General features: G+C 38.0%; 2 long non-coding RNA genes across 3 annotated transcripts in view; one reads left to right on the forward strand and one right to left on the reverse strand.

The window, feature by feature from the left end:
* Nucleotides 1–10,017, forward strand: part of LOC116654112 (uncharacterized) — a 194,495-nt gene extending 184,478 nt beyond the window's left edge. For both annotated transcript variants that reach the window (XR_014931950.1, XR_004309034.2), the window contains exons 3-4: nucleotides 383–480; nucleotides 9,962–10,017. This is a non-coding gene — a long non-coding RNA (uncharacterized LOC116654112). The remainder of the gene's footprint in view (nucleotides 1–382; nucleotides 481–9,961) is intronic.
* A 31,493-nt stretch (nucleotides 10,018–41,510) lies between these two features.
* On the reverse strand, nucleotides 41,511–49,302 carry LOC107321097 (uncharacterized). Its single transcript, XR_001558460.3, has 2 exons — nucleotides 48,925–49,302; nucleotides 41,511–44,545 (listed from the first exon to the last, which is right to left on the reverse strand). It is a non-coding gene; the product is annotated as an uncharacterized LOC107321097 (long non-coding RNA).
* Between the last annotated feature and the right edge of the window lie 11,646 nt (nucleotides 49,303–60,948).

Here is a 60,948-nt window from a genome sequence, read left to right on the forward strand (position 1 = left end):
TTCCCAAACTTTCATTAGACTTTAGTCTTTCATTTATTGTAAACAAAACATAGAAAAATAGTCTAATTGTTGTCTCTCATAAACTATTAGGAAAAAACAATTAAATATACCTGTAAGAGCAGCTTCTTTACAGTGGAAAACTATTAATTCATTTCAACTCCAAACTATTTGTAGACTTTAATGACTATTTTTCATACATAGTTTAGTTTGAACTAAAAAGTCAGTTAGGAAAGCTTTCATTTTCTTTTGAAATTTATGGCATTGACCATTGCGTGGCAGTATTTTTCACACAGAATAGGTCATATATGCGAATAAGTATATTTATTATATATATTTATAATATCAGTATATTTATTTTTGATGTTATTTGTTCATATTACAGTACTGTCTGTGGACCCACATCAGAATTGAGATAACAACTCCCTTGTGCATGGCCTTGTTCAGTTACAGTCACAGACTGTCATAAACCCTGCTCTCAAGGTATGTACAGTTTGAATACTCATGATGGATAAGAAGTGGGGAATGAAGCTAAATTATTTAGGGCTTGCAAATGCACATTGAGAATGATTGCTCAAGGTCAGTGCCCTGATACATGTGCTACTGCCTTCTTCTCATTGCAAGTTGCTTCCATTGTAGCTCATGACTAGTCTACAAGAGCAGCTTTCTATATTATAGACCAGTCTTTCTCACTGTTCTCTTTCTCTGTGCAGTCTCCTAGGTGATTGGGAAGTAGTCTAATTAAGTTTTGTTAATATGAAAAGACCATTATATACCTTGGATGGGAAATGCTATACAAGGGTCGATTATTATAATGATGGTTATTATTAAGTATTTCAGACTATCTGCTTTATTGACTACCGATTTGCAATTATTATTTTACATGAATATTCATAAAGACTGTAGTGATATAAAGCACGATACTTGGCAACATTTATGCAATTAAATGCACATTTAAATTCTGCTGGTAGTACTGGAAATTAAAATCTTCAGACTGATTAGAAGAAGGCTAGGGTCTATTAATCCCCACCATCTATACATCTATCCCTGTATCTTTCTGTTCTCTTGAGATGTTTCAAAGGTGTTCCTCCCTGCCCTTGAAATAAAAAATAATTTAGACTCTTTTATCATATAGCAAAATGACACAACTTCCTTAAAAATGAATATGTATCAATATTATTTACATAAATATCCACATTAATGTCTTTATCTCTAAAATGTAAAAATGCTATTTTTCATGCAATCAAAGCAATCAATAGCTTTTCACTATAAAGGAAATTATCCTGTTTGGACAAACTAAAAAGAGTAAAGAGAGACTAGGACTCCACTTTTTTGATGGATATAAATTTCAAGACATAGAAAGATCAATGATTATTCCTCACTTTCTGAAAGAGACAAAAATTAGATTTCTCTGGAGTTACCATTTAGCTAATTGGCACATTTCTCCTTTTCAACCTTGGCTGAGGGCTGCAGGAGGTGGTGATTGTTCCTGGTCTCTTACTGCACCATGAGAAAAGTAATCAGAAACCAACTTCAGTTTCTTTGTATGCCATTATCATGAAATAAAAAATCAGGGTGTCTGCCTGCTACATTTCTGAACTTTTCTTATTTTACATCTATTTTAAGGAAATTACAGACTTGCAAAAGAATTTTTGTCCAAATGAAATAGTGCATTTGTTGAAATTTTGTTTGTATTTTACATCCACTATCAGGAAAGAGAAAAGAAGGGTAGTAGTAAAAGCTGCCTTCAAATGTTCCTGTCTAATGTGTTTGAACAGACAATACTCCTGCATTCATATGAAGTATCCTCCAGAGTGACTGTTCACCCTTTGCATAGCCCTGAGAGTCCATCTATTTCACACATCAATTACACACTTGACATTTTAACACCGTGTCTCTGATTTTAATGGGTTTTAGGAACAGCATTATGATTAGAGAGAAATGTTTCATTCGGAAAAGGAGACACCAATCTCTTACATTGAGAACAGAAAAATAAATTGCAAAATGTTAAAATTAATATAACTCGAACTCAAAAACAAGACAAAATACCTGTAGAATTTCTATTTGTGAATGTATTTATCCCATGTAAGTCCAGAAAGTACATGGCTGATGTTATACTTGAAGATTTGTGGTTCTGCACCATTAAGAACAGGGTTTCCCTCAGTCATTGCATGTCACAGCCTTTAGCACTGCTTCAAGGATGATTCAGTTTGAAATCACAAATAATGGTGGTTTGAGTGAAAGAAATTCCCAAGTAGTGACTTAATGTTTTCAGCTTTTCCTAAGAATTATTGTTTAGTTTGAGCACCAACTACATATGGCTAATGCTTGAAATTACCTTTTAGTGCTTTCCTCAAAGAGTGCTGTTCTGTTTGGTTATTTCTGACTGCCTCAGTTAAAAAAAAAAGTACAAGTCATTTCAGAACAGCTTTGCTCTTATTTTAATATAGCAGCTGCATATAAAAAATAATTATGTCTTATGCCAGATTGGAATTCACAATATTGCATTTGATTGAGTCTACATAATCACGCCAAAGTAGCACTTAGTCTGTATTAGGGCTCTATCTCTTGACCTGGTACTCTATGACAGATATCTGTGAGCCTCATTGCAAATCAAGTCATTTGGTAGAGGAAGGCCGTTGTGACTGAGATCTGAAGTCAATGTCTGACCTCCCTACTCTTTTAGAAAGAAAGCAGAGCAAAGCTCTAGTCTGAAACCTTATTATGAAGTTGCTTAGAAAGCAGCTCCTTCTCACCAGTGAGCAGCTGCTTCTAGGAACAGAGAGGGTTAGTGATCTCGGTACTTTCGAAGGCAGAATCTATGGCACTTGCCTTCTTAAAATTTAAATTCATCTGCTTGGTGAGAACTAAGGAGATGATAGCATGTTTGGTGATTATTTCAGATGTGTTTGTACCTCAACACACATAGTGCTAACCTGGGAGTTAGGACAGGAGGTCCATATATTGCTGCCTTCTGCCTGTCAGGAGTTCAGAAGGGTAGGTAGGTCATTGTTGTAGCTTCCACCTAAAAGAGAGTCATTACAGAAGATGTGAGCATGTTTCTTATGTGAAATATTTTTCTTCTTTTAATCTTCCAAAATCATTTCTGTCTTATAAATGAAAATGAGAAGTTTAATGGTGTTGTTGTTTAATGTGCTAAAGTCCTGATCTGACAGACAGTACTATTACTACATGAGGTAAATTAAAACTTAATCAAACTGTTATGCAGGGCCTGCAGGCTGGCTATGTAGAACAGAGTGAATAAGTTGACCCAAAGCATGATAAATCATGTTCTCCTCTAAGTACAATCTCCTCTTTATTTTCCCTAGTTTCAGTGTGCTAAAACAGAAGGAGAGAAGAAAGATATTGGTTTATGCATGTGAAAAACCTAGATATCACGAGTAAATTTACAAATAAATTTTGGTTTGATTCCAGTGGTTGTTTAAAATCTGGTTGCTTAAAGTATATTTGTATCAGCTTCTCAAGGCTTAGAAACATTGAAAACAGAATTTGTACTTCTCTAAAATTCACTTGCAGGAATGGAATCAAGGAACATAGCGCACTGATTCACAAAGTCAAAAAGCAAATGTTGGCTACAGGTGCTGCACTAGAAGCAAAGTAGGACAGACATCAGCTGCACCACCCAGACATCTACATATCTACGTCCCATACCCCTCCCATGTAGCTAGAGAATTAAAGATAGTGGTAGCCGCACAGCAATTACCACTTGTGCATCTGCACCAAGGCAACTGCTTTAGACTTCTAAAGGATGTTTACATTATCTTCCAACTTGCAGTGTAAGCACATAGATTGTATTATATTTATGCCCGTATATATAAATATTAGAGAAACTTTGATGGCTATAAAATTGACCTGATAAAAAAAAATCAAGTCATTTTGAAAAGCATTTATCATTTGTCAGTGTGGATTTAAAATGATTCAACCATATCAGAATGACCAAAGATTGTTTGATCTTTAGGACTGTGGCAAGAGTGTCTGTAATTTCCATCTGCGAGCAGTTGCACACAATCAGGGTTGTGTGAGGTATTGAAGAAAATCTAATTTTAGACGGACAGACTTCAAAGACTGGATTCCATATGTTCCTTATGGAGACAGGCTCCTGCTGAGTTAAGCTCCTGCCTCTGACTCATTGTCTACAGACAAAATCAGGAGCCCAGGCAGTTAAGCTTTCTAAAACTCAATTTATGCTTAAAAAAAGGTGGTGGAACATTTTGTGTTTTAGATAACAGGTAGGCCAGGCTTGCTAAATTGTAATTCACTCATGTACTGAGATGACTCAAAAGTTATCATTTTTCAGAGCTAGGTTTCTCAACAAACTCTACATGATGCCGGCTTATAATGGGGAGAAGAAAGATGTCTTTCAGTCCAAGATGCACACATTATGCTTGAGTTCAAGCAAAAGCTTAGGGCCAAATTATTTTAGGCAGAAGATGTTGGACCCCCAAAGAAAATGTTTAATCTAAATGGTTTTACCATTTACCGTATGGTTTATATGGTTTTATCTGCCCATGGCACATTTTCCTCCACACCTGTTCAGCAGTACCTGGGTGTGTGAGAATTCTTACTCCAGCCTTTTTTACTGCTCTTCCTCTTGTAGTGATGTGAAGTTCAGCTAAAGTCTAGGAGAGTAAGATCTGTAATTTTATGTTAGTTTCACGCTGTAGTAACTTATATCAGGAAAACTGAAACTTCGCAGGCATGGTAATTATTCAGTTATTAAAGGCAGTAATTATTCAAGGTTAAGTACAGTAAAACATGTAAGTTGAGCAATTAAATTAGTGAATTATGTCAGTGTTGTTTTATTAATTTAATAGAAAATGAAGGGGGAGATGTGACTTTGGAATGATTCATTTCTGATTCCTTGTGCTTGTCTTTGTGTGTATAATTTTGCAGTTCAGTAGAGAATTATAAACTGTAATTTGTTTAAAACAAATTCTAAAATGATTCAGTGGCATCCTCACTGCATGGAAGAACTGTGCTAAGATATCTGCTTGCAACTCCTTGTGTCCTTTAAAAGATAAATGATCAAGGGCTCAAAGTTCTCCATGTTATTTGAATGATGGATACATCAAGAGGGCAGTGGAGTCCAGTAGACCTGATTATGCTTCTTTGATTGTTGCAACATGTGAAGAACATGAGGCCTTGACTGAAACATCATGGTTGAAGGTCAGGAGATTTTCCACTATGAGACTGACTTTCGGTCTCCATTCATCTCTCATTTTAGAGCCACATTCCTATTTGCTTGCTTGCCCTCCTCAGTCCAGCTAAACCTCATGTCCACAGCTGCAGAGTGGGGTATGGCAGATCTGCAGGACCTCCTGGCAATTTGTAGCCCAGCAACAGGCAATCTGTGCATACAGCGAAGTTGATGATGAGGCCAATGAGTCTCCAGCCATCCTCTTATGGAGCAAGAGTTTCTTCTACAAAACCTCTCTGCAATCAGGGCATTGGCATTAATTTCAGCCACCGCATGTGAACAGCACTGCAGCAGTTAAAGTTGGTTTAATGTGTGAAATGCCAGCAGTGTGTCTTGGGCCTTGATTGAGCACTTTGATTTGGGAGAGGGGGTGGAAACTATATTTCTAGTCTTTGGTGCTGCTGTGCAAGCATTAGCATAGCATTTATGGAACTTCTAGTGGAACTTACTGGGACTGAATTAATTTGGAGGGATCAGATTTATCTGGTCAGTATTTGGACATTTAATGTGTGCAATTCTCATTGCACTGCACTGAAGCTGCCTCCCATTCCCACATCATTGCAGGTGTATGTGCAACATACTTTGCTTGTCTGCAGAATGGATATACTGTACTTTACAGCAGGCAATAATAATGCTTCCCCACTGAGCAAGGTTGCAGTGAGGTAAGGAACAGATTGTTAGGTGTGTGGCTAACCTAGCTGGATGGAAGCTAGCATAATATTAGATATCTATCAAAATTAATAATGCATTTAAATCTTAGTTTCTAGAAGTCTTATTTTGCTTCAAAGTGACGCTAACAATTATCCCAAGGTCAGGTCATATGTGGGAAAGTGGAGGACAATGGGACAAATGATCAGTACAGCTACACTCCAGAATTTTTGGCTGTAGGACAAAAGTTGGGCCCACTTTGTTTCCTGATCAGAAATGAAAAAAAAAAACAAGAAAGGTTTATGGAAGAATTAAATTATCTTTTATATACATTGAAAAGATGTTTTGGACATATCAGATCCTCTTCTTTAGTGTTTTGATCTTTCTCTCTCATCGCCCTTAGTGTATCTGCAAGGTTTACTTGCATTTGCAGGGAATTTACATTTTAAATCGCATGAATGTACTTTCTTTCCACTACTCTGATTTCTAAATGTCCTTTTGATTATCAGTATGTTTTGACACAAGTGCTTTCTAGCTCCTTTCTAGCCACATAGCTTCTGTTTTTCTCCCCAGACCATTTACTGTCCAACATGCTTCATAACCCTTCCTACAGGCAAGTACTTTTTATTTGTTCTCTTTACTTGCAGATTAGCTTACTTTGTCTAATTTGTTATCATTTTTAATCCTTATACTCCAAGGGTAATGGAAAGCCACATGCTACCCTGAATTTTTAACATTCTGAGGTTTATTTTAATTGACACAGCTCTTCACTGAAGAACAGCACATTTTTTTCCACCTCTTGCTCTTCTCCAAAGTGAGCTAGAAGGCATGGAGACCATCCACTGTCACCACTGGAGGCCAAGGGCTATTGCAGTCTGGCTCTGCTACAGGGAATCCTACGCAGCTCCAGCCTCCAGCCCAGCACACTCATCTTCCTTGGCTTCTCCAATTTGTTTCTGTGTCATGTTTATTCCTGGCCACCATTGCTCACAGGCTCTTTGATCCTTACAAAACCTCTTGAGAAAAAAACAATTCATAAAACACCATCAGTCACTTGCTCTGCTTCTTAATGACACTGAACAGCTTTTCTAAAATTAAACGAGTGTTTTGCACAATTTAGTTCTAGGCAAGAGTCCAAAAGATATGGTTCATGTCAGATACTGTTGGCTTGTAGCCACTTACCTTGTTGGTGTTGCCTTCTTGGCATTTTTTGTCTGCTTGCTTAGAATTTCATTTATATGAATCTTACACCACCATGGCACAATATTTTATGGCGAGTATTTCTTGGAGTAGTTTGACTTTTTTCTTTTCTTTGTTTAAATAAATACTAGTTCAAAATTCCCATGTATTAACATTTGATAGTTTGATATCTGTTACGTGTTGGGTGAGACTCTTTGTGACTGCTAATTGTGTTCCGATTTAATACTTATGCCTGCACCGTGGGATTAATTCCTATTTAAAGAACTTAAAAGCATAGATTGGATCAAGAGGAATTTTTGTTTAGTGCTACAAAATGGCACTGTCAGTGATGATACAGAGATGATCTCTTTTACATACAGTGGATTGCAGAAACTCATAGAAAAAGATGCATTTTCAGTCCCAGAAAAAAAGACGAGGAAGGCATAATGTATGTCTGGACTTTACCATGAAAGAAAAATCAGATATATGTCATTTGTGAAAGTAACTGCTACAGTAGCTGTTTCTTTTCTATTGGGCTTAATTATTCTCTCTAGTGTAGCCTCCACTGTTGGTTGGAGGAAGTAAGAGCAGCTGTTTCTTTGTACTGGCTTGCATTTGTGATTGGACTGCTTTAATAATTATTTGCTGTCTTTGTTGAATTTCAGTAAACATCAGTCAGTAAGAATGATATTTATTACTCCCATTACTTTGCAGCTTATAAGCTGATAACAATTGAAAACAAGACCCACTTTCCTTACAAATAAGAAAGAAAGAAGTGGCTTATATCAGGTCTCTCTTGGCCTAGATTTCATTTCATGTGAATCCCGGAGTTGTAAGGATGTTTAGATTAACAGCTCAGCTTTGTATGAAATTTATAGTACTAAATAATTTAGAGACTGTTTGACTTTTAAACATGGCTATTGAATCTCTTGGTATCTTCTCAAGCAAAGCAGCATTCAATGAGAGGCTGAGTTTCAGACTTTGGCTGTTAAAGTCAAAGTAAATTCACTTTGTTTATGTAGATAAGAAAAAATAAAGTTGTGAATTCTTGCTAAAGATGCCATTAATGGATACTAGTTATTTATGCAGTACACATTTGTAAAACTAAGTGCAGTACAAATTTTGTCCAGGTTTCCTGTTTCTATCAGTAATCAAATTATTAACTGTTTTCCTTCTTCTTCATTTTCATAAAATGCTATGAGTAAATCATATGCTGAATTTACTTTGGAGCTACATCCTTTATGTATTCATTAACTCTGGGCACTTGTGGCTCACATAGCAGGTGAGGTGGCAGTAATTGCAGGATTTTACAGGACTGGCTTTTGTTTTAAGATCCTCTCCCCTCCGGTCCTTTCTGCACTTCCAGAATACTGTTTTTTTCCATTCTTCATTACTGTGACATCTCACTGAGGGCAGGAATTTGATGTTGCCACTAGCGCTGCTGTGAGGATTAGCTGGCAGCTGAGAGACTGATGGCCTCACAACTCTCCTCCCAGGTGGAGGAAGCTTCTAGCACTGCTAGACAAAATGTATCTCATGCATTGCTGAGAGGAGGTGGGAGGTCTGCTCTCCGCTTTGTGCCCAGAAATTCCATCACCAGCTTCTGGGGAGAAAGCAGAGATAGAAGAGAGTAGAGGTTTGAAATATACCACCTAGGTGCAGAATGAATGGGAGAAACAATACAAAATGAATTTTCTCATAACAGCTATGGAAAAAGAAAAAAAAAATGCATCCGCTGATAAATGCTCTTGTTTTGTAAGAGCAACGCTCTTTGTCAGCTCCATGTTTTCAATTCTCAAAACCTCAGAGAATTGCTGTAAATGATGTGCTCGGGATTTTTAGGAACTGTGCTCTTACTTACATTTGATTCTCTTCCTTATCTTATTTATGTGAGGTTACATGCACACATTATTTCAGCCCCAAGAGAAATAGGCTGGCTCATTTCTCTGGTTTTCAGAACTAGATGAAAAGGAGGCTTCGTAGTCTATATACTATTTAAAGCTCAAAAAATAGTCTCAACACATTAAAGATCCTCCTGAGATAATGAATCTGCCATTGTTTTCAGAGAGCAGTGCAGAACATTATTTTTATACCAGTAACTTTCAAAAGCAAATCAGGACCGTCTTCTTAAACTTAAAACAAAAATTTGACTGCCATTACACAGAGGACCCTTTTTGCACTATAAATCATAGTCTGTTAGAATGTATATAGTAGAGACCAGCTTGATTGCTCCCTAAACAGTACAGGTTCTTCCTGGTTGCAGTCCTTTACAGCACAGCCCTTGAGAGCTCCCACCAAAGGCAATGTGGCTGCCGGAGGATCACTGCTTGCCGCTCAATGGGCTGGTTTGAAGCCTGGAAAGTGGGGAAGTTCTTTGTTCCCATCACTGGTGAATAATAAAGAGAAAAGCCCACATGTGCCCAAAGACTGCAAAAGGAGAATGAAAAGTGCTCCCTCAACTAGGCTGAATTTGTGTGGTTTTTTTCCTGTTCTTTGAAGATACTTCAGTTTAAAAATGCAGAACAAAATGAACGGAACAAAGTTCAGCTTTTTTTTACTGGGGATCATTCTATCAAACGTGAACAAAATGTTGATGTTCTCCTAAAAACAGACATCCAAATTCTGCCTCTGGTGAGGAGTCACCCTGGCCTCACTCTGCAGCCTGCACTGGTGAGATTAAAAGGCTTGTGATGGTGTGCTTTTTTTTTTTCTCTTCCTTTCTGAAATGAAGCAGAAAGTCTCTATATTGTGGATATGAGTTTTTAGAAGCCTGAGTTCCTCAGCCCTTTCTCGAATCCTCAAGCTAGCTATGGTAGTAGTATCCCTGAATACTGGCAGTGCACCATAGTGCAGAAAGCATGATTAGTAAAATTAATTGCTTAAAAAATTTAAAAATAGTATTTCTTTTATATTTTGCAGGATACTAGAACTTACTCCATTTGGAAAATCTCCAGAAGATTGAACCTGTAGTACAGGTAGGAAAAGTTGGCTTTGCCAATGAATTTTGCTTAGCCACAATGTTAGCATGTCCATGTTTTCTAAGCTGACTGACTAGCGTGTGTGTATCTGTGCATACAGAAGAGGTGAGGGATCTTTGCTGTTGAGGCTGGCAAAAATGAAAAATAAACCTTGTAAAATCCAGAGTACATAATCCCACATTTAAGTGATTTGTTTTGAGACAGCCTCTCTGGAGAAGCAATTGTTTCATCCAGTTCTCCATGATCTGATTGCATGTGATTGTAAATCAGCCCTCCCACCAGCCATTGCCTTTTCCCTGATAACAACAACTGGCTACAAAAAGATCCATCTTTTGCTAGAAGTGCTTTCATTTAAATGATTCATTGAATCGTGTGAAAAAGTGGTCATTAATTTGTACAATTTACTTTGACTTTCGTTCATATTCAGAATAAAAATAAATGTTGGAATTTGATGTGGAGGAGATATTCCATTTTCTGCCAGCCCCAGGTTGCCATCAATTACTCACAATAATACTTTATAACTTCTGTAAATTTTTGTGATAACAACCCTTCATATTTGATGGAGGTATCTATAATAAACAGAATGGTAAAAAAGACATGTTTGGTTGGCTCAGGGACAACAGAAGAATGAATCGCAAACACAGCTCAGCTGATACGTGCCATGACCTCAGCTGGGAGATGACAGTTAAGATGAGATTTCTTATTGAAAGAACAATTCTAGACCACTCAAGTAGGGTAGGTTTTGTTCTGCCAAAAACATTAGAGTGTTTACAGGGGAAGAGATTCAACATATACTGGCACATGCATAATGGCACTAATAGATATAAACAATTAAGATGCCTATGGAACAAAACCAGCAGTTGGCTGGTTGGTTATCTTTACAGGACTTTAACAAGTCTGTTGTTAAATATTCATGGAGGATGCAAGCTTGTCACATCAGAAATCATGGACTTTCATTGGGAAGCAGCTGGTTTCCTTGTGCAGAATATTCTGTTAGTAATGACGTGTAAGGTTTTAGCATTTTCTTAACTGTGACACCATGGCAAGATTTTCAAGCAACTGATCTGATATCTGTGCTGCAGTTGCAGCCCTCAGCTGAATTTCTAAAAGATTTTGTGCAGCGGGACTTCCTGTGCTAATGCACAAACTCCCTCCTCGCTTATCCACGCGCATCCTTGGACCGTGCCTCTTCAAAATGAGGTCAAATATACAGAAAGTCACGCGGCTATTAGAGAAAAATAAACATTTAAGTTATTCCAGTAGCATCATGGTTCTTGAAATGAAATTGTCAGAATCAGGACCATAAGGGAGATAGATATAAAGGCATTGTTGCTTTATTCCTATTGAGATAGCCACCTGAATATCCTAAAAAAAGCTGACCTTCTCACTTCAAAAAAGAGTTTCATTAAGCTCTAAGTGCAATATGCAAATTGCCTTTCTAACCTCTTCCTTTTTACTGTCTGCTTTTGCATAATGTAACAACAGGGCTCTGAGATTCATGCTGTGCTTTCTTTCTGCTGGGCAATCCATGTAGGTACTGACTTTGCAGAACAACGATAAAGACTTTTTTTTTTCCCCCTGTAAGACCGCATCATTTACATAGCAGATGTCTTTCTTTTGAGAGAAAAAGGCAGAGTACTTATAATTTTGAAGAAAAATCTATTCTGATTTTTTCCCTTCCATTCACTATATGCCAACTTGAATATATCAAGTAAAAGACTCCCCTGGGAGAAAGACTTAATAGCCCTTTTTTTAACAAAATCAAATTTGAGATTTAATGATGTTAGCAAAAAAGTTTATTTTAAAACAGACGTTAAAAGAAAACTGTAGGCAGATCAGTGATCTTTGGATTGAGATTAATTTTAAGGAGCCTTTCTCGTTTTCAAAGCTAATACATTGCTGCCAATAAAAAATAACATGCAGAAATAAAAAGGCACTACAGTTTCTCTATCCAGCTTTCCAAAGTACACTCAAGATGGGGGGAGTTTTTGCCCAGCTTCAGTGAGCGGTATTTCAGATTTCAGAAAAAGTTTTACCTGCTCCTTTGAAGGGGAAGAGTTGGACCCCTCCCCTGCCTCCTCTTCTTGATTTGAGAAGATTCAAACAGTTTTGTTTCCCCTGAAGGAAGCTGTGCAATTTTGAAACATGGTTCTACTCAGTTGAAATAAAGCAGTATTTTCTAACAACAGGCATTTCAGCTCAGCTAATGGTATGAGCTGGTACAAAAAAAGATAATTACTTGCTCGGTTATTGTTTTAATCAGCTATACCATATTCTAGAGCTATGGGTTACAAATGTTAGCGTCATGGAGTTCCCACTGTTTTATATTGTCTTACAATACAACCAAGCAAACAACAGGTATATTATGCACAGCAGCCTCTACCAGAATAAAGCCATAATTGAAATGGACATTGATGTCACTGAACAATTTATCTTCCTTAAAAAGGTTTTGCTTTACAAAAGAAGCTAATTTAGTCTGGGAAATTAAATTGATAGCCATGTGGGAGCATTTGTCTAATTCACTTACAGAGTTGTATCATTAACCATGATTGTTTGATCAATATTTACAAAACAGTAGAATTTACTCAGTTGACAGATGTCAGAGTTCCTCTCCTCATTACTGAAAGTAGATTCTTTGTGGGTAACCTGCAACTTCCACCTCTTCAGAGACTCAAAATGCTAATATGGTACTAATAATGGATTTTTAAATATATGGTGCTGTCATCTGCAATCTTTTAAAAGGCAGCTAAAACCAGGAAAATCTCTTCAGAAATCCACAACATTAATGTATACCAGATAAAGAAGTTTTACTGTGACTTTACAGCTGTAAAGACTTTAGATCTGTGGAAGCTGAAACTATACTAAGTGTATTTTAGGTTATTACTAAAAACAGTTCAGTCAAAATATCATACATGTTCATACTTAGTACAGAGAAGAGAGTGTTCATTCTCTTCATTAAAGCTGTAATTCATTCTTACAGTTTATATCATTATATATTTATGTGCCTTTTCTGAATCATGTTCATAAGTCACTTCAAGTGGCTTATCCGATCTTAGATCAGCATTGTTCTATTTTGGGGAGGACTTTTTCAGGCAGCTAAAATACAGGGAAACTCTTCCTTCCTTCTCAAAGAAACCTCACCTTCTAAGTGCCCTTCCTTTTGCCACATTTTAGCAACTTCTTCCTAAGATTTATCACCGTCAGCACTTCAGAATCTGGATGATGCTGAGGTGCAGAATATATATACTCATAGTAAATCCCAGCTTCATAGTTTGTCAAATAGTTTTTTGTAAAAGAATTTGAAATTCTCACTACTAAATGTGTCTGTGTTGATAGTAGAGTCTGGGCTGAGAAAATTGTTATGTAGATTTGGGAATTTGGAGGATGAAGCTTTCTTCAATTACATTACAGTGAAGATAAAAATGTGTTGATAAAAATCAGTGTTGTTCCATTGAAGTCCTTAGAGCAGTGATGATATTTGAGCAGAATGCAACTATGAATTACATCTGTTCAGGAAAGTTGGCTACACATGGAAGCCCGGCTTCTTTCTGCACACACAGGTACACAATGAGAAAATGTTATGTGCAGAAAAGAATAAGAATTTTCACTTTGTTTGTGTTTGTTTCTTTGCTTTAACTCCGTATTTTCTCATTTTAATACATCTTTCAAAGTTATAAGACATCATAACCTTTGAGATATTACATACTCTATTCTAATGATCTGAGAGAGCTCTGTTTAAACAATACAATTACTCTTATGTGAATCCTGACTGTTTTCATCACTTTTGTATCTTTTAATTTCATTTCTGTGGCCCATATTTTCAGTGGAGCACTGTGTGAGTATAAAACTGGAGACATTTCTTTTGAAGAAAATGGAAGTTATTCCTAATGTGTCCTGGCTACGCTGACATCAGATTTTAATTCTATGTTGATTCTGAGTAATTCTGATCACTCCTTTTTTTTTTTTTTCTTCTTTCTCTCCTCTTCCCTTTTCATAATATTTTTTTAAGTTATTTTCTTTAAGCATCTCTGTATGTTGGCTTTGTTTTAAGAACAGTGCAGTCACTTCTGAATGACAGGCAGCACAGATGGAGTTCTTTCCATTTTCTTTCCTCTTTTACCCCTTGATGTGCCTTCTGCAGTTAAAATAATATATTTTCCTCTTACGTAATATTATGCTCTTCTTAAACCAATATGCACAATAATAAAGCACAAGCAACTTGACTGGCTGTCAGTGACATTTAAGGCCAGAAGCGTGACTGCACTATGTAAAATACGCCTTTTCTTTTCACTGCATTTTCTATCTTATTACTTTTCTCGTATTGTAAACACTTTTGAAATATATATGCTGATTTGTTAACCAAATATCATTGCCCTTTGATATGCTGAGCCATCAATACATGTAGCAGACCACGGCACCTGTAAGAAGCTACAAATCTGTTTGAGGGGTGACAGATCATCAGCAGCTTACTGACACCTGATCCTTGCCTCAGCATTTACTGATTATTTATCTCACAGATGGTAAATGTCAGTTCTATGGACATATTCCACTGTGTGCTGTGTAAGGGGGAGAGGCACCTGGCCTCTCATCCAGCTCCTTCTCTCTAATCAGTTAATGTGAAGGTAAAACAAAGCCAGACTTCTGCCTAGCTCTCATACTTCCATAATCAGCTGATTCAGACCAGGAGTCGAAAGTGTAACTCTTCTGAGACCTGGTTGAATTTAAGCCAGGCTAACAGACACAGCACAGAAGTGACTTTTTAGTTTTCTTAAGGAAGAAGTCAGCCCCATTTGATACCCGGTCTCATAATTTGGAGGCTCAGTCTTTGAGATTTGTTGAGCAGGTAGCTGAGTAATGTAAGAATAAAAATACTTACTGGGCTCCTGTTTTCAAATTCATTTTCTTTAGATCATTGTACTATGAAGAACTCCAGGTTTTCCAGGTGATGAGTTGCCATATGCTTGGATTTGTTGCTTTAATTAACAGTCAGATTGGTACTTTTGTGAAGTTTATTTCCTTAATTTCCTCCTTCTCTCTTTGATCCGGGTTTGAAAGTAGGAAAATAGAGACAGACAGTGATAGATTTGACAGCTGATCCATTGCTCTACAAGAAAATGATACAGTGATGGACCTTCACTAATAAGAATTCAGAAAGTATTAATGTCACCTTCAATCTAACAAATGTTTGACCTTTATTATGGTATTACAGAAATGATAGCTGCTCATACTCACTCTTCAATTTTAAATGCATACTGAAAAATGTTTAAATGTAGAAAGCCCACAGATTGAAGGCAAGTTCAAGAAATTGCTTCTGACTTCGGGCATTTTCATTAATTGATCAATGACAGAATAAGCCGGTTGGTGCCGAAGGTGGCAATCTAAGGAACTGAAAATCCTGTTCATCAAAATACATAGCAGGTTTTTCCTTCTTTGGGATTCTATGTGATAGGACTGAAGATTTTCATAGGTATAGTGACATTCCCTGTTCTGGGAAGAAAGCCAGAAGTTTAATCCCATTTTCTAAGTGATTGGGGCCAAATTTTATTCCCAGAAAATTAAAAGAGAATTCAGTGATGGAGTTTGAAAGGGAATTGACCTCTATCTAATATAATTCAGGATAACTTACTAAAACTGTTTCTTCTTTTCCACTATTGTACTGCCCATGCAAATATGCACATTGGGTTTCAGAATCAGGTGGAGGGAAAAGCAGCTAAATGAAGATTGAAATTCCAGTTATGTTGACTTTATGCTTAATTTATATTGCCCCTAAAAACAACAATGCACAAGTTCATGAACTTATAGAAAAAATATTGCAGGAAGGACCATATTTACTAAAAAGGATGTGCTGAATAAAAGAAATAGCTTGAAAAGCCCAATGCCTTAATCTCATTAGCTGAATATATATAAATTGATCTGAACAAGCAGTGTAGGACTGGAGCTCCAGATGGAATTTATATTCACCCTTCTATTAAAATAGAATGTGGCAAAAAGCCTTAAATCATGCAGCAATTTTAATGTTAAACTGCAATTTTTATAATACTTCATGTAAGTGGTTAATCCTCAACTGTGCAATTCCACCATGCTTTCCTGGTTAAACTCTCTTGGAGCAACTTCTTAAGATTATTAGAACTCATTGTTTTATTGAACTTTTGTGATAAAATATTTCACACCATCAGCCCTTTGTCTGGAATACTCTCCATGGTGAAGTGTAGTTGTACTGCCTGAGCAGCTTTGCCTGTGACAAATTTCTCATTACATATGGAGTCATTCATACTTAGCAGGTAACTATTTAACAAATTCGTATCACATATAAGTATATGGATTAAGTTAATGCACAGTCAATATTGTCATAATGAATGAATCCTTTAATGAATAAGCAACACTCATTCTTTCAGATTAGGATTTTGAAAGTAGTTTTCAGGGATTAACATACTAAATTCCAGCAGTGCTGTGAGGTAATGGGGCACTTAGCTTACTTGTGTACATGTGACAAATCCTGGCTGAGTTTCATCTCTCATATTTAGGTGCAAAGGTGAGTGAAGAGAGAATGAGGATGGGTTTCTCAGGTCTGGGAATGTGCCCATATTCTTGAAGTTTTCATTCCAAGAGGTATTTCTGTTCAATGATGGAACTTTTGGTGAAAACCAGAGGGATCTGTTCCTAATTGATAGAACATCAGAATCTGATGTGGGCAGCCTCTATTTAAAGAAACTGGTCTGAATCAGATACAGCATAAGTTTAAATCCTGGACACTAATTTTTCAGATGGGCTTTTCCTTCTGTCATCTCCTCATACACCAGAACCTTAGAAAGAGCTTTTCTTTGTTGTAATGTACAAAAAAAAAAAAAAAAAAAAAAAAAAAAGCTTTTAAAAGCTTAATTCCCTGAGAATGGAACCATTTGCCAATTAACTTTGTTCATGCTGAATAATGAGGTCCTTTCTAAAGGCTGAGATAGAGTCCTGCTCAGTGACACAGACAATATAATTGGGCCCACAGTAAGAAATGGAGTGTCCATGTGATGCTCAACTTCAAGCATTTGCTTACGTCCTCGCTGAAGTCAGTACTTGTACTAATACGTCTCTTTCTTTAATCACATTTAATTGCTTTGCTGAATGACGTCATATTTTCTAGACACATGGAATAATAGAAGATAATCACTTTGACCTATCGCAACCTTGGGAAAAAAATGTTGGTACTGGGCTGGAAAATGCATTGAAAAAAAAAAAAAGGGGAGAGGGGGAATGGATTTTGAGAAACTTTTTCCTCTATGCTGAATCATCTGGGCAAAACCATGAAAAACATTGACTTTTATTCTCAGGTACATTTGTGTGAGTATGTGAACAGTGGCAGCTGTAACTGCAGTGTAAAACTGAAGTGCAGTTTTGTTAGAGTTTTATTTTTGGTTGTCATTTTTTCCTTGCATATGAAATGTGCCACTGACTATTCGCTTTACGTAAGATCTTATCAATTTAAATCACTGATTTAGATTACTTATGTCTGTGTGCAGTTTAGATATGTAGCCAGAACTGTCTGTGGAATAAATCTGGATATGTTAAAATACACCAGAGTACAGTACAGTCAGGTTGGTAAGTGATATAAGTTCCAAGTTCTTGCTCATTTAACCAGTAAAATTGCATCCACACTAGAAAGATTTCACAGCTATAATTATGTTTTTGGATTAATTAAAGCAGTAAAACTTTCTAATGCAGATGAGCCCTTGTTCATCTCATTTCTCCACTTCCAGCACACAGTCTATTGAATTTGGAGTGGAATTTAGACACCCTTATTGTGTCATTTTGCATACATCCTAGTTGAGTTCCTAATGGCTTCACCCACTCTTGTGTTAACATTTGCCTTGCCATTTTCACTTCATGACTGCACGCTCATTATAAATCAGCTCACACTTCAGCTTTTTTTGGAAGCACATTTTCTTAGGTTCTGTGGCTTTCAGGCATGGAGGGGTTTTATTAGCAAATTTCGTACAGTACAATCAGTATTACATCTGAAATGGTCTTATTTATCCTGTGATTATGACCCCTAGATGTCTGGTATGTGAACAAGTTCTCTAATACCTCTTCTACTGGAACAGAATTTGCATTCTCTCCACACCAGCAATTTTACTGAGGCAATGAATATGATAGATTGTCCTGACATATAGGTCCAGTGCTATCAACGTATTTATAATCACTTCTGTTTTTAAATTTTTTTTTTTATTTTTTATTTTTTTTTTAACCTTTGGGCCCAAATGTGGAGGTTTAGGAAAAAACCAGCAAGGATTAGATGGATGGACAAAAGAGAAATAGAATGCACATTTTCCAATATTTTCACAAACTGCCCTATTTGCAGACATAAATTACAACAGACTTCCTCTTAAGTTACTGTGCAAAAATACTGAAGCATTAAAACACTCTTAAACATTCTAGCAATGGAACTTGTACTACAAAGTAATGCCAATCCAAATAATTTCTGCAGTTTAATGGTACAAACCAAATTAGTCTGAACCCTGAAATTATGGGCTTAATTATTGTCTTGCTTTTGTGCTGTAGGACAATGAAAGAGTCCAACAGAACTCTGCCCTGTGGCACTGTATAGCTCATGAAAACCTGGACTTCTTGGTAATGAGTTATAAAGCTTATGCATTTCCTGGTTTATAGTATAGTTCCTAAGGCAATACTGGATCACTGAAGTGTTTAATGCATGCATATGTTAGTCTGATTTAATAACAATCTGTGAAGAAATAAATAAGCAGATGAGACCCTGGAAGGGCACAGACATTCACAGGGAAGTGTAGTTGGGTTAACAAGTTACTGGTCTTAATTCTATTCACAGTTGCTGATTGCGTGATTATCACTTATTGACAGTGCAAAAGAAAATGTCGTTTAAATAATCCATTGATTGATAAAAAAACAAGACAAACAAACAAAAAAAACCCAACAAAGTACTCCTCAGTAAATATATTTGGATTTGGGCACAGTGAGTTCGTGTTTCTGTGCCTGACCAGACTCAGGATAATCAGAACTGATCCTCAGGATACAGCAGTTCGGGCCTCCTTGGGGAGAACACAGATTTATCTGTAGGAAAGAAGCAATCACAGAATGCACTCAAACTTAATCTCATGAGCAGATGAGTGAACCCTGGCCATATTCTGGCTGACATTACAAACAGTTTCTCTCACTTAGAAACATGTGGTTTGTGTCGTTGGCAGGAATTATGGATACTACAATACTGCAATTTGAGCCAGCAGAAATGAAGAGCACCTCAAGCCAATTCCCTGCCTTGAGTAAAAAAATGAGTGCAAAAATATGCACTAACTAGCTTTTATTTTTAAATAACAGTACTCCCAATATTGGTGAAGTGAAGGATTACAATATGGGATGTCCCTCTGAGTACAAGATAAACAGTCCTATGTGAGCACTAAATGTATTTTAAAGGCAGTGAGAACTATTTTTAGGCTCAAGTTCATAAACAGAATGGGACGAAAGGTCAGTCTGACATGTATGGCTCATTTACTCTTAAGTACTATAAAGCACCTCATAGTATCTGGGTTTCATTATAAATGAAGAAACAATGGATGAGTGGTTATGGAGAACTAACTTACTAATTTGAATGTTATCGAAAATGTTATTTGAATCACTTAACTATATTTACATGTTTTCAGTTTTCCCTTTGGAAGAGCTCCTGGTTTTCTATCACACATCACTGGCTGGTAGATATTAGGCTGCACTTAATAGCTTTGCATTACGTGGTAATATTATTTCGAGTACCTCAATGTAGCAGCAGCAAAACACATCCTGGGTTGTAGTTATGATCAAATCAATATGCCCATGCAAAATGAGGGGAAAAATAATGTGTAGTGACTGGCTCTAGTGAGAAAACTGCCTGCTGTATGCAGAAAACAAGAACAAAACAATGTTCGACTGAAAGAAGGCTGTCTTGAACTCAGAACAGGCTGATGTTTCTGACAGGACAAGTTTCTGAGTATCTTTTTAATTGCTTTAGCAAGGATTTAGCAAGACATACCTGCAGATGTAGGAGGAAACAGCAGTTGTTTCCTCAATACTGTGATAGGCAGCAATCAGTAGTGAACTTCTGTAAACTAAGAAAACTTGTTTCTCACACCACAGTCATTAGGGCATGCCATGGTAGGACTCTGCTGCCTTAATTTAGACATCTGCAGTACAGACAACTCTTGCTGAGCCAGGCATACAGCGTTCTTTATAGTCCATGGAGAGAAATAGGGAATGATTTGTCTTATTCTACAGTAAATGTCTAAAGTGCCATATAAGTCATGCTTTCGAAATGCCTACATATCTCTAAGGACTATTAAGGTTTTAGATAAGTAGTTCAAGACTTCTGAATTTACCCATCTATAGGCAGGTGAGATTAAACACTTTCCCTGGTGCTCCGGCAAAACAGTGAGACAACTGCTGGCAGTCACTGGCATCACAGCCATGTGTGCACAGCCCTGTGCTGCTTTAGTTTGATGGTTTGCACCCCCTATCCATAGGAGAGAGGCCATGCATAAGGTGTATTTTCACCTGCTTTGTCTTTAATAAATCCAGATAACTGCACTTTATTTAGCTCAAATCCAAACCTAGCAGAAAAGGAGATCTTCCTTCTCACAGCCAACTCTTGGGCTTATTTGTTCTCATCTGAAGCCCCAGTTTTTTCACCAAAGTTTATAAATGAGACGAGTGCTGGGCTTGTTTTTCTATTTCCTTGCACCACACAGTCTTTTTCATAAATAACAGCAGAATTCTGGCAGTTCTGCAGTCAAAATGAGGACTTGAGACAGAAATTAAGGGCCAGATTAAGTTCTAATTTGCATATAATTCTGGATGAAGTGCCCCTCCTTCTCTTTTCAGTCATACTAGCTCTGTTTCAGAGTTGCTTTAGGGTTTCCTCTGTCCTCTTTTGTGTTGTGGATTTGTTCCTTGATTGCTGTGTGATTTCAATAATATCTGTAATTGCTCAAGTTTCAGTAGCTAACTATGTTAATTGAAGAGCTGGACAGATGGCTTAAGCATCTGATATTAAGCTTACTGTGCTGAAATGGTGTATCCAGCAGGGTTTGGAGTGTTACCATGGGAATGCACTTCCAATGGCTATTGAGTGCTAGAAGCATTATACAGTGACACTCGTGCCAGGGCTACAGTGACACCAGCTTTTACGGGATCAAAAAAGGCAAGAAATGATTGACTCGAAAAATCCCTGGAAAAATACTGTGATATGTTGGCATTCTCTGGTCAGATGCTGTATGGTCACAAAAGGTTTTTTGTACATTCACTTCCCAAAAAATAACAAAGCTATAATAAGCCTTTCTGGAATAAAGTAGAATTGTCATTTTACAACTTTCATTTTAGACTTCAAAGTGAGATAAAATCTTTCTGGTCTTCTGAATCTTCTGTTCATCTCTTTGCAAAGACTTTTCAGTGGCATTCAGAAAAGGAGGATGGTTTGGTAGCTAGCTAAGAATTTTGAGGTAATTTTAGTGATACAATTGCTCAGGTTTCAGTAGATAACTGCACTGAGATCTGGACAGCTTCTTCTTCCATAAAGCTCACAGTATGGAAATGATGTAGACATTAGTTTCAGAGTAGCGTGTGGCTCCTACTTTGCATGCTTTTGAGCAAGTCCTTTATTTTTTCTTCAGAACAAAATAATTGAATTTTAAGGCAGTGCATTTTACCTTTGAGCTGGCTGAGGACATGCGAGCTGTCCGTAACCATCTTTCAGCTGACAGAAGGAATTCATTACATTAATGCATTCAATAATGCTGACAAGGGAACAGAGCACAAATGTGGGCCCTAAACTCTCCTCACTTGCTGACCCATGCACCCATTACACTGCACTGCTGTAGTGTCTTCAGCAGTGAAAACAAAGGATTTACATGTGGATTGACACATTCCAGGAGACAATATTAGAGTAATGTTAGAGCCAGTGTCTAACTAAGGTTCCAACTTACCCCTTATCTTTCCCTGGGATAATGCTATCACATGCATACATTGTCATTTAATCTTTCATATTCCACAGAGGGGAAAATAATGCACGTGGGCCTAACACTGCAGATCAACTGGAAAACCTGCCATTAACTTCAGTAGAAGGTTTTCTTTAGTGAAGAAATTATCTAATCTGATTCATGCCCATCACCATGGTAACTGAGCACTGTGTAGAAAATTACCTGTATCTATAAAAGTGTTTGCACATTCAGTGGATTCATGCCTCCAGTTTTTTCCCTTTATTTATACAATCAAAGATATTTAGATTTGTTGTGTTGGGTTTTTTCTTGCTCTATGAAAGTTACCTTAAATGGGGACTAAGACCTGTGTTTGCTTTGTTATCAAAAGTAGTTCCCTACAATAAATGTATTTCCCATTTGTAATCCATTCATGCATACTGCATATGTATGGCTGAGCCGTCTAACAGAGACAAAAAAATTCCACCCCCCCTTTTTTTTCTTTTTAACCTTTCTCTATAAAGATGCATAAATATAAATCCCATCTGCAGGTACAGCATCCTGAGCGCTGCGTATTTCCAGACTCCTCCAGCAGCTGGGCTTTACATTGATGGTCACCTACAGTTATTTTCTCATCCTGAATTACTGTGATGTATTGCAAGAGTTCTTGGGTGTGATGTGAGATATTTCTAACTGGAATTCCCAGCCAGCTCATGAGAAATGGAGGTGATGCTACATCATTTCTGCAAATTGGTGTGCGTTGTTTGTTTGTTTCAGCAAAAAATTTGACATTGTTTTTTTCTTTTGTTTTTTTAAACCTAATATACCCCCGTGCAAGGAACCAGCATTTACTCAACAGAGCAACTTCTTGGGAAACTCTGCAGAACATCTGCTTACTTTGCTGAACAGGCAAAATGTGTGCTTTATTTTCTACAGTATTATAAAAGAAAACCAACAATGCAGGGCAAGTGTATTCCTCTGTGCTTTGCCTCTCTTCATCACCATGCTCAATGATGTTTTGGTGAATTCTTCAGCAGAATGTAGCTTGTTTTTCATGAGGCCATAGGTGTCATTGAATCACTGCACTTTGGTAACTATTTCTAGCATAATACAAACTGTTTGTTACATTTTGCTTAAGGTTTTAGGTAAAATTGAACAAAATCCATGATAAAATTTTCACAGCGTTCTTTGCAAAACTACTGCAAACCTTTGTAACTGACTCTTCAAGATGTCCAGTGAAAATGCCATTCCAGGATGTGGAGAGCCAAGTTCTTTTTCTCAGTATTGCAGAGATGTAAATGATAATGCAGCTGGATCATTAACTTTAACAATGTCAGCGTGTTCTCACCATTGCATTTACATTAATTAGCCTACATATTATTATTTAACAGCACACTTCTCTTAGATGAATTTGCTAATGTACTTTTTGGCTTCCACTATGTAAAGTACCTCTGCTTCAGAAGGCATTAAATGCTAGAATATGTAAGAAGATAGGTGGAAAAACACCTCAGAACACACCTATACATACATATTTGAGTAGATGCACATAAAGGTAATACTAAACAATGTCTTTCCTGTAGAAATCTTGTGCTTTGTACTATGCAAGCATCTTTGTTTCTTCCTTCCATTCTATCAGGAAAGAAAGCAAAAGGTAGACTCAGGGGAGTGAATGTTTATGGACCTACAACAATAGATAAATGAATGATCCCAGCTAGGTTGTTTTAGCATGAATTAAGTCACTGATCACAGCTCAGAAAAAGGAGTAGGAAAATATGCTGAGATACTCTAAGCACTCAGGTTATGAACATCCATTAGTCTTCATTGCTTTCTTCAAGTCCATCTCTTCACAGCCAAATCCAGTCATTGAAACTGAAGGATATTGTGTTTGGATTGAAATGCTACCGCATTTCTCAGGGGCTTTGTTCTTACTCTTTTTAATCTGTGCTCATAACTGTCAGCGCTGAGCAAGGCTTCTTGGTCAGGAGTTCAAATGGAATATGGTCTTTTAGTTTGTGCCATATTTCATTCTGTCTGTAGCTGCAGAACTCAGCTTGCTCCTATGGGCTGCAGTGGGGACATCTGCGCCCCATCTTGTTCTCAGCGTTTATGAACTTTAATTGGTATTGCAAATGATTTGTAATCTAGTTTAAATGGGAAAGCCAAAATGCAAAATCAAATGAGTAACTGAAGAACTGTGTGGTTTTCCAGGAAGTGTGTTGGATATGAAGAGTAGTGGGGCTCTCTCTTCTTTTTTTCCCCTCAACTTTCTTTTGAAAAGAAACAAAACACTCCTGTGTTGTACACTGTGTGATGTAAATCTAGCAATAAAAAAGGAAAATGCACATCAGACTTATGTGCTAAGAGAAAGACAAATGTATTAATGAAGAAATTGTATGTAGATTGTTAAATATTTGTTTAATCTCTTGAGAAGTAAGCAGCATTAGCACAGGGAGAACAAGCCTGTTCTGAAGGCTGATGCACAGTTTGACTAAACACAGGATGAAATATTAAAGGTTAAATCCTTACATCAGCAGTGTCATTTTTTACATATGAATATAAAGCTTTGCTCTTTTAGTAACCTTATAAAATAACTTACAGTCAACTTACAGAGACAACTGACTATAGTGGATGAGATAGTGAAAGGCAAGTTTAACTATGGGAGCCTAGATTTAATTTATTTTGCTGACAGTGAGATCAGGCAAATATGAATAGGATTCCATTTAAGGCTGAACATGACACCTGATGCCTTTTGCACAATGTCATTCAACGGGCTGGAGTCACACTTCAGATAAAGGAGCTGCTGAGACCTCTTTGCTGAGTATGTTTAGAAATCAGACTTGCAAATAAATGATGCTACTGAAAGCAAGAGGGAAGCAGAAATTAATCTCATTTTTTGCCAAAGGGCCACAAGTTCAGTCATGCATGAGCATCCATCAAAGATTGTACCATTAGGTAGTAAAAGAGCAAGTGAAGCAAGAACTTAAGGATTCTGCTACCCATGAAGTGGCACATTTATTCAATAAGAATCAAATTAAAACTGCTGCATCAATTCAGTCAGTCTTGTAAAATGTGGGCACTGGATACTGATACTTTAGAACTGTTGTATTAGGAAATGCAGGCTGAGGATGGGGTGATCTGCATGTGTGATAATGGAATGAAAATTTTCATTGCACATCTCTGGTGCCAATCATGAACAACTCATGAACATTACCAATTCAGCAAGCAAGATAATACAAATATGCCTTAATCTTTGTTGATACTTTGGCCAAAGAGGAAGTGGAATTTTCAGTGTTGTAATGTTGACGAGAAAACTACTTTTTGAATATTAATTGACTTTGATTTGATTCATTGCTCAGGAGATACTGAGGTAACGGTGTGTTCTTCTAACCCAAATGACTCTTGTATCAGTTTGGGGTTATTTACATTGCTAGGACAAAGAGTGCAGAATGTGACCTGCTATTCGTGATACCAGGTGCAAAATTAAATGACTCATTATCATTAATCATCTTGTTTTACTTGTGAAAGTCTCATGCTCTGAAGGTGATGATGTCTTTAGTTCACACTCATAAATCAACATTTACCACCCACTGATGCAGGGCAAACTTTCTCAAAGTAACATATAAATTGTATACAGAGGAAGCTTTTGTGGTTCGCGTAAGGAACAGAATACATGCAGTCTCCTGGATAAATGAGTGTTGTTAGAGAGGCAACTCCCCTGTTCAGCAATGCTTACATAATGTAAACTGGAATTTGCTTTAGTTGACCCAGATAATATATTTTTGCTATTTATTCCCTTAGTGTAATAGTTCTTAGTAGTAATATCTTACTATAGCAGAAATTGTATTTCATGATTATTATTTTCATTTTTTTTTTGTTTTTTCATAATATTGCAATAAAAACAAATTTGAGAAGCATTGTTGAAACATTCATAATGATCCCAATACTGCAACATTCTTATTAAGTGTTTTTGAGAGACCAGTTTCCATTGGTAAGATGTCCCTTAATGTTCACTTTGTTTTGGTTGATGTGTCTGTAGTTTTTCTCTGCTTGGCAAGGGAAAACCAAGCACTAAAGTCAGAAAAAATTGTGTAGTGTGTGAAATAAGAGTAGAAGAGATTTTCACACACACTTATTTTCATTTTTGGCAAGTGACAGTGGAAGAGATGATCCAGAAATGCATTTGGTAATCAGTCAATGGTCAGACCAGACCATATGTGGACTTGTGTAGCCAGCTTTACTCAGGGAGGCTTGATGTGCTGCTTTGGATGAGGTACCTATGGGACAGAAAGCTTCCTAGGCTGAACCAATTGAGAGACACAGTAAACACAAAGATTTTCTTGCTCCTTCTCTTCTTTGGGCTGTGTCTTTCATAGTTCAGATCTTGAGATGCACATCACGTAATCAGGTGTGTGGGAGGCAGAGAATCCACGATTAAACTGCTGATTTAAGTTATATATTGCCCGTAACTTGTTATTTTCTGGGACTTATCGTCTTCATTAAAAATCACTTTGAACTGAACATCTGTATTATTTTATCAGTTTGAAGCTGGCTGTTTATGTCTCTAAAAAAACCCACTCTGCACTTACTGAGTTCTTAGTCTTTTATTGTACACTTGTATTTCAAGTATTTTTTAAAAAAAGAAAACTGAAACATTTTTTAAAAGACATCACTTTTTTTTCTGGATCAAATCGTGAATGGTTTGATGGAAATCAACAAGTTTGTAAAATTACCCAAATCCAGAGGTAGCTGAGATTGCTGTAAAACCAGTCATTATGGAATGGCGGCCGTAAAAAAGCCATTATAGTATTTCATTCTGAATTTTAATTATGTAATTGCAATGAATATGTTGATTGAATTCTTAGAATGTTTAGTGATTTGAAAGAAAACATTATGACATTTTAACCCATGTTCCTCACAGTTCTTTTAAATGACATTGGAATTCCCATGTTTCCCTCCATTGCCATCATTTAAGGTGATGTTTATTTTGAATGAAGCAGAGATGAAGTGAACAGCCCCAGCTTTATTAGCCTGTCCTTACAGGGAGGTGTTCCACCCTTGGGTCTATTCTTCTCCACCATTCCAAGTAACACAGTAACAGGACTATTCTATCATATAGTTGCTCAGCTACTTCCATTTTTAGCCATTTTAAAAGGACTTTGCAAGACCGTGCATGCTACCTCTTTTTGGTAATCTGATTAGGAAATAAAGTGTTCGTTCCCGTTTTGTTTATTTATATAAATCTTACTTCATTTGCTTTTTGTTGAAAACAAGTTGTGCCATCTGAAATGACTTTGGTCATTTCAATATCCACGGTTCCAAAGGCATTTGATAGGCATTGGATTGTAAGTAAATACCAGCACAGAATTTCATTCTTTGGATATCAGTGCATAGGTCTCAGCTGCACTAAGGGCAGATTTCATGCTTAATGTAATTACTGCATCTTCTAAATCAGATGATACTAATATGCAAATCTCTTTGGGACTGGAGTTGTCACTCGCTATATTATCGGACAATGTCTATGATACTGGGTTTGTTGCTTCATTAAAATTTCTAGGTGTTACTGTGAGATCTGAATGTGAAGTTGTCATCAGAAAAGCTTTGTGGCTTTTCTCCCCTCATAATTTATCCAATTGCTCCATATATTTCTCTGTGGCATTTCAGCCTTTTCCAGGGCTTTAATGGAGGTAAAACTGTCAAAAAACAAAAACAAACCAAAAAGCACACACACAAAAAAAGCCAAATCCGAATAACTACATGGATTTCTGTAACATTTATAATCCAGAAAGCTTCTACTTTGTTCCAGAATAAGTACATAAATTAATATACAGCCTCGGCTCCTTCTCAGCTTTTTAAAAAGTCTACTATGAGAAAATCTAAGTTCCTCGGAATTGTGGAGTCATACAGTACCTTCATAAAAATGCCTGTCCTAACCAAGAAGACTGAACTGCCAACTGTTTGTTATTGTCAGCAGACATTGCACAGAGATATATCGGATATATTTGAAAACTTACAGGACCAAAGCTAGCAGTGTTTAGCCATGCAGAAATCTGCAATACCTAACTGTAAAGTAGCCTTGATGCTGTAATCATTACTCAGGCAAAACTTCCCATAATAAATGAATATGTTTTTTCTCCTAAAGATCTATGATCATGTCAAAACCTTGGAATAGTAACATCACACAAATCCAGTATAACCAATGCTTTACTATACAAAAATTGATCACCATCTTTTTGACATAGCACCAATGTTTTCTTTGGAATGAGGAGGCAGAGTGTAAACTACAGGAAAAAAACAAAACCAAGGTAGACAAGCTCTCACTGAGTGACTAAGCAACATCTCCATCTACCTGGCTCTGAGCTAATTACATATAAGCAAAGATATCTGTCCACTGGATAGTAAACAAAGGCAATTTTTAAAACATAAGCTGAAGATGGATAAAAGCAGTGGTCTTTAGTACAACTTCTGTCACATTTAAGAATGCTTAAGTCTATTTCAAGCCAAGTTGAGTGTTTCCTAGAACAAGCTATCAAGATCTGGTTTGCTTCAAGTATATGCAATTTTCCTTAGAGCAGTGGCTTCTCCAGAGCAGACAGAGAAGTGGGAGGAGGACATTCACAGAGACAGACTGAAAAGGCTGTCACACATACTGTAATGCTGGTAAAATGCATACGACTTGTTTGCTCATTCAGAGGTGTGCCTCTTGTCATCCTGCCTGTTAGGCTATTGGGCATCAGGATGACTTTGGGAGCACATAGGAAGAGCACATAGGAGGAGATATAACGTCATTCATTCTCTGTATATTATACCTCTTACCATTTAGGGTGTAAAAAATAATTGTAACTAAATAACTTGCAGGCATTCTAATGATTCAGATGCAGTTTTTAAAGAGATTTTCAGCAGTTTGGTGCATTATAGCTACGAGGCATCCTTATGGAAGAATCCTGTCCATAAACTTCCTTACAAGTCCATAAAATTTCAATCTTATTCTGAAGAGCAAGTTCATATTAGTGCGGCTGGCCCGAGCAAAGACACAGGGCCAGGAAAACTGGATTCAGTCCCCTGCCCTTGGTCTTCTGGGTCATGGTAGGCAAATCAGATGGGAGCTCAGAATCCCCATTTTAAAAGGATCTTAATTTTTTGACATTGATTTAAATCATGTTGAGATTTTCAAATATAAGATACTGTATTAAAAGTAGATGGTATATTATTGGACTTGCAATTCCCATTACAACTTGTCAGTTTTAATGAGGAGTTGCTATATGATCTCAGTGAGGTTGCTCAAGGACAGACATTTTGAAACAACTGGAAACAGGAAAGAACTGTTAATTGATGATTGCCTTTGGAAACATGACCGTTATCCTTTCTACTCTGTATTCCTTCATTCTTTTTAAATGACTGAAATTCCTTTTACTCTCCCTTTTGTGCTCATGTTCCAAGGCATTCATCTGATGACCATGTTTGTAAAGCACTTAGCATAAGGAGACCCCCTACCTGAATAGCAGTTCTGATATATTCTTAGCTCATATAAATGAGTCATTTCCTTTGCGGGGCAGGTGGGAAGGGGTTGTGGTGTGTGCTGCTCTTAGGGAATATAAAGGGCCATTTCCTTTCCCCAGAAGAACCTGCTGCCTGGATAGATATTTTGGAAAAACTCAGTGTGAATCTGACCACATTAGTTAAGATAAAAGCAACTACAGATAGATGTCAGCTCAACTTTCTAGGCTGATGATTTCAGTCTAATAGCACCACTTATCCTTATGCCCTGTGTCTTTGAAAGCATTACATAACACATTCCAAAATGATGGAAAGAATATGTAAGATTTCAAAGGCACAAACCTGGGGCACATAAAATGTCCCTTTCATGGAGGGCAGTAGCGTTTGAAACCCCAGAAAGCTTCGACCTTGCCCAAAACAGTCTGTGATGTGAACCATGGCATGTCCCAGGACAAGGTGCAGCTGGGAGTAAAGAAATGGGCAAGCTGTAAAATACTCCATGTCGTGTAAACCACACCATGACAACTCATTCTTCCAGTTCTTCTGACTAACACAGAGTCTCTCTTCTCCAGATCCCTTTTTTTTTGGTCCTACCTCTTGTTTGTGTGCTTGTTTATTTGTTTTCTATTGATAGATCTGTATTTTTTTGTCCACATTGGAATGACGAGACAGTGACACCTGGTGACCAGTTCTGTGTATTTTATTTTTGATCCTTCACCATAAAGCACTTTCCTCAAATTCTGGTAATTACTGTGGAAAAAAAATCTATTAATAAACAGGTTGATTAGTTTCAAAGAGAAAACCCTCAGCAGGTCCCATCAAATGAATATGAATGCCACCCTCTTAGTCTAATCTGCCGGAGAACTACATATTAAGCAATTACATATCCATGTAGCCATCTGTCTGCTATTGTCACTGAGCTGTTTATGGTCAGGTCCTGCGCTGTCCCCATGGGCAAGGAGCTGTGTCATTCACAGCTGCTGGATGTGTGGCCTGAGCTGCTGTCACCCATAGGCACACGGGGCTCTTTGTTGCATTTAGACCTTGAAATAGGTTGCTGACTTCTCCATATACTTCTTAAAATTAAAAAAATAAAATAAAATAACAAAAAAAAAAAAATTAAAAAAGGAAAAAAAAAAAAAAAAAGAAAGAAAAAGGAAAGAAAAAAGCTGAACACTCAGCCTAATTTGCTGCCATAGTCTTGTGTTATTTTTTTTTCTAAATGGGCTGCCAGCAGGGCTCCTGCTGATAGCCTGATATCTCGCTGTGCTGTGCTTTTTGGACCTATTAATTTCATAAGCAGAAACATCAGTGCTTCTCCTCCCTCTAGGCTTTAAGGACATGTGTATACTTAGTCACTAATAACACAGTGCTGTGGCTGCTGAAGGTACATCAGCTACATCATGCAACTGCTTTAGCTCTGTAATGTTCCAGGGATTGTTCTGATGATAATATTGGGAAGCTGAATTTATCCAGAGATTCATGAGTAAGAAAGAAATCAAGTGCAATATAGTCTGGAGCTGACTAATCAAATGAGTTTCCTGCATCTTCCTGTAAGGATCCAAGGATCCCTGGGCAGGGAGCAGGGAGGCAGTGGAAGCTTCCCCTCTGTCTGTATCCCATCTGCCTTCCCTAGGTAAAGGCAGGAGGCTCCTGGCCTCCCATTCCGTAGGCAAAATAGCTTTTGGTTTTCCCCCAAACCATCACTAAAGCTTCCCTTGGGCATTGCTGCTTCTGAGGACAAACTTGTGCTTCACTGCCTCTTGGTTTCTGATGCATTTATTTTTTTTTCCTAGGAAAATGTTTAAAATTTTACTTGCTGATGGTATTTTATACTTTAGTAATGCTTCCAAAAATTAGATTTCTCTATTGAGGTCTAATGCTTTTCCAGTTTTGAGCAGAGGAGAGAAAGTAACGCTTTTAGAGGCAGATTTTTAGAGTCAAATGACAATTTAGGAATACAAGAGCAAGAAAAGGGAAATTAATTTCATAATGAAGTTATAAACAAGAGCTACATAGTTCCTCTGTGCTGTTAGAAAGCTTGCAGAAAGAGGCAGATTACCTGGGTGTGCTCTGGGGAACCAACAAATGACTCAATTCTCTCTGTGCTCTGAAGAAAATAAAAGGTATCATTTCTATGTGTACATGAACAAAATCAAACTGAAATATCTGCTGCACCAAGGCCACAGACTTTCTTTGCGTTCTGCCTGGTCTCCTCTGCCATTTCATCGTATTGTCTAGAAAGAAATGCAACTAATCATGAAGTACTAATCTGCTATTAGTGTCTCCACTGAGGTGAATGAAGTGGTACAACATTAATTAAGTTTAATTTCTCTGCATATTTGTTCTTTCTGTATTCCCAAGTCCTGCAGGTTTTAGCAGATATGCAAATTATGCGTAATCCGTTATGAGAAATAACTTTTAGTTATTAATATTTTCACAAAGCAATTAGAATAATTTTGGAGTTGTTAAAGATATTTTAGGTCTGTATCATTTTCTTATCCATACTGCTGAGAACAAATGAAAATGGTTGTTGTATGCTCCTGACCTAATGCAGGTAATTCAGCAAGCATTACTTATTCCTGAGATTTGTTTCAGTTTAGGTTTTTTTTTGCCATCATCTGATAGATTTTTCCAGAATATCATTATAAAGCGTTGATAAAGAGTAATGTTTTGTTTATTGTGAGTGTTGTGTTCTAAATTATGTTTAATGCATCTGATGGTCATTCATCCCATGGCTTTATGGTGTCACAAGAAAAGGAAATGAGAATTCTTTTTGAATTTGCTACGACTTCGATACTACTTGTAGGGAAATGGAGTCTCTAAGCACCTTGAGGTACAACACCTGTATGTGAGGAAATATGTGTGATTCCCATGTACGTAACTCCCTCAGCCTCCAAAATACTTCAGAGCTTCACTTTCTCATTCAGGTGCCTTAAGTTGCTATGATCTTGTGTGCACTCTAATGTTGCACTTCCCAGAAATGACAATTACAGCTGCAGTAAACTGTCTGCATTTGTGTTGTGAGGGCTACTTAGCAGTGGCTGTCACCCGCACCACACTTATCCCTGGCCGTTGGTTTTGTGTTATTTACTGTTTACATTGACAAAGAAAAATAAGTTGATTGACTTTAATCACATTCTTTCTAGTGTGGCACTGTAAGAGATAAGGCCGGACATTGCAGGTTATTTTTACAGCTACTAAAGGAATGTTCTTCTGTGTGGTTTGTGGGCTGCAGAGACTTTGGAATCCCCTGTAAAATAATTAAGCTTTTAAAAAAGAAATGAAGACTAATAAATAAAGGGGAACTAAAATCTCTCATAGTTTACTTTGATTTAAAGGAGACTGCATCAACTCCTTTTGGTTCCTTGCTTTTATGTGAAGTAAGAGACAAATTTCTTATTCAGATAGAGTCTTTTATAAGACCTCATGTGATACGAATGTGAGATCCTATCAGTAAGTAATGCAGACCTTAGAAAATAAAGGATTAAAAAAGCAGAGGAGTAATAACAACAAGCTTTGCATCTTTCTCTCAGCAGTACAGACACTTTGATGGCACAGTGTGTGCTTCCCCAGTGAGAGAACACAACCCACAATGGATGGCAGTTCCTTGTGGTGCTCAGCCACATGTGTGACCCCAGGCAAATGTAAAGGGAGGGAGATGGCAAGACCAAGCGGTTTGTTAAAGTGAATTCCCAGCACGAGAAAATTGATGCCCTTGAAAGAAAAGAGACAGAGGATGTTCTGCACTGGTAATTGATGCAGAGAAACAACATGATCAGCTCTGATTTCACGCTGGGAATGATGCTGATCTCACACACGCTGAGGAGGGCTGGCAAGTTCTGAAAAACTTGCTGGGATCACAGAATGAAACCACTGCAAAATGTTTGATTGTCACTGTTAGCATCATCCTTAATGACAGAGCAATCTTGTTTAACCCACTTTAACCCTTCCATCATCTAGCAGCCTCATTCCATTCTCGTTAGCTAAAACTGAGAACCTATAATGTGTTGCCAAGGGGTAGAATTTGTTTACCAGAAGGTAGCAGAAATCTGATGGCATAAAAAATATGAATCAATTAAATATTACCCGAAGTGCTAAAAAACACGTTGCTCTTCTTCTGTAAGCACAGTAATGTCTGTAAAAATGAAGTAAGCATAGAGGAAACATGACAGGTGTGTCAGTGCAATTTAACTGCTTACCAACACAGGCAAACATATCTTCATGCTGACCATGTGAACATGTGAACATAATCTTTTGTTTGCATAAAGACTAATGAAAGTCAGCCTCTGAAATCCAAACTGGGACACAGGATGGCTCAGAATGTATTATCTCCATCAGGGCTAGTTCCAAACAGAGCATAGCAGTGACCTATACCTCTGTCCCTCTGACTCAATACATTATTGATGTGAAGGATGTGAAAGCATTCAAAAACTCCGTTTCTTCATATCCTTGTTTTGAGAGGAAAAAAGTTACTCAGATTGCTCTCATGTCAAAAGATTCGTGATAAATTCATTCATCTGTTTTTAGTTCAGACTCAAACTCCCGTCTAGAGACACAGGCACAAAATATTTTATGTTCTTTGAAGACATCCATCTGACTTCCTGCCTCACAGAAATGGAATGGGTATCTGAGAAAACACGCTGACAGTGTCGGCCCAAGGCATGAATTTTGTAAGAGATTTCTCGGGACCTCTGACTTCTGGCAGGAGCAGTCCTGGCCTGAACCACAAGCTGTATCTCTTTAATAAGCTTATATAATTTCAGAGTGAAGTTTTTCATTTTTTTTTTAAATTACATAAACCGGGCTGAATTCAAAGCATTTGTAAATTGGTGTAAAGAAGGACTGGTGACTTCCTTCCTCCTGAACTCCATCTACCCAGCCTGATTGTTAATTAATGTCGTTTAGTGCATTCAGCATTCATCCCAAATGGCTGAAAACAAGGATTACAATTGGAAAGAGCTGGTAACATTGGGTGAGTGGCACTGACTAAAAAGGATGTCTGATTGCAGCCTCACTGAGCTGCCCGGGTCTTGTGAATGCCACAGCACTTCTTCCTCATCCCTAGGGAGGAGCAGTTTTCCTTGCTGTGGTTTAAAAATGCATGTTGTTTCTTGCCATATAGGTTATCTGTAAAATTCAATTAGGAACTAATTTTACAAATGAAAAACAGCAGACTGTTTTTAGCATCCACTAATTGTGGAACATAGAGAAAAGCCAATTAATAGCAGAGTATTTGCAGGAGCATGCAAAATGAGACCTAAAAACTTGAACAAAAGTTTTGTTTTGGCAAGAAAAATTGAACAGAATATGGAAAGAATGATGGAACTTGATAAATATGGTTTGAATATCTGAAACAGGTTCGAGTTTGTAATGTTTTCCATTTGAAGTAAGTGCAGACTCTGTATTATTTTATTTAAAAGCTTTTATGTCTTGCTTTAACAAGAAAAGGCAGTGAGAGATGTGGGTCAGCATGCTGGATAGTTGGTTTAATGACAAATATGAATCTAGTAGGACAGTAAAATACCTGTCTTTCCCCTTCTGTTTTTCCTTCCCTGCGGTTCTACATTGTTGTTTGGAGTCATTGATCATTAAATTATTTCCCTTCCAACTTTACTTCCAACTAAAGAGAGCCACTCCTCTAGTTCCATTTACAGTGATTGCAATCCTGTTCTAGTCTGCAAGATGCAGTGGTTTATGGAATTATAACAGAAATAATGTTTCATGCTCAAAGTAGCAGTTATCAGCAATTTTGATGACGCATTGGAATCTACCTAACCATAAAAGGCTCTTTGCAGTCAAAGAAGTGTTGAAGTTGAGACACTTTCCATTGCAAAAATATCTTTAATAGACTGTTTAAAAGCTATTTTATTCCAGTATAAATTCACCTGACTTTGCTAGAGAAAACTGCCACCCTCAACGATTTTAAGTCAGTGATGGCACATTTGGCCATTACTGCCTCCTGAAGTCAGTCCCAAAAGATAATAGTTAATTGTCTTATATTTTTTTTCTTTCTGGAGGGAGGCTTTTGAGCATGGGCACAGTGAAGTACTGCTAATGTGGATTGCGTATCTCCATGTCATAATGATGTAAAGCACTGGCCATGAGAGATGCAGTGGTAGATTAAATTTTGGCAGCTGTGTTCTGTAGCCAAGTCCGCGCGTGATTCAGTTCAATGCATCGTTTTTACCACTACTCAGTGTAGTTTTAACCTTGCTTGTTATGGGCCAGATCCAGAGCAAGCAATCTGGCAGTCTTGGAACAAATTGAAAGCTAATAGAAAAACCTGTGAGAAGTAGATGAAACAGCCAATGAAACAACCAATGAAAGAGCTGTACCTGCACTGCAGTGAGCAGGGCAGCCTGCAGAGCAGTGATGCTGAAGGGCTCAGGTGGATCACTCAGTTCAGTATTGTTTTCTGGTGACTCTGGGAAACTTGCACTGGTTGATCCCAGCTCTGTGTCACTGCACCTCTTAGTACACGGACATTGAAAAGCCATGCAGCAGCACGTTATTTTTCTGTCTGTACATGCACCATGTAGATATCCACGTGTTTGGTAGGTGCAGGTGGAAGGACCTCTTAGTCTTTTTCTCCCAGGTTCTCTCCCCGGAATTCTATCATGCAGAACAGGAGGTTCCCCATCTTTGATTTCTCTCATTCTTTCCTCCTGTAACTTTTTCATTTCCTTTCCTCCCTTTTTCTATCCTCCATCTTCCTCTGCAGGATTCACAGGACTAAGTGTCTGAGGAATTTTCTCACTGAACTGGCAGGAAAAGGGGAGAGATTTGGACCGTGTATGTAATACCTAGAGATAAAGAAAATAAGCCATATGAAATGAGAATCCAGGTGAAAATAAGTAATATATATTTTTATTCTGTCTGTCGTATTTCACATAATTGCTGTTGTGCTGTTGCTATGGTAATGAGAGCATTTCTCTATCTCTGTATTGTTCTCTGTTCCATCACTTAGATCTTCTGCTGCCCCTATTTTTACTAACAGTCGAATTACCCATCTAGAGGAGTGGGTCTTGTGAAATTGTTGTTCATTTTTATTTCTTTAATCCTTCTTTCCAGTTAAAAATAGGCGCATGCTTACAGGCTTGCTGGTTTGTTATCAGTGCGTTCTCTTTCACATGATCAGGGTGCTACAAAAGTGATAGAAGCTCTCTCACTCATCCCAGAGTGCTTTAAAGACATCTTAAATTAAGGCCAGCATTGTCTCTTGAACTGCTTTAGAAAACAGACATTAGAAATGCTGAAATGAGAATGCATTTATATATATAAAGTCTGCACTGTTTTAGCAACCATAGACCTTTCACATCTTGTGCAATCTTGCATTTAGGACCTGACAGAAATTGAAAGGCTGTAAGGCAATGGACTGGATGCTGAGCATTAATCATCATTTGGAGTGCAAAGCCAGGATATAGTGTATGATTAGGACACCAACATTTTTCTTAGTTTGGAAGGTTGCTTCCAATAGAATTTCACAGTCTGAATGGAAGAGTTCACTAACAGTGGGCAGCGTATTATAATAATAACATATCATCTCCTAGTAGAAATGTCATCATTTCTCAGGCACAATGGATGCTTCGTTTTCAAGTTTTAGAAAATCAGAGTTAGTGACTTTTTTGGAGGAAAAAAAAAAAAAAAAAGGATAATGAAGGACAGTGTTTTAAGACAAATTTTATGACTAAGATGGTTTGTTACTTATATCCAGATTAATTGTACTCTTAATGGTTTTGCCCTTTTTGGTGTCATAAAGGCAGTGGGGAAGCAGAGTAATCTGGGAGCTTTCATGAAGAACCAGAAAAGTTATGTTTGTGCTAGATGAGAAACCATAACAAGTGAAAATGAATCCACTGCTTCCTGGACCATCGAGCCCATCCATACTGGGTGAATTTTCCCCATTTAGACTGTGGTATTTGAAACTAGCTGATTTGGCTGCCATCTCATTAGAGTGATTGACATCCTAGTTATACCATCGTTGTGACTCCTGCTCTAATTATGTTCTCCAAGATCTTTCTATCACTTATCAGCAGAGCATCTGCTCTTTTATCCATAGTCAGGAATAACTTTGAATTGGAGCTCTGGCCCTTCCTGGATCACAGTATCTTCTCTCCACACTGACATCTTTTGTGGGATATGTATGAAAAAGTCCATGTTAGATACACTTTGATACACTTTCCAGTGCCACTTTAGGACACTTTCCAGTGCCATCTTGTCTCAGCTTTTTTATGCCTTAACATCTGCAGCAGATTTTATATTTTCTCAAAGGAAACCAAATGCTTGCAAGCCCGAAAAAAGGCAAATAATATCATAGGATGGACTGAGATAATAAAACAAAGAATGCTGTTTTCTTTCCAATTTCGGGTAAACATTAGCCTTGTCTTATCCTGTTCATCTGAAAAATATGGCTATTGCTATTGCCAGTTGTTCAGTGACAAGCTCCAACTTGTCTGCGGTCCAGTTTATATCAGAATGGCAGCTGTAGATAGAGACTGTAATTTCTTTCTTGCAAGGTTTTTCTTTTTCTTTCTTTTTTTTTCTTTCATCTGTTTTCCCATGAGACCCATATAGTTATTTAAGCTGCAGAATCACTGGCTGTGGCAATTGCACCTGGGTTTCAGCATTTAAAGGCTTGAACTTGTACTGACCAAGCTGAGAACATCTTGTGTCTTGTGTGCAGCCCAGTCACAGTGAGGAGTTTAAAGCATTGCATGCTTGGAGTTTGCACTGTGTATAAAATGTCACTTCAAGTTAGTGAGCAATTGCAACTCATTGACAGAATCATGTGGAAGGAGGAACATGACGTACCACATGCTTCATAGCTTTATAAGTGTAAAAAAAAATAACCACAATCAGCTCAGTTAGCTGCTAAAACTTTGTATAAAGCTACAGAGAAAATTCAGTATTAGCTCCTTTGCACTTTTGTTTTATACCCTGTAGAGGTGTTTATATAAATATTGCCCTTTGGCTTTGACTCAGTATATTCTGGACTGACCCTTAAATCAAAGCAGAGCTTGAAATGCAGCCTGATTTTACATTAGCAAAGACCTGATTGAAGAATCAAATTTTTACAGAAGTAAATAAAAGGGATTTGGGAGTTGGGAAGGTGACCTTTGGGAGGCTGAAGGGCTGAATATTTTTCAAGGTTTAATGTTTTTTGCATGCACTATTGTTGGTATGTTTGTTTTTATAGTTAAAAATGGGCTAACATCAGAGACACAGAATGGTTTGAGTAATAAGGGATCTTATGGACCATCTTTTGTTTTTGATGTGGTGTTTTGTTGTTGTTTGATTATGTGATTAATTAAAGTAAAATGTAGGTCTCATCTCCACAAAGAATTCTTCATACACCAGATCATATGCAAATACTACTGTGATTAAATTCATCCCCATCTATGTCCTTGATGGAACCTGGGACACTGATGGCACTGAACACTCTGATTCCTTGGGAGACCAACAAAACTATTCATTTTCTGGTGAATTTAGCTGATCCAAACAAAGGGATGTAAACCAGTTACTTTACTGGAACTGCACTGTGCTGCACACTGATTAAAATATCAATTTTTAACAATCACCATAAACGCTGTTTCCATTTTCTAGAGATCAGCTGATCAGCTCTTAAAGTTTAGACTTAATGGCTCAGTGAATGTAATGGAGATTTCTAGTGGCTGGGCTCATGTATGTATTTTCATTTTTCTTGTCTCATGGCAGAAACCTTATTCGCTACAATAGCTGTGACAGTAATTTCTCCTCATCATTTCCAAAGGGAATTTCATTGTGTCGGAATCTGTGTCTAAACTTATTTCTTGTGAGGTCTTCTTGGTCCCCCCAAGTGTGTCCCTTTTGGTGCATAATCTTACTGCTTACTGTAGTGCGACGGCAAAGCGTGTGTCAAAGAACGGGCCTGGGTCTGCTGGGATTTGTGTATGCGTATCACCATCCCAAAGCATTTAAAGTGCTTATTTAAGAAGAAGAAAACAGTGTAGGAAAACAAGTCTTACCTTGCCTGTACCACAGGAAAGGAAGATACAGGACAGTTTCATTCCACAGATTTGTATGTTGGAGAGTGGGGAAGTGAGCTCAGATCTCCTGTAGCTCTAAGATGCATATCTATCTTTCTTGTTCAGTTTAATTTAGAATAAGTGTCCATTTTAAACTCTGCTTCCATATAAATCATTTAGTAATAATCCATCCTCTTGAAATGAAGGCTATAACAATCAGTTGGATATGAATAATTGGTACTAAAAGATAGGTAAAAGTGTCTCTTTCGCTATAAAAATGTCTCCCCTTCTGAATCAATTCAGCATTTTCTCTCTCCTAGAGAGAAGGATGTTCAGGATGGAAGAAGAGTTTTGTTTTCAGTAAAAATTCTTTCTTTTTTTTTTGGCTTTTTTTTTGGCCCGGATCAATAAGAAAAGCCCATTTTTCATTACAGGGCACATCTGAAGAAATGGATTCCTCCAACAATTCACAAAACATCTGTAGCATGTTGTCAAATAGCTTGGGGCAGTTACGGTGCCATGCAGATTTGGTTTCATTAGTATTACTACCTAGAATACTTATAATAATCAGCAAATTCCCTCTGGCGAAGAGGAGGTAGTCTTTATAACTCCGATGCCACATCTTGTTTGCATAAAAGAAAGCAAGTTGCTATTCACATTGGGTACATTGGAAATATGTTCTCTCTTGACAGTTAGCAAACCTGAGGCATCAGAGGACTTTGTACTTTTTACATCTTTTTACACCAAAAAATTGATTTTAGTTATCTTTGCTTTAATTTAGTGACCTTTCAAATCAAAACTTGAAATAGAAGACATGAAATATTTACAGAGTTCTTTTTATTTAGTAGAAGGCTGGTCAGGTCGGGTTTGTTTGTTTGTTTGTTTGTTTGTCATGGTTCCCCTTCCCCCCCCCCCACAGGATCCCTGGCCACCCAGGAAACAGTGCATTTATCTCCTCTCCCGTGTCATTTTAGGCAGCATCAATTTGTAAACCATTAAGAACACTTAGGGGGAAATTAAAATTGGTGAGAACTGGAGAACAGGAGGCCTCTTTCCAAATTATTTATATGTTTATGTATATATTTTAAAGCTAATCACTGCTGTAGCAGAGGATTCATAGAGGAATTGCCATAATACTGTATGCTGGTAGATAACAGGTCTCTGCGAGTGTGTTCCAAAGTTTTCTGGTGCAGTTTCCAGTCTCAGTCTATATGGCAAAAGAAGTATTGTGCACCATGAAGGTCTCATGTTCAAAATGAGGATGAGTTTAATCCAGCTGAAATCGAGGGAAATTGTGCTAAGAGCATCACTGGGGCTGAGACTTCACCTTTAGTTTTTGCAAAGGAAATGACTGCTTCCAGTGTAATGATTTATTCTTCCCTTTAAGTTCATCCTTTGATTAGCATTAAATTCAGGTTAGAGCTTCTCTCCTTCATCTTACAGCAAGCAGTAGTGGCAGCAGCGCGTGGCTGCAGGGAGAGGTGAAAATAGCTGCCTTCAAAGGCAGACGAGGGCAGGGCTCTGTTTTCTAGACTAAACATTGGCTTCTAGACTAAACAATATGAGAATGCCAGAGTGATAAAGAACTTCAATCATGGCATTTAATTCAAATCATTAAAAGAGTGCAGAAACCTTTGGGGAAAAAAAACGGCTATTTAAAGATGATGTCTGTTTTCTCTTCCAGTTATGGATGTTTCTTAAGCCCCTGAAGCGAATAAAGCAGTAAGGACAGGAGGCTGCTGTCCTAGCCTGCAGTGGAGTTAAAGCCTCCTGAGTGCTCCTGCTGCCATGTCCCATGAAATGAGGCCTGGGGTGAGGGAGGGTCAGGCGGAATCACAGGGGTCCTTTTATGCAATTGAATTCTTCAGAGAATTCCTATGAGATGGGAAGAAAATAACTTCCATTAAGACAGCGGAGGCAGAAGCTGAGAAAAGCTCTGACTCCAAGGAGAACCATAAAATATTAAATTGAATGGTTTCTGGTGAGTGAGTGTTGTACTGTGTCCTGCTTAATAGAATGAGCAGAGCATTGATTAGAGAAACTGAAAAAGCCAAGCATGCAGAAGTGTTTATTATTGCTGTCGGGTTTTATGCTTATCTTTCATGTGTAAGTCCTGCAAATAGAAAATATGTACAAATACTTGAAAAGGGGAATCATCAGAAGGATGAATAGGCCTTAGATTGATTATTTTGCTATTTAATAGGTTATATGAGGAATTCAGTGCTTCAAAAAAACTATTAAAATTGTATTTTGTGGAAATAGAGCTGAAAAGTTCAGATCTGTTAACAGTGTCTGTGTTGTTCATTACTGAAGCCATGAAAGCTGGTACAGAGTTTGGTGACTAAAAAGCAAAGGATTTTTGCTGGTACTGAGTAGATCCTGTAAAAAATCTGCAACACTGCTGTTCAACAGTGGTGTTTGAAATGGTGAGTAAATAGGGACTCAAGGCACATGCATTCATTTTTAAGCAGATGTTTAAGGCCACTGGCTTCATGGATCTTGCACAGTGTCCTTTACAACGTGCTGTGCTGCAGGGCTCATTATTTCTATCCTGGCATTGGCTCTCTGCCCTGTGTACACGTTTAATATGGAAAGTTGAAATACGTAAATGCTGTACCTAAATGAATTTCTGCAAGAAAATCATCCATGCAGGTAATAGCACTGCTTATTCTCTGTCATGTTGATATAAAATAATTTACCATTGATACATTTGATAGACAATAAGCGTTCTGAATCATAGCTTCTCTTTATAAGCAACAGACAGTAAACTCTTCATGGGAACCTTCACGTTTTTCACTGGTAGCATATAGTATGTTGTTTATTGTATCACATATTTAAATGTGCAGTTTGCATAGACAACTGCTTACATGATCTCTGTATCTACATTTGTTTTTTGCACTATAGATAAGAAAGGAGTAACCCATCTTAGGCATCACTGAGGCTTCAGGCCTAATCTGAAATCAGAGGGACTTGTTTCTTTTCTCCCTCAAGCAAGCACTGGCTCTGCCACATCCCACCATCCCCCAGCGAGTTCTTCTGACATTTACTTCTGGCTGAAGAAAAGTCAAATCTCAGTGTTTTCTCTAAATATAGCAGCCAAGAAGAATGCCCATTAGGCATTGCTCCGGGCTCTGCTCTGGGCATTGCTGCTTTTTACAAGTGCACTATAAAGTCTTTTGAGAAAAGTTTCATCCTGCTCTTTCTCAAATGGGCATGGGTTTCACATAAATAAGTTTTCCCTATCAAAATTGTTTAGCAGCTTTTAGGAGTTGAGCGGTACTTTAGTTGATACATACATATGTAGATCATGGTGCATTCAGGACAACTGGAAGTTCTCATTTCCACCTTATCATTTTCACATATATTTTACATTAACCTTCAACAAGCTGAACATGTAATTTGACATATATAGATCTCATGGAATTTCACATTGCACTGTCAACAAGTTGTGTAATGTTATAAGAAATCCCTTTGGAAACATGCTTGATACAGCCACTAATTATGCCTTGTTATGCCTTGTTAGTGTCAAAATAGTTGATTTCTTTTTTTCTTTTTTTAATTTTTGGTTGGTTGGTTTGGTTTGGTTTGTGGGTTTTTTTAGGCTTAATAGCATACTATCACCTGGCAGCTTAATCTCTGCTTTAATGAACAGCAGCAACACATTAAAATGATGGGAAAATTACTACATTAACTTCACAGAAAAAATATTAGTACAAGAAGCACATTAAATTCCTCAAGGATAGTTCAAGTGCATGGATTTAAAGTAGATTAGTACTTGCGCTGAAATTATTTTAAGATGTTTGCTACCCTTTGTCCCAGTTTAGTTTACATGAATTATCACAGGATGTCATAGTTAGAATTATAGATTCAGTACAGATATAACAGAATCTTTGTGTTAGTAAGGAGATTAGATAAAATACAAATACTCAGTTGTTAATGATTTTGGCTGGAGGTCAGCTGTAGGCTACCACCACATACCTGTATTTAAGTATATTTATGTGGAATTTTAGCACAGTAATACTGAAAGTTTTAGAGATCTCAATTGTGACTCTGCTTTTTTAGATTAAAGGAAATTAATCTCAACATTAGAACTTCATAATAGAGGTGGTACGATAACAATTTTATCTGATACACTCTCATGTGTTCAAATGGCAATGAATGTAATGATTTTATAATGCTGTTGTTTCCATATGTATATAAGGGGACAGAAGTGCTCTTTTAGTTGCAAAATTGTCATTGTTTTCTTTTTAATCCTGTAAGACCACACTGGTCTGTTCCAAAAACACGTGCATTGGTCTAGATGTTGGATTGCTTTGGTCTGTGTTACTAAGAAGTTTGCAGGAGCTACGTACTTTACCACTGTGAGTTCTGTAAGACCAATCAGTCTCGTTGGACTGTTTCAGGTTACCCCTGCTACACAGAGCAGTTGTGCATTTGTCACAGCTGAGAGTAATGTAAAGCATCCGGGCCTATGGGTGCAATTCAAACAAGGCACTGTACGGCTGTAGGATAAAGTACTTTTTGGCTTTCCTCTCCTCCTGGCTCATCACTCACTTCAGTAGGTATATGAGCACTAGTATGTTCCCAGCATCAGTTCTTGTGACAAAAAAAAACACCTCTGAGTCTTTCAACCATTACAACCTTTGTACTGAATTTGTTATTCTCTCACAGTTCTAAAGGCCTGGAGGTAGCCTGTGAATCAAGCCATGGGATTTCATTGTTATTCTTGCATTGAGCACTATATCTTGAATTCGATTAAATCAGATCTTTCCAGAAGTTATCACTTAGAATCTGAAGGCTTCAGAATGTGGAGGCTGGATTCCTTTCTTGGGTACTCATCCTTCATTTCCTCTCTTCTCCCTCAAAATGGCATTTTGGTTCTTTAAATTCTTGGTTATTCTTTCTCCGAGTTGATTCATACTCCTATGGTTGGGTAACTCTTCTCATTTTCTTCAGCATAAGAAGTATCCTGGTCTGAGCTGGGGTCAATGATATTGGAGGTCTGGGCTTGGATTTGGTTTGGGAATCTCTCCTAAATCTCCTTCTGCTGGGATCTTCTGGCAGCATCTGAAATTTGCAAAGCATATCAGTCTCACTTGTATCTACATCTAGTTTCACTTAGCTGTCACTGCTGCTTTCCCTCCCCGGGCACTGTCACATAGGCTGTAGCACACACACAGTATTCTCCAGTGGTCTCTAATGTTCACCTCTTATACTCTTTGGCTTAGTTAATGTTATTTCTTTGGTTTCTATTTCTCAGGTGTCCTTTATAGTTTTTGAAGATGACTTTCTCTCTTGTCTCTGGAGGAAAATGACCTACAGTGTCATTCAGTGTATTCCCTCAAAGCATTCAGAACACTGTGATCCTCTATCTCAGACCTTAATCTTAATTTCTAAAACTGTGTGACACGTAGCCTGGATACAAATACATTTTTCATGGAGACCTGAATTCCTTTCTGTATTTTTTCCTTCCTTCCAGTCCATGTTTCCACACACCAAGTTATTCTTGTTTATTTTCAGATTCTCTTTATCTGAAAAAATAAAATAAATAACTAAAGGTCTGTTTTCTATCCCTTCTGTCACTTAGCATGAATTTTATTCGTACTGATAACACCAGCAAATTGCTGGATGTACCTTTAACTTCTCTGCTTTGTTGATAAGACTGATATTAATCCCATCTTTCTCAGTAATCTACTGAAGTACTTACCTGCCCGAGATCATCTTTTTTATTTATTTTTGGACTCTAAATTCTATTTTATTTTTCAATATCCCTTCTATATGCTTTTCATTTCATGTTGTTCAGATGAGTCATTACTAATCTCAGGTAGGGAATGCATTTTCTGTGTCAGCAACTGAATAACAACTTTAGACCATTTCTTTTCCACAGGTGATTTTTATGATTATTATTTTAATCTTATCTATGTCTTCTTTCCTGATGTGCTTCTGGGAACTAGCAATAGTTCTGTCTGTATTTTGCATCAGAGCTCTTTTCTGGACATTTAAGAGAGCATTAAACTGGGAGTAAATTATTTGTTGCTTTTCTCTGATCCTCTTAAACTGCCAACATAGTGAGAAAGGGATTTTGTGTAAAAGACAGCTATATTCTAAATGTCTCTAAAGAAGTAATAAGCAGTTTAGTCCAAAATGAATGAAGTTGAGAAATGCTCCTGTATTACTAAATGAAATATTATATGATGGAAGACCTCATTTGAAAAGGAATTGAGTTGTAACCCCCATTCTCTCAGGAGTAGTTTAGGAGAGGCCATTTCCAGCTCATTACAGAAAAATGAGCCTTTTCCCAACCATTTTTCTCAACCTTGCAATCATGTAAACCTTAAAAATCTGCCTGTCTTTGTCAGAAGGTGGTTTTCTGGTATTGTGAATACCTCAAAGCTCCCAGAGTTCTGCAGGAGTATAAATATAAACAATACAAAACTTGGTGCAGATTTGCATGAGGTCAGTCCCTTCTCTGATTATTCCCAGATCCCAGGGCTTGTCTGCCTTTCTCATTTTGCATCAATAAGCAGCTGGTCCTGAGTAATTTTGTCTACGGGCTCCCTGCTACACTTCGTGTCACTTCCTGAAGCGTGTGTGACAGCGCAGGTGTCTGCATCTGAACAACCATCTAAGCAGCCAGCAGTACAGAGAGGCACTGCCAGTTCATGGGTCACCTGTTGTGCTTCAAAGGTCCTTGTGAAGCTGAAATGCTCATTTCTGTTCGTTGTCTGCTAGAGAAATCAGCCTTCGTTTCAGATGCTGATTTCTGAATGGCAGGTACTTAAATTCAGGTAGGTGCTGCCATACCCTGTTTTGGAAGAGGATTCAGCTGCAGCAGAATAAGAGTATTCTTATGGGATTTTTCAGGAATCCCTGCTGAAGTTCAAACTCCTACTCCATATCAGAATATAGACACTCGGTATTTCCTCAGCTAAGTACACACTGCTTGCCAAATACTGACCAGTAGTAAGTAAATGTCTTGAGCATACAAGGCTATCACACCTTTATTAATTTAGCTTCCTTGTGTTTGCAGTTGTCAGTCTTTTCTCCTTTCTGTGCAAAATATCTTGCATATGATGGCATTGAGTCAGTCACAGACTAATAACTGAATTAAAACTTCAGCCATCTTTCTTGAGTTTTATTTTTTGTGATGTAGCAGAGCAGTATCCACAGAGCAGAGCCCATAAGAGCTTCAAGCTTCAGAGTAGCACAGTTCATAATGGATAAAACTGCTCTTTTAATGTTAAAAGTAGTTTTAGAATGTGTTCAAAGGATGGAAATAATGGAAAGTACTAATTATACTGATTAAACAACAGTTAAATGAAATGCATAAAAAGCTGAATCAAAGCCTGGAAGTACAAGAAATGAAACTTAGGGGAACTTCCCATCTGTTTCTTTCTCCTGGAGCCCACAGAGTGGAGTTTCATGTTTTTTCAGGTGTAGCTGCATGTTAGCAATAAGAGCACACCAGATTCATGGATATTGCAAACAAATTTGAAGCCAAAAGAAACATTCCTCAAAAGAATGGAAAATTGCGTGTTAAGTCCGATAATTTTCTTCCCCCAAGGCAAGTGCTACAGAATAGCTGAAATTATATTTTAAATGTTTTTCTTTATAATACAAACCAGTTTACTTATATTATAGATAAGGGCTCAATTCTGTGTCTAGCACTGTGTTAGCAGCGAAGCAGTTCCTCATACCTGGGGGCTCTGTCTGCCATCTGCGTGGATCTTGTGCCAGATTTCAACATCTGTCTCAGGGGTGGCCATCAGCAAAAAACCCCATTCAAAAACATCATCAGGTTTCCTGGGGGCTTTCCCTCAGTTCCCATGAGCAGAACTTCTCACTTGCACAAGAATTATCTATTATTTACCACCTGGTATTCTCAGAACTGGGATTTCTAATATTGCCATCCTATAGCTTAGAAGCCAGCTTTGCTTCTGCGATTGAAATCAAGAGAATTACAGTGCATCCTGGTGAAAACAACTGTGGTAAACAGGAGAAAAAGCAATTACTAAAAATGAACGGGCAAAGCTGCTGTTAAAATGTAAAGGACAAACAGCCTTTATCACTCTGTCTGAGTCTGCTGGCAAATCAGCTGCCATAGTTCAAAGCTCTTGTTGATGAAGAAGTGTTTGTTAGGATTTATGGCTGCTAAAGCGTCAGCTTCCTCCTGTCTTCAAGTTAATACACGATAAGAACAGAATTGTTATAGAAATACGTAACAGTTTGCTTTCAGTTTTCATTAAATTTGGCAAAATAAGGTCAGAAGAGCAGTATTTGAAGTTGCCTTAGGGATTTTTCATACTTTTTCAGACAAACTGCTGCCAAAAATATAAAGGACACTATGAGATGCAAAATTGTCATGACTTTAATTGCTCTAAAATCAGCCTGGTACTCTGTAAGAAATGCGAAAATTTTCTGTTGACAAGTTTGGAAAAGGAACTGACCCATTATTTACTCAGTAAAATGATTTGATGTGATTGTGATCCACAGAGCTGGTTTCTAGAAGATGCTGAATGAGACTTAAGGTGGAAAATAAATAAATAAATGAATAAATAAAAGGGCAGGTAAATGTTGAATGTTGACATGGAGGTGTTAAGGATGTCAAATAGTAGTTTCTGTATTCTTGTCTCCAAATTAACTTATAATAGGCATTGGGTTACTTGGTTTGTTTCTTCTAAACAGCAGATCGTCAAAATGCCATTAATAGCACCGGCACAGAAGTACCACTTCTGGTTAGTTTGGCTTGTTGCTGAACATCATATAGGAAAGGCTTTAAAATTTCTAGTTTTAAGTCTTAGCAGAGAACTATTTTTTTCTCTGTTTTAAATCTGCTGCGCTGTAATTATATGAGGCAACTCATTTTTACCATCACCTACGGGCAGAAGCTATAAACTGCCACTTCCTCCAGTACAGCTGTCTGGTTCACTAAATACATCTTTGGGACTCGTTTGCATTAGTTACCAAGAGATAATGTGCAGCAGCGAATGGGGGGTTATGCTTTGTAATGGTCTTTGTCAGCTCTGTGTTCCTAATGTTCTTCTGTTGTTAAGGAAGAAGTGCAGACTCAATGCCGTGCAGGAGACCTGAAGGTTAAGGTCAAGTAGCAGAGACATCCTCTGGCCTCCTCCATGGTATCCTGAAACAGCCTGATGCTGTAGCAGAATTTCAGCTGAGTTTCCCTTTTAAGGCCCCAGAGCTACTTTTCAGAGTTCTGTCAGTGTTTGGTAGTGTACTCTGGGAACTTATGGGAGAGAGTAAAGTGCACACTATTAATGTTTGTAGTTATCAAAGAAGTAGAAGGAGCCAAAGGGGTCTGCATTTACATAATTTCAGAATGTTTAATGTGGAACACCATGTTTTCAAATGAAACATTTGAAAAATAAATGAATACTGCCCTGAGAGACAAGGCATTTTAGAGAGAAAAAGAAAGAAATGATACTCACCCCTTCAATGAGCAGAGCAGCTTTGTCCCCGAGATGTGTCTGCCAGCTGTCACAGCCCTGCACAGAGGTCAGGGATGACATACCATGGCTCAGCTGGCCTTCAAAGCAAAGGGGTCAGAGGAACACATTGGTGTGTATAAGCAGATCTTGACAGTGCACGTCCCACTGCTATTCAACAAGTTGCGCACATTGTGCAAGATAATTTGCGTGGTTGTGATTTCAGGTTTCTTAGGTTTGCAGTAATACGTAGAAGGGCATTTTACTGCACACCGAAATCTTGAATTGTTTTTCCTGGCTGGTCTACAAAAAAACAGGGCAGCGTGAATTTGCCGTAACAAGAAAACTCATTAGCTTCCAATAGGGGCTCTCTTACTGAGCACTTGGCATGCTCTTGTGCGCAGGCAGGAAGGACTGCAGAGTAACTGCTTTGTTTATTGTACACTGATTTCCCAAGTTAAAAAAAATTGTGTTCCACTGAATAACATTTTTTGGATTGATGTAAGGTTTGTTGCAGTACAGGTTGGTTGGGGTTTTCTATGGCACAAATCAGATTGAGTGCGAACTAAAGGCTTTGTCTTCCCAGTTTTTAATGGAATGGAAGCAATATAAGAGTGTAGTAAAGTTATATATATATGATAAGTGAATATAAATGATGTCTCTCATTGTGTAACATGCTCCAGATTTCTTCCATTGTATTTGCAGTGAAGAAAAGCAAAGCAAAGGGAGAAAGTACTGAATTTTAAAATATCATTAAAAAATGTGAATCTCAAAGGGCTGTGTATGAGGTTTTCAATGTATGCAGGGTATTTTTACTGTTCAGTGCTCTTGTCTAGTGAATTGTTACAAACCATATTGATAAGAAAAACCCATCTGGTCCTGTGGGAGCAGCTATCTCTAGCTGCTTTAGCCCATCATTATAGCACTTTTGGCTTTATCAGGCAGTATTCACTCTGTTCTTGTTGTTTCTTGTTATGCATTCCTGTTGCATGTATAATTATTTTATATATCAAAGCTTGTTCTAATTTCTACATTCTGCATCTCATCCTAAACAGTTAAATTTCCTTTATCTCACAATCATTTACTGAATGTGTCTGTCAGAAATACCTCTTGCCCACAGTGCATATAGTTTCAAAGTCATGATCCAGATGTGAAAAGGGCAATCTATCTGCTACCAACTCGGTACTGTTCTGTGGTTTATCAAAAAGGAAGGGGTTGTTTTGCAACAAATGGTGTTGGGATAGATGATTGAAGTCACTAATTGGAGCCTGTGCTTTTACTCTAAGTAGATATATCAAAGACTAAATAGACATGAAAGCTGAATTCACCTCTCACCCTTGCAAATGAGCTATCTTAGTTGGGCTTGGAGCATGTTGTATAATCAGTGAGGAGCAGCCTCTTCTGATACTCCCAACGTTGTTCCCATTTGTCATGAAACAGAGGTCATTAGTTTCTGTGACTCTCACTTTGACCTCAGTATTAAATTTTCTTCAAGGGAAACAAAAGCACTGATTAGTGAGGTCTGCCGATGTTTGCAGGGCTACAGGTGACTTCCTTGACTAGAGGCTAAAAAGTCTAAAGTTTCCATTTTGAAGGTGGGGTGGTGGGAGAGACAGTTACAGGTAATTGAAGGGGGGAGAACAAAAATGACAGATCTCCAATATAAATATATTGTCTTTTTATCCAACAGAAATGGTTTGGGGAGCTTTATTTCCCCCCAGCTGGATAGTGCTGGACAAAGCTTACAAGGCTCATATTCTGGCAATATCAAAGTAACTTCTTTTTTCCATGTCAGACAAAATGCAGGAATAAAATTTTGCTACTTACATTGTAATGTGAAGCTGAGTGTTTAGTATCATGGTATTCATTGTTATATTAGCTTCCAGACAGGGAAGTTTGCTGCCAAATATACATCCCATGTTCTAGTAAGCCCCTTCCTATCTTGCTTCAGCATCCATCTTTGCATATCTCTGTTCTGTGCATATCTCTGTATCCTCTCCCTCTTCTCCATCCAAATGCTGACATCTGGCAAGAAAATATTATGCTCTGCTTTGAAAGCTTTTGAAACCATTCTCCTTTTCCAGCACTAAGTATTGAACTTTTCAGTGCCAGGAAGCTTTGTTGGCATTTCAGCCATATCTGCCTCTGGAATCACAGTCAGCAAACTGTGCCTGTGGTTTAATTTCATCTCTGTTTGTATTTCTTTAGCCATACTGTTCTCCAAGTATAGAGGGTACCACAGATGCAAATAGGTTAATTATGTTTTAAAACATAATATATATGTTTAACTCCTCATAAAATCAGAGATACAAAAGAATTTATGCTTTGCATTTGGGGATGATTCATCTGAGAATAATATTCCTTCCTGTTTCGCAGTCCGTAGAAAAGTGTGTTCCTCAATATCGATAAAATAAAATAAATTTTATTACACTATAATTGCAGATGGAGAGACAGAGGGGAACCCTTATAACTGTGAGAATTAGATTTGAAAGAGAAACAGTGTTAGACTGATAACTAAAAGAACATCGCTTAGATAACACGATAATGTTCTTTGTAGAAAGCTCTGATCAGATCAGCCTGGAACTTACTGAATAACTCCTTTTTTGATTATAGCCCTTGGCAAATTGTCTGAAAGTATGCTTTGAATTGTATATAGATTTAGTTGCTAATCACGGTAGTTAAAGCAATTTTCGTGATCTAGCACACTGCAAACCTTCATCTACCATCAGATTTTATTTCTTGCTCAGATCATCTGCCTTATGTGAGCTGAATACAGATTTTCACGAAGCCTCTAGAGTTCTTTAAGAGAAGGTATGTTCGCCTGTAGGTGAGTCTACAAGCAGGAGAGATGAGTTCACTGAGGTGTTAGCATGGATACAACTTGACCTCTGTGTATGTTTATGATCTTTAGCTGAAAGCTGATGAGAACATTGCACCAGAGCAGCTTTGGTGTTCATTTAGGTGGGAAGATTTCAGGCAGTTCAAAGGGCTGGTTAACCACTTAGTTCCCCGTGAAGCAGCAGTCTCTGGCTTTGCTTACACAGAACAGGAACAGATTTAATATTCAAAAGAATCTAACTACACTATTATAAGATCGTCCATTCAGCTATTGGCACCACTTTAGATACAGTGGTCTAAATTAACAGATAATCCACAAAATACTGCTTTCTTAGTATGTGACTTCAGTTAATTGGCACACTGAGGTGAGGAGAAGCAAAAAATAAAGCAATGAAATTAAAGAAATGACTTAGAACAAACACATCAGCTGGCAAGGATAGCTGCTGTGAGCCATGTGATCTCTTCTAGGTGGATGTTCTGTAATTGAGGATGAGAGAACCAGCAAAGGGATGAAGGGCTTACTGGAAGGTTTCTGCTCCAACATTTGGGGATCTTAACAGTCAAACATCCAACTCTTAACCTTACTGAATAAGAAATCCCATCAGAAAAGCACAACATGGGCCTACAAACTCCTTTATGTGAACTGGATGCCTGAGCCTCTGATCTGCAGTAGCTTTTATTTTTCATTACGTTGCAAAGATTACCAGCAGCCATCTAATAATCAGATCAGTGCCCTGCCAATTTCCCATATCTGCACAGCATCATTATGTGTTTATCCTGCGTTGTCTGTGATCACTGAGCAGCTGAGCAACCAGAAGTGTTCTTATTCTAGAATTGACATTTTTGAAGTTTCAGACATGACTGCATATACCTTAGATATGAAAACTGATCCATTTTATAGGAGAGGAAGTATTATTTCAGCAGCAACAGAACTGTTTGTTCCAGAGTTGAATTTGATTCAAAACTTCACGGAGTTTAAACAGGATTTAACCACGCCATAAGTATGCTATACATGGCCACAAAGTAATTTCTGCTGCTTCCTGGGAGCTGGAAGGCAATGGATTTCTCCAAGGCAAGTTAAAGATGGAGAAGCAACATCTCTGATGGGATTATAGCTACTCGGAATTGCAGGTAGTCATCACAGTTGTATATTTACCTTGGATCCAAATAGTCTCGTTCCCAAGGCATACATACCATCTCAAGAACAGCAGTCTTACATCTGTAATTTAACCTTTCCCTTATTTCTCCGGTCTGAGCTCTGACCATTTCCTGGGGAATTGGTTTTATCGTGTTTCCAGCCCTTCACTTGTATCTAATGCATCATTCTTCTGTTCTGAAAGCCCTGTATCTGTTAAGCTCATACTGAGCGAAATGAAATAATAGAGGCGATGACATACCAATTAGATCACTAAAGAAATCACAGTCCATTGCCATTTCCAGGAACATGTAGTACTTCTGCGAGACAATACTATTATTACCTTGCCTTTGGAAGTGCTTGGGTTCTGATAACCGTCAGCTCATCCTGACCAAAAAGACCATAAAAATGTGGCTGCAATGGAGATTTCCCTCATCTCAGTAAATCTGTCTCCCCTAGTGCCCATTTTTGCAGTAGTGAGGGTCCTAATGAGGTGCTCTTGGTTTATTAGTTTTATCTGGGAGGTTGGTTGTTGTAGGTTTTGGTTATGCAGATCAATGGACAATAAAAGTGATTTTGACTTAAATGAGATTTCTTATCTTTTTGCGAGGATACAAAGAGAATAATGAGAATATATTGACTGTTATTGTTTTAAAGATTCAAATGCAAATGCGAAAATCCAACTGCAGCAAAATCTATGTGTAACAGCCTACCTATAGCTGTGTGCAACAATGTAGAAACATAATGCATTAAAAGATTGCTGCTACCTTACAACTTCCCCTACCCCCTCCGTATTGTGATAAATTCCTTTGTGCAAGAAAGAAATAAGATTTCCATAAGCTTCTGGCTGATTTAGGAATCCAAGTCATATCATTTAAGTGTCAGGGGGCCAAAGCCACATGACTTTGACTTCAAATACATCTTTTGAAAGCAGAAGTCAGACTGCAGTTGCTTTTGGAACGTTTTTCTAGGTATCCATTTGCATTTCAGGAGTAAAGTAGGTTTTCACGTCTGTGCCTATGCGATTTAAACCTTAAGGCCCATTCAGTGCCTTTTACTCCTTGGCTTCCAGCTGCCTAGTCACGTATGAAAGTGGGATTTAACTGTTCAAATCCTTTAGACTTTGGGATGCTTAGTGCAATGGCATGAAAACAATTGAACTGGCTGCCTAAAGATACAGCTAAGTACCCAGCAGTATATCCTGAAGTGCCAACACAGGTTAGGCTTCAATTCAGTTTAAGCAAAAATCACAAAAGTATCCATGCTGTTTATTGAATGGAGGCTAATTACTATATAGAGATAGTGATCCAACACCTTTTATCCTTCTGCAAATGGAGAGTGATTCTCTGCTTGTGTATTCTGAAAGGTGTGCATAACTGCAGGAAAGTACCTATAGAAAATATAATCAGGCCAAAGAAGAAATGCTCTGCCTTGGGCTTTATGACAGCTCCTGCACTCTGGAGAAGTCCAGGGCCACTGTCTGATAATGCCACCTATTCATGTCTCATATCAAAGGCATGAAGAGACTGGCCCTTAATGTTCTTTGTAAGTAAAACGCTGAGCAGCTTGCAGTGGTTGTGAGCAGATAATGCTCTATTCTGCACACTCTACTCCAGCCTTATCTGCCCTGCTTTAGCAGTTAAAAGAGTCAAAGCCAGCAAGTACTCCAACACAGCATGTTGTTGATAATAGCCTTGATTGCTCATACCTACCTGAGAGAAGGGTCTCTAGCCACAATGTCAGAAGCGTGGCAGCTGGCTACTCTTTGCCCAGGTAATAAATGGATTTTAGATTGTTCTGTTAATGTTTGGCTGTTTGTAGTGTTCTGCTTTTATTCTAAAGGCTTTTATAGATCTGAGAGGGACATTCGCTTGACTTTTCAATTCTAGACTGCATTTTCGCACACTTGTGTTTTGGAGTATAACAGCCTTCAGCTCTTTCCCGTCTTCTTTTGTTTGGAACATCAATAAAAAGCAGGGGCTAATTGAACAAGCTGGAAGAACTCTGCTGCTACTGTAACACTGCATCCCATGGATCCCTCGGGCCTTTTGGAGTGCCTGGAAGGAGGGTTGTCTTTACTGTTGCATTACAATAGAACTTTAAGGCACTAAGCAGGAATCTGGATCTGGAGTACTATGTGGATTGTACATATAGAGTGAGCTCTTCCCTTCAAAATGTCCTGCATTAGGCAAGTCTCTGGCACATTTGTTTCACAGCACCTTGCTTGGATAATGTGACCGAGGTGTTTTCCTCCAGTTTACCCTCGAAATAGAAATGAATTTTCTTCATGATGAAATGCAATGTAAGGAAGAAGATACACTTCAGAGAATATACCTTGCTGCAAATGATTCTTTTTTTCACCTCATTGCCTGGAAATATCCCTAATGTATTCATTAGAGAGTGGATGGATCAGTGTGACGCAGAGCCAGAATGTGATTCACACCAGGAGATATGAAAATACAATACTGAGATACAGAAAGAAATTCTTTTCAAGTATGGAATGGAAATAATCCAAATATACAGTCTTTATGCTTGCTTTCCACAAATATTTTTCTTTCTCACATTTCCATTTGGAAATTGCATTATTTTTTTTTTTTTTTATTTTTTAAGCTAAATGGCACATGCTATGATCTGATGTCTCACTAAGTAATGACTTGCTCTGAACTTCTTGTGGGTGGCCAGAGAACCACAAATGTATCCTGAGATGGGTCATGAGAACAAAAGCTTATCACGTTCCTTATTTGAATTCAGCAGAGAGCCCTGGTTGCAGTGCGTCTCTGCAAAAGAAAAACCAGAGTAGATTTCATGTTCTCTAGATGTGCTCAGTATCATTACTCTGTATCTGATGCTGATTTTGTGTAAATGCTCCTTCAAAAATAATTATTTTAAAGGCTATGATACTCTACAAGACTAGCATTGGGTCCTTCTACCATTTCTATGACTATTAAAACTGAGCCATGATGGAACAGCTTCTGTTGTTTCACTGTAGCATTCTAATTGACTACAAAATTTTCAGTACCATCCCCAAAAAGGCTGTCTTGTTTTTCTATCCTAAAAGAATTAAGTTCACGGTCTGTGATAGTCTTATAGACTAGTAGATAAATAGAGTTGCATTAACTTCATAAAAAAAACATGTAAGGTCTAACTTGAAAAATTCAGCATGAAGTGATTCCCTCATTTGTCAGGCGAGCTTCTGTCAAGTTCATTACTCATCTTTGATTAAATATTTTCTAATGATCTCTACCTGAATGAGAGGCAGAGAGAAGGCAGTCACAAATCACTTCTTGAACAGTTTCTGACAGGGATGTGTGTGACTCATTCATGTTCAGCTGGATGTAACTTCTTAATTCTTCCTCTTAACTGTATGGAAACCGATGTTATCAGTAACAAATGTAGGGAGTAAGGGAAATTTCTACTGCACTATAGCTGGAAGTTATTAGACTACTATTCCAAAATTCAGGCATAAATACTGCCATAATATTTGTGTGTCTAATATTAATATGTGTCTAATATTAAGCACTTTGCTCAGCTCTGGTCTGTGTTGGGTAGCATGTGCTTGTATCATCACTGCAGGATCTGAAGGATTCATGCTTCACCAAACAGTAGGAGTAGGAAGAGAAGGAAGAGAAGGACATCAACTTCCTCAACTCATCCACTGAATTTGTGCTTCACCAAAAATGTTAGAAGTGAGGGAAAAATATGTTTTCTTTCTCACCCACTTTTTGCTTCTTCTTTCTCTCTTTTATCTACTTTCCCTCATAAGGTTGAGTGTAAACGTCACCTTTTCTGTCAGAGAACTGGGCTGCTCTGAGCAAGATAACAAGACATTTTTTCTCCCACCTTCCCTGTATAAAAGAACATTTCTTATTCTATTTGCTTTGTTGCCAACTCTTATCTGTAATTTGGATCAGAAGCCAGAACATCTTTTTTTTTCTGGGAACACTGAATAATGTAACGACTGGTAGATTGTGGAGAAATTTTTCCTCATTTTTCTTTTATTCTTATTGTTTTGCTTCTTTGTTCCTATTTTTAAAAAAGCAGAAACAAAGGCCTTTTATCCTCTTCATTTCTATCTGATATGTTTTAACATGCTGTCTTTCCCTTCTTTACCAAAAATTAGTGCCTTTTTCAGTGGAACTAGCATGAGTCAAGGCCTTACTTGACTTACCTTACTGCTGTTAGTGGTAAAAATTGGTCATTTTCTGCTGGCCCAGAGAACTAATGTGAGATCAGGGAGGTCGGAGTCACTGGCAGAAGCTGGAGACAAATGGGTGCAACCAGAGGTAGTTGGCTGGGCCAAGTCACTAATTAGAAGATTCTTTTCATGTAGTTTATGCGAGAGGAGCTTTGCACCTTCAGTAAGGAAGCTCTTTATTTCTCTTGATAACGAACACAACTGTTAATAAGAAGATCAGTTTTAAGAGCTGTACCAGTTTGGATTGCCATGGAGACCACTGGAGCAGTGCAGGACTGGGGGCAGCCCCCATGGCCTTGCTGATGTCTGAGCACATTCTGTGACTGGGATGAAAATACAGCAAATTACAGCTTGCATATCTGAGGAAGGGTAAACCCAGATGTCGTGAATCTCAGGTCAAAATCAATGATTTTCTGCTTCAAATAAATCCTTTCTTTACAGTACCCTTGCAGACTATAAAATAGAGATTAAAATCAGTCTGGAGAGAACCTTAGGAAGCATCCAAGCACAGCCTGCCTCAAGTCAGGCTCCATCCCCACAGCACTCTGCTGCATTCTCAGTGATAAAGAAGAATACAACCTTCATTATAGGACTCCAGACAGCCTTCCTTTGCATATCCCCATTATATGCCACTTTCTTTGCTGCTGCTTTTAAAAGGCTTTAGAAACTTCTGGGGCAACGTATACTTTTTGCAATATGAATTATATTTAGAGGTCTGTCTTGAGACAAGTTCTAATAAATTCAGATCAGCTTGTGTCCTTCATCTGTCTGTGTGAGAAAATAGATCTTCCATAGAAATATCTTCAAGAGCTCCAGCATCCAACATAACATAAGCAAAATTCAACAAATCAAAGCAACATCAGGCTGTGTTCAACTGCTGACCAAAAAGTAGGGCCAGCCCAGAAGGCGCTAGTGAGAGCACAATGGCTCCTGCCTTCACTTGGTTTTGAAACCAATCCTAACCAGGGAGCAGAGAAGGGAGGTATGAAGGTGAACCAAAGCCCTCACAGGGCTGCAGGGTGAGCTGTGGCTGTAGAGGCATCAGCAGGATGCAGGCAGGCCCTCGGCTTTCATTTAGTTGAGGCCAAAGCACTGCCCAATCTCAGAGGCTCACAAAGAGGGTGTTTTCAGAGTTCTTGGCCAGGTATGCATCCCTGCAAATGAGCATTTACAAATAAACCTTTTACCACCTGGGCTTTACAGATAGCCTCAAATTTCACATTACCTCAGTCTCCCCAGCCAGGCACAGCTGTGTCAGATGAGAGTGGCAGATGCAAATCTTGCAGCAAAAAGAGCAGAATGTAGGCACTGCAGAAATGAACATTTACAGTATCTGATGTAAGTGCTGGCAAGTGCAAGTAAGAAATGCCTGAGGAGTTAAATAAACTGGAGAGATATTTATGGGAAGGGAAGTAAGTAGCAAAAAAAAATGAAGAAGGAAACTAGACTTGTGAACGTATTTGATACCATAAACAGACACCAGCTGCCTCACACGTCCTAGACAAATACAGTTTGAGTTGTGATTAATTTTGTTGTATAAAACCAACCATCTGCCAGAAAAGAAAGATGCAGAAGGTATAAGTGGTCATAGCATGTCCTCTTCCTTGTACCAGTCCCAGTATTAGTACTGCAAAAAGCAGAAGTGTCTATAGACCATGTAGGAAATAAATGCCTATGATTTATGACATCTGTGCTGGCTTCATGTCAGTGGATAACATCAGGATAGTTTTGGGAATGACTACACAAGTGACCAAATAAATAGGTCAGTGGAGTTCTTAAAGCATTACAGGAGGTGCTTTGTAATGTGATGTACTTCAAAAAGAATCCTAGTTGTCAAATGGTTGAGATAACTGGAATTTAGGAGTTTTAAATGCATTTAGTTTAAAATGTCACAAAATAGAATAGAAATACAGTTCAAACTCAAAATACAATGTGGAATAAAAAACATGTTTTTGAGTAATGGTTTGATTGGAAGTTTAAGTTTCAAATTGCTTTAAACTGGATTACTGTCGGTACAGTTAAAACAAGGGGGTAGAGGTCTGATCCAGCCCCTGTTTCTGCAGAAGAACCACACAAATTTGGCAGAGTAACTGATGCAGCTAAGAGGAACATCAAACACAACACACCTTTCAGCTTCTCTTTCTACAAAGCTTCCTGGCTCTCAAACATCTGTCGAGCTGTTAGGTCATTCTTTAGTGGCACTCACCCCTGAAGGTTGCTTAAACAAGATTTTAACATGGTTTACAACCTTATTGGCACAACGTGACCCAGTTTACAGTTTTTTAAAACTTTTTGAGTTGTCTGAAGACAAGGAGGACATCTCTGCTAGACTGAGATAGATGGAAATGAAATAGCTGCTGAAACAGCAGCAGAGTGGATGAGAGAGCACTTGTATTGATTGAGACAAAAGCAGGAAGGGCTTGATTTTACAGACAGTACATTGTGTTGCTTTAGCAAAATGCTGTGTGTGAGAATTTTATTATTTTCTAGTATGAATAAGCTGAAGGAATAACAGTGGTTTTGGCCTTGGCAGCAGGTGACCACTCCTGTGATTTATGGGAGTGCCTTATTAAACAGAACAGGAAATACTGCTGCTTCTGGCCTCCCGATGGCCAGCATTCTCAGTAGGAACACATGCACATTGGCACACCCCCTGCATCCCACCAGTTCTGCATGGACTGAAATCAGATATTTTTGGCTAAATTCTCCCATGCTGGCAACAAGGGAGAGCTGGAAGGTGTGTTTATGTAGTACGTATGTGTACAATAATATAAGTTTGATTTCAAGAGTTCCTTTGATTTCAGCCACCTTGGATTCAAAGATAAATTACCACCAAAGTGGCTGTCTTGAAGTCATGGCACAAATATTACCCTTTGCCATGCACTGAAATCCTCCTAGGTGGCTACTCTGATCCAGATAAGCTCTGCTCTTAACATGGCAGAGCACAGTGTGAGTTATTTTATTTTGCTGAACAAATGTATCTTGTATTGAGTGTCTGAGGCAGGCAATTCGGTAGGTGTAAACAATAACTGATTTTGACAGAAGTGCTTCGTACACTGGAGACACTTGAGACAAGCATTGCGCTGCCTTCACATGTACCAGCTACACTGTAGAACAGAATGTAGAAATCCAGATATGTGGGACTCTGGGTGATTCCTGCTCCCCTATTGGAAAAGAAGAAAAGGCTGCATTGCTTCACTGGTGTGGCTTTTTGTATGTGACAAATGCACTGAGTGACTTTTCCTGTGATTATTCATTTTCCTTAATGGGTCTAAGAGAGGAATTTCCTTGACAGCCCTGTGGAGAGAGGCAGCAAGTACACTGTGACAGATAGGAGGTGAAGAACATGTAACATAGCCCGGCTTTGCAGCTGTGCGGTGCTGAGATGCTGTGCTCTCCCTTGCAAAACATAAGCAATGCAGACTCCTAACCACTGTGGGGCAATCTGTATTTTTAATTGGGGAAGAGACTCTCCTAAAGATGCTTAACTTGGAGACTGCTTGAAGAGACATGCAGGGCCCAACACAGCCTGCATTAACCGCTGGAAACAAAGCAGAGAGAGAAAGCTTCATTGCCTTTGCTATAGGGAAGGTAACCGGCCTGAAACTGCTCTAAGGCAATTGTCCTCAGCAAATTAGCAGCTGGTCAAGGAAAGCGTTTACTAAAGATACACTGAATAGTGCCTAAAAGCCACCCTTATGACTCTGTGTTTCTGCCATGTGTCAGCACCTGGTGAATACACTGGTGTCACTGTTACATTTAGTGCTGTAATCATCCTTGACAAGATGAAATATGGTCTCTGAATTCCAGGAACATATGGGATTATTGAGAAAGAAAATTGTGTGAACAAGGGCAATTA

This window comes from Coturnix japonica, chromosome 9 (genome assembly GCF_054131305.1).
Source record: "Coturnix japonica strain WE chromosome 9, WE-NBRP24, whole genome shotgun sequence".
In the NCBI taxonomy this organism is placed as follows: Eukaryota; Metazoa; Chordata; class Aves; order Galliformes; family Phasianidae; genus Coturnix; species Coturnix japonica.